At 31.4% G+C, this 51,874-nt stretch overlaps 3 protein-coding genes across 3 annotated transcripts; 2 read left to right on the top strand and 1 right to left on the bottom strand.

The window, feature by feature from the left end:
• The first annotated feature begins 1,189 nt into the window (after positions 1–1,189).
• Positions 1,190–31,567, top strand: LOC125066842 (sine oculis-binding protein homolog). The gene is made up of 4 exons (XM_047675129.1): positions 1,190–1,435; positions 25,600–25,729; positions 29,416–29,597; positions 30,167–31,567. The coding sequence occupies exons 1-4, from the start codon at positions 1,361–1,363 to the stop codon at positions 31,436–31,438; spliced, it is 1,659 nt and encodes a 552-aa protein (XP_047531085.1). The 5' UTR covers positions 1,190–1,360; the 3' UTR covers positions 31,439–31,567.
• Positions 31,568–33,835: 2,268 nt separating this feature from the next.
• On the bottom strand, positions 33,836–35,859 carry LOC125066989 (guanine nucleotide-binding protein subunit beta-like protein 1). Its single transcript, XM_047675341.1, has 2 exons — positions 35,595–35,859; positions 33,836–35,226 (listed from the first exon to the last, which is right to left on the bottom strand). The coding sequence occupies exons 1-2, from the start codon at positions 35,742–35,744 to the stop codon at positions 34,408–34,410; spliced, it is 969 nt and encodes a 322-aa protein (XP_047531297.1). The 5' UTR covers positions 35,745–35,859; the 3' UTR covers positions 33,836–34,407.
• A 274-nt stretch (positions 35,860–36,133) lies between these two features.
• LOC125066783 (exostosin-2) lies at positions 36,134–51,364 on the top strand. The gene is made up of 7 exons (XM_047675051.1): positions 36,134–36,825; positions 37,921–38,683; positions 40,907–41,090; positions 44,633–44,792; positions 47,240–47,360; positions 47,971–48,129; positions 50,107–51,364. The coding sequence occupies exons 1-7, from the start codon at positions 36,290–36,292 to the stop codon at positions 50,323–50,325; spliced, it is 2,142 nt and encodes a 713-aa protein (XP_047531007.1). The 5' UTR covers positions 36,134–36,289; the 3' UTR covers positions 50,326–51,364.
• Positions 51,365–51,874: the final 510 nt, after the last annotated feature.

Genomic DNA, 51,874 nt, shown 5'->3' with positions numbered 1-51,874 from the left:
TATTCACTACACAGAATATATAAATTCTTAATTTGTGTATTATACAACTATCGCTATTTAAATTGTATTGTAACCTATTAAAATAATCCGGAATTATCGTGATCAAATGCTAGAATTCCTATTGTCATGATTCTCTTTTTTTCTTTGATTACAAGGAGAACTGTTACATTATATTTTAAAGCAACGTAATATATAATTCAGCTTACGTCATAGGAAATTTATATGTGTACTAGCTACCCGTTACCCGCCCGCTTCGCTGGGCATTAAGGAGAATAGGGGAGGAATTCAAAAATGAATAGCTAGATTGCTCATAGTTTCATATTGATAAGACGATAGACATAAGACCAAAAAAATATGAAAAAAAATTATGTATATCACGTATATTTTTGTTTGGGGGCACTACTAACTATCAATTTACCAACCTATCATCATAAAACTTTTGACTCACCACAAATAATTTAATTAATGCGGATTTTTTAATCTACTAAAAATCCTGAGGATTACCTCAATATTGTATCTGAAAACTATCTGATATTAATCACCCGATATGACAATGTTAAGATGAATTTGTGTGATAAAGAGAAGGATGAATGTCATAATTACTAATGCTAAATATAAATGCGGACTATATGATTATAAGGCAAGAAGAAGACCGACAGTAAGATGAAACAAAATATTTAGGAGCAACTGATGATTTTAGTAGAAAGAGAGAGATGAACAAAAATGAATAATAAATGGTAACCCCATATATATGAAACAGAATGATGATGATGAGTTATAATTATGATACTTTTATTTAGTCCAGCGAATATCTTACTCGGAGCAAAAAAAATGATTTAATATATTAAAATATGTACAGTTTTGCTGGAAACTATTGATTTATCAAAATTTATTTGACATAATATTGTAATTTCTTAATCAATAATAATTTCAAATAGTCGCCTCTAAACACGGGTAAGTCTTTACTTTATTTAAAGCATGTAAGAACAAAATAAAATAGTTATTAAATGCATCTAGGTTTTAAATTTAAAGCAGCTGCCGCCCAAAGCCCATACTCAAGCTCCGCCCATTCGTTTCAATATACGAACGCGGGAAAGAGCTTTTGTCTTGCGGCCGACAGCTTTCAGCGCTTACGAACTACGAAGTTATGAACTTACGGTTACGTATTACGTTTAGTCGCGCTAGGAACGTCGCGCGAGGTGTACGTGTGTTGGGCTCATTGTGATCGCTTTCGCGTCTTTGTAATTCAATGTTTACGCGAACGTGAAAGTTACGGATAAATATAAAAAAACTTTTTAATTGTAAAAATAAATTCTATGCAATATATACAGTGTAAATAGTGAACTTTATTTAAGAAAATATGGACAAAAACACAACGAATCCGCCGTCTCCTTCGAAGACCAAAGTGAAGAAGGAGAATGAAGAGGAAATTAAGGTAAGGATAGATGTAATAGTAAGTTAAATATTATACATGGCATTGACGCTAATTTCCGTATGAGCATCGTCGTGTTTCAGCATCGTTTCGTTGGCAAGCGGCCTGTTTCATCTTGTCTCGAAACAGGAGACGCCGTGTCGTATTTATAAATTTGATCCGTTTACCGCCGATCCGCGAGGGTCCCTACAAAGGCTCAACTCGTGGAGCCACGCCGAATAAATTATTCAGTATACGATTACAATATTAATTACATTTTGCGATACACAATAAAATGCGTGTAATATCACGTTTTCGAGGCCTTTTCCAGCCATTAAAGTGTGTAACGCGATATCCGAAGCGCGCTCGGATCGCTGTAACCAGAGTCGTTGGATGTTTTGATAATAGATATAGGCAGCGGAGCTGTGTGAGTGTGTACGGATTGGTGGTACGATACATGTCTGCGTGCGGGGTAATTTTAGACGTTCCTTTGCTCAAAACGTAACACGAGACCGTCCCAGGCCACAAGCCGACGCTACAATTTATTGTTTTCATCTGATTATCGCATTCTGGCCTATGGTAATATCGCGTAATACAGCTGCGAATTGTAGTGTACATAATAAATAGTCGGCCGCCCCCGCTGATTCGCGCTTTTATTTTGGCACCACGGAAATAGTTTGACATGTCAATAACCCCATTTGCAGTGTCCACGCGAAGATGACGTCACGGGACAGGGTAATTTGTGTAAGAAAGTGAGGTCAATTTAATTTATGTTTTTACGCGTCTAGCGCCCCAAATTATTGAGAATCTAATGGGATTTTATTTTAGTGACTTGAGCTGGTTGGATCTCCGCCGTTAGTTACTATAATCTTACTGGCAACATCAATTTGTAATATAGCTACTTAAAAATACCAGAGTTAATATATTTTTTTTATTTATTATTAAATCTGTTTATTCATTCTGATCAGGTGAAAAAAAAACTATTCTAATAAGAATATCTATCTTACAAAAATATGATAGACATTAAATATTATTCATAAACTTGTTTTTTTTTTAATGTGAAATAAAATATTGCTATTTACTTTGTAAACAACATGCAGTGTAAAAAAGTTGAAAAAGAATTGTAATTTTATTTTGTATTTTATCCTAATATATAATTTTATTTGATACATTTAATTTAATATTGATATTATAGTATTATGTTAAATAAATAATCATAAACATTTATTTTATTTCAATAACTATTATACGATAAATGTAGCAAAATTTGGTAACTACAATACTATAACAAGAAATTTTGTCTATTTCCTTCATTCAAAGTCACGCAGAAAAACTTTTGTTTTTAAGTTATGTGACCCAGTGACAAGCCGTATTAAGAGTATTAACAATGTGCCAAAAATAAAATGAAATAATCTATTACATTAAATATATTAAAAGTAATTTTTTTGATATATAAATATATACATACAGATAAGCAGTTTGTACAGACTGACTATTGATGCAGGCACCACAGCGATGTCCATATTTTTAATTTTAGAACCCGGTTTGCAAAACGAAAGTCTACCTTTTGCGCTATAAACGAAATCGTACATACCTACATATTGTTGTATAAACTTTAAAAATATTATTCCTAAAGACATTGTTAGATATATATTAGATATTATATATAATCAAATTTTTGACTGATTCAATGCGTATTAGATGGACCTAGTGAATATGACGTCTATATAATTTAGACATAAATAAATATAAACATAATATAAATTAAAGACTTTTTAAAAAATAAAATTAGTTTTCGGCAGAATTTCGTCTGCCTTCATAATGTAGTTTTGTCTTTTAAATTAGCTATAACATCGTTTAAAGTGCTCCGTAATGTAAAATATAAATTTATTGTTGCTTAATAATCTTTTTATTTTATTATTTGAAATAAATCGGTTATAGTCTAAACACCTGAACTGCCTTTGCGATAATCACGCGAACGGTTTCTGGCATAAGAGGTTGGTAAGTAGGTATATTGCAATATAGCAGTTTGGTAAAAAGCAATATGCGCTTGTATTATGAAACATATATTATCATATATTGTATAGTAAACTTACCAAAGCATATTGCTGTTACAAAACCCAATACTTTTTATTGTAATATTCATGCACATAAATAACTTTCAACGGTGTTACAAAACGATGTGTCACACGATTTTGATCGACGAAACATTCGTAAACCTTTCAAATTCATACTAGAATAACTTGTTTTCAATCTATATGGTAATTTATGGCGATGCATCGATCCTTTTCACGATTCTCGTAAAGGTATGCATGCGACTGCTACTGCTTAACATATCAGGTTGTAAATTGGCGTCGTATTATAGGAAATTTCGTTGAAAAAATGCAAACAATATGGAAGCCACTCCGCTTCTGATACATTCACGGGAAAATTTCATGAATACGAGTGAAATAAAAAAAAAAGACAGTTTATTTATAAATCGTGTTCTTTGTTATTATATATCTATATATTTCCTATGTTTAATTAACGATTATTAAAATTGTTCTATTTTTAAACATGTGTTTGTTTAATAAAAAATATATACACCATTATTTGCTTTTATATCAACAGAAAGGTAACAAAATACATTCATTTAAACATTCAATACTTTATTACAAACGGAATTTAATTTAGGAACAAAATCTCTACATTAATAATATAAATTGTTTAATATTGTAAAACCCGAACGATAAACAACAAAGTGTGCAAATTTATTACAGACGTAGTAAGGAAACGTCGGTAATATACAGACTATTTAAAATAATGATCTTGCTGTCATCTCGCAAAGGACATGCGAGTAATAAACGTAATGTTAGTTAATAAGCGGATTAAATTATAAGATTAGTTTTGTAACATTGGATCTAAATAGAATATTTTCCGCATGTCCGAATCAACGTCAGCGACATTGCATCGGATGCGCCCGCGCAGTATTGGGCCAAGGTCGTCCGTCGGTCGCCCGCAGAACAGTGACAGTGTTTTTTTGTTTCATTAATAAAGAGTAATTGTTGTATTATAAATATTATAGAAAAATCAGGAATTATTATTTTAATTTTACTGTAAATAGAATTAATAATATGACTTCACTAATTTCAAATATTTTGTATGAATAATAATGGTAAAATTAACAGCAGTTATGTTTTATAAATTATAATAATTAGTAAACATAAATATTCTTACGTATGTAAAAATATGTAAAATTTTAAAATTATAAAAATGATATTTTTTAAAAATATTTTTTTTATAAGTATTCAGTTTTAAAAGAGATAATAAAGCTTTGAATCAGTACATCAAGTACGTATACATTTATAATAAATAGTAGGTATATAAAAAAAAAAACGTTAATAAAAACAAAAGCAAAAAGTCTGTAAAAGATGATCGATTTAATTGTAATTACAATATATAAATAATCAGAAATAGAAGTATACATCGGATTACTTATCTCTAACAAGAGATCTCTGCCAGAAGCCTCAGTAGGTAGTTGGAAATTATTAACATAACAAATGAAACAGATACACAAAAAAAATATAAAAAGTTGTAAATAACATTAAATACAATAAAAATACACTATGTAGCAAGTTTTATGTAGTTTTATATTACATTTTTTTTTTTTTTAGCATTAGCAGCCCGTAAATGTCCCACTGCTGGGATAAAGGCCTCCTCTCCCTTTGAGGAGAAGGTTTGGAGCATATTCTACCACGCTGCTCCAATGCGGGTTGGCGGAATACACATGTGGCAGAATTTCGTTGAAATTAGACACATGCAGGTTTCCTCACGATGTTTTCCTTCACCGCCGAGCACGAGATGAATTATAAACACAAATTAAGCACATGAAATTTCAGTGGTGCCTGCCTGGGTTTGAACCCGAAATTATCGGTTAAGATGCACGCGTTCTAACCACTGGGCCATCTCGGCTCTTATATTACAATGAATAAAAAAAGTGGTGCTCTTTATTTAAAATATCATAGTAATATCAAAATTATAATGAAGGTGTAATCAAAAACGGTAAAAGACTTGTCGAATTTGTTGTAAGAAGGGATTTTGGACGAAGTTCCTTACCGTCACTTCCGCCGCTGCACTCTTCCTATAATATATTTGTGTACATTTAAAATATTATATATTCATTTCAATTTTATCACGAATTCTCATTTAATTATTTTCAAATTTTGTTATTATTTTTAATTGCGCCTGTTATTTAAGACATAATATACTGCGTAAAGAACTTCGTATCAACCGGGTATCCCACACCTTTCGTTTTTAAACACTTTGTGTAATATAATTATAATATTTCGCATAAGCAATGAATTAATTAAAAATGATTAGATAAAACGAACAAACATGATAAGTTAGCGCCTGTGATGGGAGTGTCATGTGATCGCTGAAACTGACACCAGCCATGCGAGCCTCTGCATTGTACATCATTGTGGCAAAGAATAGAGCACTGTGTAACAGTAGACCTGACTTTTAATATTAAAATTTAAAAGTACATTAATGTAAAACTACGCAATACATTTTATTATCACATTTAAATAAGATTATTTTTTTTGATGATAGTTATTTAATAATTAAACCTTGCCTGTTTTAACTTCATTATGATCGGTAAATTAATACATTGTATTACTGTGAAAACAAGGGCGTTTTATGTTTTTATTATCCATGTGTTGTATTTTATTATTTGTCTTACTGATAAAATAAAATTAAAACCCCGTGTCACTTTAGTTAGCATCACGAAAATTATTCACAATTTTATAATCACTATTTTAATAATTATCTTAGCTGACGAAAAGTTTTAATAACAATGACACTTCAATTCAAGTGCAAATATATTATCTGTCATATCTAATTGCTTTATACTCTATGTCTAGGGGGTGAATAAACACCACCTCGCAGGCATAGGAGGCGTGCGTGTACGTATCGAGTGTCTTATGTCCAGTAGTTTCAATGAATATGTGTCGTATATATAAGGCTTTAAGGTTCATAATTACTGTAATATTCATTAGGGATGAGCTAGATAAATCTAGTGTTAGTTTAGATTTCAAAACGTTAGTTCAAGGATTATTTACAGTTATTTTATACATTAAGTAATATTGTATGTAGCATCTTGTAGCGATGTTATTTCTCCTAATTATATTACCTTTATCGATTTTTTGTAGTTGACGCTTTCGATCTTTTAATTTTTTTTGTCTTAAAACGGTTTGTGTTGGCAATATTAAAAATAATGAGAAAGTATACTTTAATCTTAGAATATTAAATATTTTATTCGTTAAATGGTTGCATATTATGATAATCATTATTTAACATTGGTACTCTGTATCCATCCATCCATATCCATATGGTCGAATCCATCCATACATCAGGTGAGCCTGCTGCTCATTTGACATCTATTCCATAAAAAAGTGCTTCCCGAGCCACGGGAGTGTACACACTCATAACTTTCAGATTCCGGGCTGCTATTGAGGATTTTTCGACAGATAATACATTCGACAGATAAAAAAAAAAAATATATATATCCCGCTGAGTTTCTTTCGCCGGTTCTTCTCAGGTCTGAGGTGCTAAATTCCGAACCGGTGGTAGATTTTTGACAATCAATAAGCAAGTGTAAACACTTCTATATTGAATAAAGATTTTTGACTTTGACTTTGACTTGATAACTCCAATAACTTTTTACCGTCTCGAAAAGGTGTTTCTACCAAGTACATCTATGGGATCTCCGGGATTATACGCTAGCCACAAAGCCAACGAGGTATTTAACATTGTGTAATAATATAATATTATGTTTGTAATAAAAAATTGAATATACTGTTTAAAACAGCGAAAAAAATCTTAAATCGAAATCAAAATATAATTCTTACATGCTATTCAAATCAATCTGAAGCACTGTAGTCTTTAATTTTAAGTTAATTGTTCATTGCTTGTTCAAGCTAACACCGGTTCGATTGACGATTGTAATTAAAAGCAACGGCAACTAAATCAAATCAACATTTTTACTAATCAAATTAAAATCCATGTGTAAACAGTTATTTGTTTTAAGTGCTGAGAAAACTGTATTTTATTTGCATGTTACATTATACTCATTTACTGTCAATAAATCACATAAAAAATAAACATAAGTTATAAATGTTATTTTATTATATAAAACGAATATCACATTGCGTTGAAAAAACCTCGTGTTGTGTTTCAGAAATACGACTCCGCGATGGCGAACATTTAACGAATGTTGTTTTAACGTTACCATCAAAATTATAAAAGCTATAAAAATACGACGTATTTTATTTAACGGCATTATATTTATCTCAATTGATTTTCGTATCGGGAATAAGGCTGAGACAGTCCGAATTTAAAACATTAGGAAATGATTTTGAATAAGCTATAAAACAGAAGAGTATTGTATTCACTTATAATTTTATTAGTAAACATCAGATTAAGATATAAAATTAAGTTGGATTGACATTTACAAAATGGTGGCTTCTTACTACGACATTTTTGCTTAGTACGCATTTTAATGCTTAAATATAATATTACAAAATGTATATAAAAATGCCTACTATAATCTAATGTTCAATTTGTTGGATCAATTTATTGAAGTCGAAATTGATCGTACTCCACATAAGTAGAGAATAAAACTATGAGTCATAAGACTCGATCGGTCACACGAATTAATTACGTTTTGCGTCAAGCGTTCATATTTTAATATGTATAAGTAACACCGGGTACAAAAGTAACACTGTACATTTCCTTTGATTTTCGCAATAGCATAGCATAGCATAACGACATTAATTTCTTATATATTGAAGTAGATATTTATGGGTAGTAGAGCTTTCTTGGTGTGTTTGGAAGAATGTCATTTCGCAATATTTAATATATAATCGGGTATGCAACTCGAGTCGCTTTATGTTTTCAATGTTTTGCTGTAGTAAAAAAATTGGTTGGTATAGAAAGTAAACGGCCACTAAAACTTTAAAATAATAATATGTATATGTGCATATTTACGGACGTTTTTATTTGAATTAAAAAAGTTGGATTGAACAAAATAAGTCATTCTTAAATAATGCAATGCTATCAAAAACAATTACACACGTAATTTGTGATGATTTTCAAATTTGATATTATAACGTAAAGGTATTTTTTACAAAATAAGAACATTATCAACTCGTACCTTTAAAAAGTTTGAACGAATATTTACAAATGCGTCATCACGTGAACCATACCACCGCCTAGGTTATAGTTGAAGGAACAACATGCAAACAGTTATTAGGATCACATAAAATGGACAAACAACTACTTTAATCTATGTAATTATGTATTCGCTTAAATAATATTCAGTGGTCGTGGAAAGAATATATTTATTTAGAAATTAATTGCTATATGTACCGTGGTAGCTTAAAGTGTGGAAGGAAATAATTTTCACTAAAGCGGCTATAAGGTACGACATCTTTTGCCTTTATGAACATTTACTAAATACCTTGATTAGTCTAAATATTTATGTATATTAATAATCAATTACAATTGTTACTTTAATTTAAATTATATTTTTCGAAATGTAATATTAAAAATATAATTTCCTGTATTATACAAAAGTTATAGTCCCAACGGTCGAGTCTCAAATTCCAGATGAGTTAAGCATTAGTCACAGATAAAGCAACCCTTTACAGGTAATTTGAGACAGTGACGATGTCTTTCGGTACCTTTTAGCATGGTGTCAGATGACTGGCGTCTAATTTCATGACCTGCTTTTTGGAACCAGTAGCTGACCAAGATATATGAACAATGAATACACCCAAATATTCATATTGTTCGTATTTAAATTTTTTTATTCTTGCTTTTTTAATTTTGTTTAAAATAAATAATATAATAACTTTTTTTTGTTTCTATTTGGATACATATATTGTTTATTTGCCGTTGCCGATAATATAAATTCGAGTATAAAATTTTATAGTTTATCGATTGACGGTTTTCTCAGCACAATTACAGATAAAACAAAATTAAATAATACATTATCTGTCTAGAAAAAAAAGTTAAAAGTTTTAATGCGTTTAAATCTTGCCTCCATATCAATAAATATATACTTTAACGAATACATATGATACATAGAGAAGTAGAAAGAAAAAAGAAGTTCATAGAAAGTATTTGATTCGATATTTAAAGCAAACAAACGGAGGCAAACTATGTACACTGTAAATGAAGAACCTTGAATATTAAACGATCGGTAATTTGTAAGTGTCATTCGAATATAAAAGATTCTCGTAAAGAGTAAAATTACACCGGGCGATGACATTTCGTATCGATTAAGCGAGATATCAGATTACAAGGACCTTTGATATAATCATGATTCGATTATTTGTTACTGGTAGTTTTAAGTTTAGACTTTTGAATTCGAAATATAAAAATAATAAAATAGTTATAATTGGTCTACATACGCCTTTGTCTAGTTAGACATAAGATAGTCAGGTATTGGCCTTAAAGCCACCCTCTTTCCATAGGATGGTCAATATGGTGGGTTTATTTCTTACCGTCGCACCTATAAGTTAGTTTAACTATTTTGAACTTATCTAATCTCAATTGTCATTGGTCGGAGGCAGCCATCCAATAAGCGTTCACCATTTAGTTAACACAGTTAATCTGCTTTTTTCCATCATTTCAAAAACTGGAGGCTATGCTAAAGCAAACCTAATGAATTTCTTTCATGGATCTTCTCAAATCTGAGGGTTTTTTTTTTTCAAACCACTGTGAGATTTTTGACACTTAATAAGCAAGTGTAAGTGTATGTGTCTTTAAAATTGTATTTGTGTCTATTATTTGTTATGAAGACATGCAGTTCTATCATAATGTCATCATACTAAAAAAGAATATATTTTAATTGTTTTATATTAGCGATAAAGCATCATTCAGTAGCAAAACTTTTTTTTCCCAGGCTATTGTCGGAGGTTCGTTTTACACTAAAATTAACGACGGGCGTCCGGTGTCGAGCTACTAAGATAATTAAAATGCGATCGAAACTCGTGACGCGTCTCAGATTATTATAATTAAAAATCTTCTCCATTACATCTCCAGTATAAAAGTCCTTTTACTGAGATTTTTCATACCTAAGGAATATTAATTTACGAAGCATAGCTATAATAATGGTCCAATAAATAATATAATTTACATAAAGTATATTTCAAAGAATTTATGTAAAACATTAATAAAATATTATGTTAGAAAGAAGACATAGTGCAATTTTTTTTCAACTGATACTGTTTTTTTTTTGTTTTCCAAATTATCCAATTGACATTGACAGGACACTTGTGTTGATAACTAAATATAATATAATATAAATAATATATAAATGTTCTGAATAACTGACTATCAATGTACAGGCTTAAACTGTTAAACAAAGATACTACAAAACCTGGAGGAGATTTTCGTTTCGTAATGTAGAGTTAGAGGCGCACAAATAAACGATTTAGCGATAAAAAATATTTAAGAAGGTGCCGCTACCTTTTAGCCTTGACCTTCGTCCAATAGGCTTATTGGATTGGATTTTTTTTATCATGCATATACTAATGTTATAAATGCGAAAGTTTGCATAGAAGTTTGTTGCTTTTTCACATAAAAACTACTGAATCGATTCTGACGAAACTTTACAATAATATAATTTCTAAATCTGAATAACACATACTTACATTGCGTAGATTTCGCTATTGAAATATGTATACCGTATTGGCATATTGTTACGGTAGACAGTGTCTCGCCACTGAAATGTACCTCTTCACGGTTTAAACGCTGAACCGATTTAGATGAAATTTAGTTTCGAGATTTTCAGTACCATGGAGGAACATAAGATTGTTTATTACATAAGTTTTTATCACAGTAATCATCCCTTAATAGTGTTAAAAGGGGAATTGAAAGAATTGTGGAATTTATTATAGAAGTAGGATTATTCATGGATCACCTGGTGGCATATAAATATGAGTCATATGCTGTATGCATTTTAGGGATTTGATAAATCTTTAATGTAACGTTCCGCTGGCGAAGCTGCGACTGCGTGTGGTAGTAAGAAATAAAATATACATAAAGAAAATATTTTTATATTTGTTGTTTTTCTTACCTATTGTAGATAAAGCAATAGATTTTTCAATAAAACCTATCATCTCGATTAGAAAATATTGGTATAAAAATCCTTAACATATAGGTACCAAATACATAATATATCTTAAATTCGAATATTAATTATAAAAATGATAAACTTCACTCTATAAATTTATTACATTTAGTAGCTGAATAAAGTTTCCAAATTAAAATAGTATTTCCCTCCAGCATAAAGTTCGAATATGAAATATTCCATTTCGTTCAGTAAAGCATCTAGCGTTTCATCCATAAAGGTGTCTCGTTTAGAGAACTCGATCCGAACATAATTAATGCCTCAACTAGCCCGCTATTGGACACCGCTCGCGTCAGCTCTGACGGTCATTTAAAAAAAAAAAGTCTAACATAAGCTAGTCGCTTTCTTCATGTTTTCATTTACAATAGATGTCAAAATGAATGTTGACTCTCGCAGACAATCAGACTCGCATAATTTTTACTTGTCCGACATCATCCTCGTTTTATAAAAGATATTAAAGAGACCGCACTTTATAATTTAAATGGAGATCGTATACGAAATATTTTATTAAGTAGATTACTTTATATTTTGTTTTAATAATATTCTTTATTTGAATATAAAGATTACAATAGAAAAATGGCTTGGCTGTAATATAATTATGTCATATTTTTTTCGGAGGAGTCGTTGTCAGTCCGGTGAACGCTGCCAAAAAACGTTGTATTGGTTTATAGATTTGAGAAATATCAACGCAATAGTCTATGACTGTATACATCTTTTCAATTGGTAATATTTACTACTGCTATACGTATACTCATGTACATTAATCAAATAAATAGAATCAATTTATAAAATAATCAAGTTTTAATAATCAAAAAATAAATCGTATGTAAAGTTACAGCAAGTGATAATTATAGTTTATAATATTGTGTTCAAGTCTACACATCCCAACCCTAGATCGATGAATCAGCACCCCATTTCATCTGAATCTAGTATTTCATCCACAAAGGGTTCTCGTTTAGGGAACGCGATCCTCTCATAATTAATGCCGGTCTCAACTGGCTAGACATCGAACACCAACACCGCTTGCGTCAGTCCTCTGACGCGAGCTTCGAAAAACCAGATCTAATTATTCATTGCTTACTTGTTCATTACACAAATATATACGAGCAATAATCTTGATGTTATTTCACTAATCGTAAAACGTAGATTTGTCCTTTTAATGTTTTTAAAAGACAAATATGACGGTTTACGTTTTTTAATTCTAAAAATTATTGTGAGATGTAAGTGACATTGATCGATTTTTTTTTATATTTATATGTATGGTGAATAAAAATATCTAAAGCGAGGGAATTCCGCTTGGTTTCCATCCCACCAAATCGGATTTGGATTTGTGACAAGTACACACTAACTAAACTCTACCAAACTCTAACACTCCTAATGTTTATACGAGATATATGAATGAAATTGTAATTTATATTCCAAACATTGGAGAAAATTAGTTCACATCTGTAAATGATATACATTTCGAAATGTTTCTGGCCTGCGTTATAAAATTACAGGTTAAGGAACATAACAGAGAAATAACGGGCAATTACTATGCTTATTTTTTGCATCAATTGTGAGGTACTAATAAAGAAAAACTATCCAGAAGAGAGTTGATGACACATGAACACGCGCCGGTTCACTCATCGGGTGTTTTTTCTAAGATTGCAATTAAGGTATGCGGTTTCACTGAACGCGATCATTAACCGTAAAGTTCAGTTTCAAGTGAACTACTATTAATTTTCAAAATCAAACTCGAGTAAAGAACTAAATAAACTCATAAGTCTGGTGCATTTTATTGATAAAACACCTTTTTTTAAGGATAAACATAGTAGTTATGTCTTTATGAATATTTGCCAAGTTACCTTACACGAGTTAATTTTTATCGTAGAAGATCTCTGTCTTGTTACCGTAAATGGTTAGGAAGGTCATGAATGATGACACAGAGCAACCCAATACCTACTACTATACTTAACCCGCCACATCTAGATTTGTATAATAAACAAACATAATTGTAATGTTATATTCATTTGGTACTTATACAATTGAAATAAAAATATGTGTAATAATTTCTGACATGACACACATGTAATAGGAATTATTAACGTTAATTATTATTATATTATGAATCTAAGTCGGTCTGACAATTAGTTAATTATAAGAAGATCTATTAGGCATAGTCTTGTGGTATATGGTTTTATGAACCACGGACTTATTTCACCTGCTTCACGCTGCTACAATAAGAGTCGTTAGACACACGTGTGGCAAAAATTCATCTGCCACAGGCAGATATCCTGATGAAATTTTCCTTTCCCGCCGAACACGAGATGAATTATAGTCACAAATTAAACACACAAAATTAACTAAAAACAACTTATTTTTTAGATCGTAAAACCATGTTGTTTAAAATGAATCTTTTATAATATTTATTACGTTTGACCATATGGCATATAATCCCTTTTGAAACCCGACTCTACAATGACAAATTCACATCTGATATTCCTTAAATGTAACTAGACTCTAAAATATATGTTTTTTGCTGAGTAAAAATAATTAGTATGCTTACAATTTTAAATGACAAATATTAGCTTCCTAACTTTTTTTTACTGTGTACTGATAAATACACTAGTACATAGAATAATTTTTTATTGTTCGTTTAATTTTATCGACCATACAATTCTGATGTTGAATGTAAGCTGTTAGTCATTCAATGTCTAATTTAGGCGGGAAAACTATGTCTCAATTCCAAAAAATACGAATAATATTCTGAAATCGATTTCACTTATTTTTATGATATCGGATACAATATCAAAATATGTATTTTTTTACTAAATAAATCTAACTACATAAATAAGTATTTCTAACAATACTAACGACTGATTTAGTTAGTTACTTTAATACTAAAATCAAATTGTATTAGTACCAGGCTTTTTTTTACAAAGATCAATTTGGCGGAAAGGAAGACGATATAGAGGCTGAAATTATGAATTGACTTTAAAACGCAATCCTCATTATAATTAATAAATTATCGTTATATCCTTCGTTAAAATAACGTCTACTTTGTTGTATCAGATCAAAATTTGACAGATTCATGACAAATTATCCTATCCATTATTTAATTGTCGACGAGCGCCATTATTATCACACTATATAGACTAGGAAACCTGGATTGTAAATAACAAAATGAATAGTCGATCAATAACAACAACAACAACGACGACGACAATGTTAATATGCTGCATGAGATACTTGGTTGTTTTAATTAAAAGTGTTTCTCAAAATAAATTCGTTTTTCATCAATATTTCATTTTTAAATATCGCCGTTTTATTCGATAAATTTATTAAAATCATTTTTATATCTTTCCAAGCTATTTTAAGCTTGGTAAAAAAAAGTAAAAATTTTTGTTTTTTTTTTTTAATTCAAAACTATGCTAAAGTCGGTCTTTATAGGTATCGTATGGCGAAGCAAATAAGAATATTAACCGTTTGACTGCGTCGTATTATATAACTTGCAAAATAAATAATGTCTGATACCCGTGCGAAAATATTGCTATACTGAATTGGCTGACGTATATGTTTGTTTGTGATATATTTACTAATTACATTCCAGCCAGTGTGACTAATTGAGCACGTGTATTTTTTGGTGGGAATAAATTATTTGAAAACGATCACTGACTACTAAATGTTATTCATCTGGTTTGGTGTCTTAGTGGACGAAAATCAAATCACTTCAAATTTAGAATTATATAAAACTATCGCAATCATTGCTTTTTATAACTAAGGTGCATAAAAACCACGGAATTCTTTATTGTTGGTAGAATATTTAATAGCTTCGAAGAAAAAGGCTAATGTAAATATATGTATTTATTTAAATTTAAATATAATTTTGAAATACACTCGAATCCATTTCCCGTTTGTATAAAATTACAAAAGGTTCATTACGCTCATAACACGTCACCGGTACAGACTATACAATTTCAGTGTAAGCTTACAAAGGAGGTTTTAGTTCGCCGGCTCACAACAGCGAGCGTAGTGTTGCCAGCTAAAACGAGTCGAAAGTGTTGCGATCTCGCATGACCAAAACTGTGCTTGGCTGAAGAGTAATGCAGCGTAACTCGATACTCGCTTTGTTTCGCGCCAGAGCCAGACGAGACGTTATAATGAGAGGCATGTGAATCGATTGACGGATATCGGAGATGTAATGGGAGACGGTGGTTTTTGTTGCGACTTGCGTACTATTGCGTAGGGTTGCAACTTAAAATAGATTCTGGCCTGGATGGTGACGAATAAACATCAAACTTTAATCGGTATAATATTATGTATGTATGTACTATTTAATCCGTATGTATTAAACAAAACTAATAAAAAATACTATTAATCTTTACATTGCTTTGTTAAGCTGATGATTTAATTATACATACATATTAATATATGTATGTATGGAAATATATATATTTAAAGAATTCTTTGTTATTTTTTTTGTAATATCATTAATTAACATGTCTAAAGCTCAACGGCATACCATGTCATCTTACCGAAGTGCAACTACAAGGTTTTATCCTTAGCTTTATTTAATGTAACTGGAAAGGTAAATAAACTGAATATTGATACTTTCTTGAAATAAATTACTAGTATTGTTCGTTAATAAATGAATATTTGTTATTCTCTTGCAAATAAAGTATAAAGAACCCGTAGAACGACCTATTTCCGAATAAAAATATAGCACTACCACGCCGCTTCGAGTTCGAGGTGAGCAATATACTAATAATAAGTATTTAATGGAATCAAATGAACACAAAATTAAAATATAAAGTCATTGTAATGCTACAAAAAAATAACAGAATAGATTATTATGGATAGTTATTGAAATAAATATCGGGTTTGCAACCTTTAATACAGAGAATGTGAGTTCTCTGATCTTGTTCCTAGAACTTTATAACAAGCCTCTTTTTAAGGAAATGAATAAAATAGGAAAATAAATTGGCAATACCTCCATCTGATCTATCATAATATGATTTACTATAAGTCTGACCAGGGTGGAGTCTTGTCCTGTTATTATCAATTGTTGCTTATATATACTGAATAATGTAATAGCCAGCAATCTACGTTTCGATGCCAGAAGAAAAAAATATTGAAGCTCTTAGGTATTTTAATTTCGAATTATGAATTTTCCTCATAGTGGCCTGCCCTATTTCAAGCATTTATTTAAAAGATCAGAAGGAAGAATAATCAAATAATATTTTTTGCAAAACTTCAGAGATAATAAGTCCATCTACACAGGTGGTACTGTGGTCAGATACACCGACATCATCACATTGCAATAAACATTTTGTAGGTGAATACGTATTTATTGAAATAGTAATAATCATTATGCATATTTCGTCCGTTATGCAAAACAAACAAACAGATTAAATATATTTGTGCGAATCCGATGCGAGCTCGCTTCCCTTTTAGCGATTTTGAATTTATGAAGAAATATATTTTTGAAAATATACACAATGAGAAATCTTTATTGGGTCTATTAATAGAGTTGTGATTTAAGTCACTGTTCATTTTCAACTTATCAGTCATATCCTGCCAGAGAGTTATTATTATTATTATTGGCGGTCTGTCAAATCTGACATTTGAGTGATGAACTCAATTTAACGACATAACTTCTGTACTAACGTTTAGGCAAATAAATTATTGTATATGTATATTATAATGAACTAATTATTCAGAATATATTTTGAATCGCCATTATACAGTATTCAACTAAATTTAAATTTACCACCGGTTTTCGTATGTAGACTTAACCGTGAATAGTCTGTTAGATATTCAGTGAGTTTTTCTCAAATTACGTTAATCAATTGCATACATTACATTTATATATCCTGTGTGTAAATCAGTAATACGCTCATTAGCATTTGCCACCGCGCTTTTTTTATCAACAATGTAATCTGTTATAAGTAATCTCATTAAAGACATAAATGTGGAAATGGAAGCCAAGTTCAATATTAAGAATATGCGTGGTTGTCATTTTCGCCGACAAAACATTTGAAATCTAAATTAATGCCAAATTCTGTAGACTTTACTTGGCTTATTTAAAACAACAAACTTTTATTTTCTTCTGTAAAATAGCTACTTAAACTACCGTTTTTTAGAAAATAGATTTTTTGGTAACCTAAAAATATAAAACCAGTTGCCAGGTCGTCGCCTTATAATAACGTCTTGAACTTGGCTGGACCCGCTGTTTCCAGTGGCGTAGCAGGTGGTGCAGTGCACCAGGGCCCCGGAGCCTAGGGGGCCCTCTAACCTAAGCTTTGAAAGAGCGGGTCAGCCAACTCGCCAGCTTCTGAAACTAGAAAATCTCGACCCTGTTCACAAGACTTTTTTCCTATTTATAATTTTGAAGGGCAATATAAGTTAAAGAGGGGGTGGAATGAGGGGATGAGGGCCCGATTCTTTTTCTATGCACGGGGCCTTTGCCCATCTAGCTACGCCACTGGCTGCCTCGTATAATACGTGTCATATTGATATACGTAGGTATTGACAAAGTGTGCAAATGTGTAGTTTCTTATACTTACTTACTTATACAACAACTTCAATAAATATTAGTACAGACACGATGATTGCCGGTTCAAATTCTCATGTGGTTAATCTGCTGTATACCTATCGTCCTCGCCGGTGACGGATGTAAATCCGCCATATGTGTGACAACTATGCGAAATCGTTGCAATGTTATAGAATAAGCTTCAAAACTTATCTTCAAAATGACAGGCCTTATCCAAACTATTGAATATATACTGGCTGTTACTAGCTATTACTTTTATAAGTAAGTATAGATACGGTATTCGTATTATATCCTACGTAATACAAATGCAATTAGTATTTGTGTCCACATTAACGCGATATCGTTTTACTGTAGGTATTAGCAAATTATTTGCTCGACCGACTGACACGCGATCAGCGACTCGACTCTAGTTTCTTATCATACCTACTGTAAAAGAGAAAGCTTTGTATCATTATATTTAGTAATTTATTATTTAAGAGATAAGACTGTAGCTTTTATACACTAAATAAAAATTTAATATTTAATAAAGTTTTTTTTTATTTCATTGTTGATATTATAAGCAACTAGTAAGTAATAATAAAACTTCGTCAATAAACTTATATTTAAAATATTAACTTGATAGTAAATGTAATAATTTTCTACTACAAATGAGCCTACAATAGCTCGAAGCTTAAAACAAAAACTGTCTAACTATTCAATATGTACTTCCTTTCATTTTGAGGAGAACCTTGTTAGGTATATCTGTGTCAGAAGTAGACTCAACACGTGCAGGTTTACTATTTTTTCCTTCACGGGCGAAGAAATGAATTATGAAGACAAATTACTTTAAACGGTTTAATCCGCAATCTTCAATTAAGATGCACGTGCTGTAACCGCTGGGTCATATCGGCTGAAGTAATCGTATTAATTGTGAGAGGGTTCCATTCCAGGTCTTGCTCTTCCCCTGAAACTATCAGAGATGCCGATCCTAAGGCCGCCTCGCATACTTTATAATTTTTTTTATTATTATTTCTTCTTCACATAAGATTAGTGTACTGTGTAATAATAAAAGTATATTGTTTTATTTATTATACGTTATTTCAATATAATAAAATAATATATTAGTAGTAGAGTATGAGTCTCATACTCTACTCTCTCTCCACTCTCATATCTATGCATATATGCAGTTTTATCCACTATTTTCCGCTTTTAATACCAATGCTACCATCCTATTTCACTCATATTTCCAATAGATAATCAAAGCATATTTTATAGCAAACCTCTTAGTACAAAAGTAACTGATATTTTATGAAGTCAACATTTTATAATGCATTTTTAAACGCACTGAGATGTCATTTAAGAATACATTTTGTGTTTACAATAATTAATTTCCTATTTAAGCATTTCTCGTATTTAATTATTTTTTTTATGCATAATTTTACTGACATAATACATAATCAACATGCCTTAAAGCAGCTCATAAGCACCATTTTTCATTGAGAAAGTTACCTTACCGTCTTAACACTAAACACTTGCAATAATAATTTAAAAGTCATACTTAAATCGCAGTTACGTCATCAGTTGTTAACATTTGCATTAAGAATGACCCATCTTATAAAATATACTTTATAATACGAAATAATAATAAATTAATAATATTTTTTTATTATAATTAACTCGTAAAAGCAACTTGTTAAGAAAACTGTTCAACGTTTACACAACTAATTAAAAACTTTCAAACTTACATTTTAAAACTTATAGTCTTTATAATATCCAGTGTAAACTAACTCTATGCGTAGGTCGAGTGTCAGGTTGCTCCGCTCCTAAATTTACCTTGCTACCGCCATTAAAAGCATTTATGTTGTATCGGGTATCACAATATCGACGCTGCACGGCTAGTATTACGACCGCGGTTTGTTTGCGACAAACTTTATGTGACTATCTCACATCGTGTACCTACTGCTTTATGTTTTTATTGAATTAATTACGAAAAGAGTCAATTGCATTAATTTTATGAGATTTAAAAAAAAAAATGGTTTCTTTTTTACGGACAAGAATATTGATGTGATTATGTAAAATCCATTATTTTAAACTTAAATAATTGTTTTTAAAACAAAAATAATGAACAAACTAGTCATATTTGTCTATTTGTTTGTTTCGTCGATTAACTTACCAGTGGTTTTAGTTTTAAACATGCAGAAGTACCTATAATTTAGGTACATTACGAGCAACGCCTACTGTATACTTAAATACGAGTTCAGTTGCTGTGGCAATAAGAGACGGCAAATTAAAATTATGAAAGCAAAATGCGTTTCATATGTCGTATGTACATCAAGTTCGATTTTCCATAACACGTGGCTAATGAGTTTGAAAGCGGTTGCCAAACGTCGAAAATGTAAAGAATACGGTCTGCTAAAATAGCTTTTACGTAATTGCACAAAACTAGGAAAACATCAAAAGAATTTGATATTCAATATCTTTGCTAATATGATAAAGCTGAAGAGCTTACGTTACGGTTTACGACGGCGGAGATGAAAATTTTAACGCTGGTGAAACCGCGCGGCACAGCTAGTATATTAATAAATGTGTCATAATAGATAAACCGGTCAAAAAATACGTGTCATATTCATACTTCATAATGTACGTCTCCAAATAATAGTTATATTTTTATACCGAAACGATCGATCGATTGATTCATACATCATTTAATATAAGCTATTTCAAATAAAATTAAAATAAATGATAATAACATACAAGTTCTTGCGACGTTATGGGTTCCATCCAATGTGACTGACATTTGTGGAATCGATTAAAATGAATGATATTTTCATATAGACATATACATATACGCAGTAGGATCATATAAATGCTCACTTGGAAGAGGATTTCAGAAATAAAACCTGTCACGTAGTTGTAATTATTTATTCTTTCATAAGAAAATACGATAAAGCTAAATTATATAAATATAAATTAATAAAGCTAATGTTGCTATATTGAGAAGGCCAATCGTTATATTAATAAATAAACATGCTCAAAGATCTTATTTAAGATAACGAACCATCTGAAAACTAAAACCTCAACCTCAAATAAAATAACGGATATATACAAATTCCAAACCTGAACATCCGAATACTTTCCGATCATTACGACTTCCGGTTCCGATTTATAAGATAATTTAATTAATTTTAACAAGAGTGAGATCTAATCATCATTTAACTCATTTAGGAAAAGCCGAATAGATAAAATTTGGACACAAATAATATATTTGTTATTGTTAATACAGACTTAGAAATAACAGTCATCTAGCATCCATAATTATTCAATGAAAAAATATAAGTCTTTTCATTTCTTGAAATTACCGATTTTGATTTAAAAAAAAATATAATTCTAAAATCATCATTTGCATGGAAACACAAATAATAATAATCAGAATAAGTTACAGTGCTATAATTAAATCGGTAACGAGTATCCGATGCTACTATATTCGTTACCAGTAGCTCGAGGCTAAGTGTAACAAACCTTGAATTTCAAATATGAATTTTCAACTATTCAATAATACCTTAATTAATACGCAGATGCATGTACATTTTCGTCTGCGGTACCAAAATGTTTGATAACCTTCAGCTGAATATTAATGGGTATATTTTAGGTACATTATCCGGGAACGATGTGGAGGAATAATTCATTTTAGAAATAGCTACTGTTATAAAACTACACAAAAAGTTATATTGTGTGTTTTACACTTTTTTAATAAAATTATTTATGTCATTATATAATGTATTTGTCGTCGATTAAAATATAGCAAATTTTCTTTTTAGAGCGGTAGTCTCGTTTACAGTAGAAAATTCAATTTGTGTAATAATAATTTTAATATAATAATAACTATGATATAATTGCATGACAAGTTCGTCCATAATTGCGATGTATGATGTTAGAAAATGCAACAATATTTTAAATTGTTATTTTTATAAGACACATATTCTACATTACATACATTGTACATTGTGTTGGTTTGTTTTTTCTTGTTGGTTTTATAACTAAAAATAAATAAAAATAAAAGACTTTATTCGCTGACTAAAATTTGTTTTGTATGTAATATTCAATCTACTTTAATAATTTTAGTGAGAATTGGTAAGTAGGTAATTTTTTTCTGCAATCAGTTTATTAGTCAAGAGTGTCCTTCGACACATACCTCGTTTCTGCCCTACATTCATCTCTGTCACTCGCTATAAAACTCCTCCAATCTGTGTTGTATCATCTTCCCATCTTTCTATTCCTAAGATACCATTCCATTACGTCAATCTGTCGTCAATTTTTCTCTGTGTGTTCCTATAACGTGGTCAGGGTCAGTGCAGTTTTTTAATCCTTAGTAAAATATCGCTCTCCTTTGCTCAAGTAGCTTGTATGATAAGCATGCTTCATGCAATATTGCTTTGGAAAACTATAAGGTTTTGATTGTTTTTACCCAGAGTGTGCCAAGTTTGACATACATGAGACATGGGTTTAAATAGTTTGCTATTCACTTTCTGTAATTCCAATTTTTTTTCGTGATTTACTTTTTATTTAACTCCTGTGTATAAATTCATATTTCTCGAAGACCTCATCTCGGGTTAGGTTGTGCGTTGTCTGACTGTGAGGCCGCCAGTCAATGTTTTATTCATTTAAAATTTCTTATTAGTCAATTTATATTCATAGTAGGTATATAACATTATTACAAACATTGGAAATTTAGATTATCACAATCACAGATAGCCATCATAATATTATATTTTAAATGATTCTATTTTGTACCTATATAATGGGCCTCAATAATTTTCCAGTTGGAATACAAAATATTTTATACTTTTCCGTATATTTACTGATATAATATTGTGTAATTGTTACATCTTCATTCACTTTGCTAACGACACTTAAATATAACAATATTATTGAAAGTTTCTTAAAATAATAAGCTGTTATGTATAAGATCTACAACATTATTTTCAAACATAACGTTCGCATAGATAATTTTCTAATATCTATGATTTGGCTGATTAAATGTTAGCATGCAGTTCGCGTATCTATTGCTGTCTGGCGGTGGGTGCGTTCAGGATATCATGTTTTGAAGCGATAATTATAACGCAGCGCGCCATGGGCCTGGCAACACTTCGCGTAAATTGATAGGATTTGCGTTCGTTATCGTTGAGCTTTGGTTAGTCTATAGTGTTCATTATAAAATGTAAGTGACACTTCACAGATTATTTAATGAGAATCGTATTTGACTACATATTTTTTGGTATCATTTTTTTAAATTGTAAAATAAAGGCTATATAAAAAGAGAAATATAAAAGGAGAATAATGTAAGGTTTATTTGAATTTTCAAACTATAATTTCTAACCTGAACGTATCCGTAATCAAACTATTCTTTAATCCTCTCGTTCATAAAGTAGTCAGTTGTCTTCTTAAGATTAAAAGCCGTTTACCAAAGAATTGAATTGAATCGAAAATACTACTATTTAGTAGTAGACACTTGAGTCATTATTGTGTATACGTATCAATTCAACAAATAAGTTATTTTTCACATAGTAATATTTACAAACGTTACAACAAATAAAATGTTTACATATACCTATTATCGATTTGCTTGACAGTTTTCATTTTTAATTAATGTTTTTTCCCTAAAATCAACCCTTACCTCTCAAAAAAGTTTGTTTAAATTAAATTTAAAGAACCAAAAATATTCGTTACGTTATTATAATGAATTGCTTTAATATAACAGTAATGTTGCAAATATGATATATGTTTCTGTAGTGTCATCAAAAGAGTCTAAGTAACGGGAGCCCAATTACGCGCTGGACATCGTTTCAAAGGTAACCTTCTCGTTGCCCGACGTCACTAACGCCTTGTATTAATTAAATATCGCTCGCATGTCAAAGCAAAGGATAATGAACGTCCTTTAAGACGTGTTACAAGAACATGTATATTATGATCTATTTCGTAACGTAATATTGTTATTCAATTATTTTAAATGGATTTAAATTATATATGTTTGTTAGCTGTGCTAGTGATCATAAAAGTCACGTTATATAAATTTTAATAAAAAATATTGAAGTCTCAATTGCTAAACGGTGTAAGGACCGTATCGTGATGTGATGTTCGCAGGCTTACATCCTGGCCCTTACGGCCATTCTCATACCTTTTTATAAATTAAAATAATCGTGAACCGACACGTTATGAAGATTCTACCGAGTAGAAGGCAAGGGAATAAGATAAATAAAATGTTTAACTGAACTTATAATTAAATTATATTCGTCATATCTTGTTTAAAACTGATTATTATTAATATCAGAATGAGCTAAGATGGTATTATGTACAGAGTTTAAAAAAAAGAAGAATATTATAAATGCCTATTATCAGAGAATTATTAATATTCCTACTTTCACTTCCAGTTAAGTAAAATCCTTGTTTTAGGACTACCTCAATAGATCAAGGGGTCAAGTTCGAACCTTTGACTTTCTCATCCCTAGACTAGCTCATATACCTTTAACTTATTGAGGCTTATGTTGAGGGTTGAAAACGATAGCAAGTAATTTAGTCCTGCCAGATATTTAGATATCGTGCACAACATAATTCGCATCATTGGCAAACGCAACACGTAACTAATCACTTTGTTTTTAAGCAATAACACTACTTTTGAAAACGTTGTATCTTTTTATAGTGACACAGATATTTCTTGAATTACGTCCCGTTGTTTGGAACGAATCTTATATATGTTTTTGAGAATTTATTAACTTGATCACCGGCAATAAAATACAACGATAAAGAGGTCATCTGCGACCGTTCGTTTTAAACAAATCTCGTTGTTTAAGAATACATAAAATGAGATTTTTATTTTTGGTAATGCCGTAGCGAAAGCTCTGAGTTGCGATGCGATTGTTTTGAAATATATATAAATATTATTTGCAACAGTTTGTTGGTTTTCCCTTTTTCTATGGAGTGTGAATATGAAATACTATGATTGTAGGCTGTACAGCCTAAAAATAAGTAATGGCCGGGCAGATATTATGTTTGTAAGAAGTAACATTTAATAATCTACTTTGTACACTTCTCTAGGATTGCTGTGGAATTACTGTATTGTAAATTATTCCGAAACTTACGGGGTTCTATTTTATTTTTATATACTCTGACTCAGAACGTAAAAGTTAAAGTTAGAGAATGAGATCAAAATTAGTTACCCTCTGTATAACCAGAGAGTAACTAATTTTGATCTCATTATCGGCATAACGAATATCAACTATTTTGAACTCCACCTGCCACCTGATGGTAATTGGTCACCACCGCCCACAGACAATGGCACTGGGAGAAATATTAACCATTCCTTACATCACTAATGCCCCACCAACGATGTTATGTACCTTGTGCCTATAGTTACACTCACTCACCCTTCAAATAATTAGCACTCTAGTTTTGTTATATGCGTAAATTATCTATGATTTACCTGTATATTTAACGTTACAGGAGTTCGCTGAAACGGCAATGAACGAGTTATTGGGCTGGTACGGTTACGAAAGACTTGAACTTCGGAGATGGGCAGCGTCGAGAGCGCGAGACACGGGAAGTCCGGAACAAACGGAACAAAAAAATAAAGGTATTTCAAAGACAATGGAGAAGGTTATATATTATGAACAATCTTCGCTCGGGTGACAATACAATTTAGCACCCACATTACAATGTAATTCAATTTGTTCCCAAATATCTGCTAATGAACATGAACAAGTCATTTGTTTTAAAAATGGTTTGTATTGTGCTTGCAACTTATAAATTTCTTATATAAAAAGTTAGAAATATTGTTCAACATATTATCACATTTCTAGTAAGTGATCCAACCAATATCCATATCCACTTACTTTGGTAGTTAATGGTAGTAGAGTAAATTCTAAGAATAGTTCCCCGTCGGCAGCTTTCATTCTCCGAAAGCACCCCGTTGCATTATTACCGGGAAAAAAAGGCGCCAAATTGTATGCCACGCGGGGTACTACAGATAATCATCTAATCTTACACTTTCTATCATTTAATGAATTTGTTCTTAGAACTCTGGTTATTATACTTATTTATTTTATTATTCGTAAAAAAACACTCAATTCCGAATGCGACGATTCTATATGTAACATTTGATTGAAACGCTTCTGACTCATAAAGTTCAATTTACAATTGCGCAGCTTTTATTATATATGTATAAATAACCTAACGTACGTAATGCAATTTCCTGTGAAAAAGGATAGTAACTATCTTAGACGTCAGATGTGAAGTTATTAAGAAAAATAAAAGACAATCTGCTTTTGTCTTTTGATTATACCAAGACGTTTATTCATGATCATGTATTTCAAGATATATTGTTATATTACGAAAACATTATTTATGAATTTGATACTTCAAAGCGGGTTTACTATTCCTAATGAACGCTCGCGAAATTGTTCGCATATCGTGTACCAAATACCACATTATATAAGATATTTCGTACGAACAAATGTGGATCTTTGCGGTTAAAGCGCGATGATTAACAACGTGTAGAGTTACCTTTATAATGTTACATAGGATACAGATAAGAAAGATATTATGTTACGTTGTGTTTTTGAAATTCGAAATGCGAAGACGTTTGTTAACTTGAATGATAAAGTGAGGGATTACAATTATATCGAATTATATTTAACCCTACTATCTCTGCCTTTGTTATAAAATAGTAGTTAAAAACATATCCGTTAATGGCTTCAACTATAATATGTGAGAATTATCAAATATTTCATTTAATTAGTCTTTTTAACATACACAAAGTTAAACATTTCTTTTTTTATACAAAGCGCACAACGCATTGAACGAATTACACGAAACTTACTTTTGGTTATCAGAATAGAAACAATGAATGTTCGTTGTTTTATATCTCGTATGTCATGTTGCGTAATATTGTTAATATTAGTAATATTATGCAACCTTAGTTACTATTAAAATTATTATTTTTATACGATTTCGATAGTGAAAAAATGTAGAAGGTATACATTTTACTATAAAATGTAAAAAGGCCACAGAATTATATAAGTTATTGTTATCATATATCGTCAGTGACTTGTTAAAGGAGAATTTGAATTATTATTTCAAATATAATATAATGTTCTATATTTAAATAATAAAAAGTTTCGAAAGTATTTTTTCATGTATCAATAGTAATAATTCAAATGAAATAATAACGAGAGAAAGGCTCAAGTATCTCTAACAAATCCGATCTGTGATCGTTAGCCCGCAACAGGATATTATGAGGCCCATAACGAGATATCAATGTTTTTATTTTAGTAAACGAGCTCTAGTAATGAATGACTGCTTATCAAGTTACCGAATCGAGTGCGGAAAAAAATTTAAACTACATTGACTATTCAAATTAATGTTCAATTTTCGGAATTGTAGTATCTCGAATTAATATTTTATAAATTCATAATATAATATACATACAAATACGATTTACGGATCCGTAAATTATAATAAGATAATAAAAAATGTAAAATCTTTATCAATTTGTTTATCTGATCAATTTTTTTTGTCTTGGTGTCATTGTGTTATAAATGTTGTAACTAGAATTATTATTGAATTATAAAAATACTTGGTATAATTTGTGGAATGGAATACTTTGTGGTAGGGCTTTGTACAAGCACATACACTTGAGTAGGTACCTACTGCCAAGCAGCCATAGTATTATTGTGTACCAGTTTTAAGAGTGAGTCAGCCAGTATAACAGGCACAAGGGACATAACATCTCAGTATCGAATATTGGTGGCGCACTGGCGATGTAAGTAATAGTTAAAATTGTCTACGGTGTCAATGTCTATGGGCAGTGGTGACTACGACGATCACTTACCAACAGCTGGTCCATTCGCTCGTGCACTTAACTATATTATAAAAAAATACTTGTTAAAAAAGAAATTGGAATGTAAATAGATACATTGTAAATCATTAATTAGTTTAAAATCTGATAAAAGGCATCCTGTTCAAATAACACTCATTAAATATTCGATTTGTATGAAGTACGTTTTTAAGAAAAAAAAAAACGATTCATGCAAACCAAGAAATCTAATTACAATATTTTGTTTACTGAATAAGATTGATATGTTTTATAAATCATTTTTAAATATTTGTATTTTTTTATAATATTTGTTTAAATCAGCATTTCACTTGCTACAAACCTAGACCGTAGGCAAATAAAAAACTCTTAATTATTATACATTTTTTTTTTGGTTGTCTTTTTGGTAATATTAGGATTAACATTAATAAGATTTGTATAATGCTATCATTAACTAGCTGAACAATCGATAGATTGGAATTATGATGTGATAAAAGTTGCTTCTAGAACTTGTATACGACCTTCAACCCCAACATTACCCCGCAAATGGTAAAAAAGTAGCCTGTGGCCGGGTTTAACTTTACTCCGCACCAAATATCATCAAGATAGAGGTGTCGCTGTGAAACCGTAACATAAAACAGTGTATTAGTACATATTAATTATTTATTATGTTACACGACCAAGCGGTGTGGGTTTTGTATTAATTAGCATTCACAAATATAAATAAACTATGCTACAACCTACCTAACAACCTACCAACTAATTACAACCTATGTTATAAAAACGAGTAGAAGATAGAGATCATCATAATTACTTTGCTCGCTTTACATTTAAAACAAAAGAAGTTATTCTTCGTTTCTCGTTACAATATAGGATGTTTTAAATTGAATAAAGATGTTTTAAAATTTAGACTATACGTTTTCTGATAGTCGATTTCTTATAATTGTATTGAAGACTAATTAAGAATATATTCTGACTAGAACTAAATTACAGTTTTTAGATGCAATTAATTTGACAAATTGTTTTTTATAAATATAAAGAAAAATAGTAACATTTTAAGTTCGTTAATGTACCATAATATACAAAATATGATAAGTAAATGTTTTATGTTTAATAAATACCTATATGTAAAGTTAAAAATTATTTAGGACTTATGTAGGATTATAGGTACTGTAAGTATTTATATAGGTATAGTCAACAAAATTCAATTATTTAGTACGACGGTGCGCCCTGCAGGTATCAAACATTGAAATTCACATTATTGATATAATTTATCTTATCATTAAATCAACCCATAAGAAAACACAGAGTCTATAATAAATAAATATATATATTTTTTATTATTGTTATAAAAATATATAGTAACAAGCCACGCCACGCAGATATAAAGGCGCAGACATATAAATTAAATAATAGAATTTTAATAGTTCTGATATTCTGTTCCACAGCTGAGGAGTGTTCCTGGTGCAACAAGAACATAACAAGTGATAGTGGCGCGCTGCAACAAGCTGGAGCGGCGTTCTGTTCAGAGCTGTGCTTCAGTCAGTCCCGCCGCGCGAACTTCAAGCGCGCCAAGACTTGTGACTGGTGTCGACACGTACGACATACAGTCGCATATGTGGATTTTCAGGTGAGAAACATAATTGTAAGTGAATGTTGACATGTAAAATATTGAAAGGAGTATTAGCACTCTTCATGTTTGTTTTAACCGTATTTCACCATGACTACTACAAATTGCCCCCTAAAAAATGAGCCTAATGTCGCCAAATTACGGAACGTGGCGTAAATACTTTTCTCTGTCAGTATTTTTTACAACTTCCATAACGAAAGTTTTTTTTCTAAATTTAATTTATTATGCTGTAAGGACGTATTAATACCGTGCCTATATATTTGTTTAATAAAATTAAAAGCAATCAAACAAATTACTAAAAAGTATTATAACAAGGAAGTAAAACAATATTGGATACGAGGAAGAAATTGCGTAGTAAATTCATCACATATTCTACCGCCAAACGTATTGTTGTGCTAAGGTTTGAAGGGTGCGTGAGCCAGTGTCAACAATATGTGGCTTAGAGTACTTTCTTTGGGATTATCTGATTACAAAAATAAATATGCCTGTTGTAAAAGTCTTAAATCCGTCTTATTTAAATTTATAAAATGTGTTTACAAAAACTGATTATTTTTTTGATATTGTTCCAGGATGGTGCCACGCAGCTTCAATTTTGCTCGGACAAATGTCTCAATCAGTATAAAATGCACATCTTTTGTCGAGAGACGCAAGCGCACCTAGATCTCAATCCGCATTTGGTAAACGCTTCATCATCATCAAACCTTATCACGCCAGAGCTTTGGCTAAAGAACTGCAAAAGTAGATCAGTGTCACCAGCGTCTGAACGCTCAGGTTCTCCAACTACTGAGAAAAAAAATAACGAAAAGGATATATCACCTAACCAAAGAAAATCTCCGCTTCCATTAATAACTATTGCGCCACCAGCAAAATTAATGAATAAGCCACCCGAAGAAAGATGTATTCAAAAGTCACCCGAAGGGAAAAAGGACTCAAGAACGAAGATGAATTTACGAAAGCGAAGGACATCGAAATGTTCGGCTACGGTGACATCACAAACACTTCGACAGCAAAATTCAACACCGAAAGCACAGGATATGAGAATGTGCAGTCCATCTATTGACGGATCCTCGCCAGCTTCATCAGTTACAGTCAGTAACAGTGCGATACATTCTCCACCGAACACTATGAACCAACAGGTACCACCTCCATTCCCCACCCCAATGTTTGGTATGCCCCCGCCTGTTTTCGTGGATAATAATAATGGACATATTAATGAGCACAGACATCCAATGTTTGTTCCAAGATTAGGATTTATTCCACCGCCTCCGGGAATGATGCATCAAGAAAGACCAAGACTTTTTCCGCCTATGAATTTCCCACAACCCATAGGTCAAGCTCCACCAGTTACAGTACTCGTTCCTTACCCCGTAATATTACCAATACCTCTACCAATACCTATTCCTATACCATTATCATCGTTTATCCAAGCACATCGTTCTAACAAAGTGAAAACGGAAGTGAATACTGATGACGTAGAGGGACCTCTTGATTTTACTATGAATGGAGATAAGAAAAAAAATGAAAATGTTTGCAGAATAGATAATGACGTTGAATTAAATACAGAAGCACCAGATAAAACCAGTCAATGTGATCCAAATAAAGAGATAAATGAAAGAATAGACAGTGATAAGTCATCCAACGAAACGGCTGACGTCAGTAACCCAGAACAGACGTTACCAAAGTTTAAAATTACGCGACTAGGCAATAAAATGGCCAAAATCGTAACAAAGACAAGAGAACCCTCAGAATCATCAAGACCTTTAAGGAAACGACGGAGGCTTGTCGAAGCAACCGATGATGATTCACTTATTCCTAAAACAAGGAAAATTGTACAAGTGTAAATGTTATTAAAACCATTAAATTATATATAATAATATAATCTTCATTCATACATATCACAAAGCATTATAATTCGAACAGAGTTCATTATTCTTTCAATTTGCTAGTCCTAGATATAAGATCTTATTCATTTAACTAAATGTCTCATTAACCTAATTAGCGAGCACTGTAAATGTGATATTAGTAACATTATTCAATGTCAAATAAACACAATTATAAGTAAGAAAGCATAATTTTATTACCTCCTACCGAATGAGTTAAAGTTTTTAAATTATAAATGTTATTTTAAATTTGTTGTTAGATGGAAAGACAGTTACATACATAATATAACTTGTAAATTTTAAGAATTAATATAGCCCAATACATGAAAATTGTAATCAAAAATTTCGGATTCAATCCCAGGCAAGCAGCACAAAATTTTTATGTGCCTAATTGAGGTTAAATATACACGTCGCTTTCTGATTGATTAATAGGAAATCTGCCACATGTGTACCAACAAACCCCCATTGGAACAGTCTAGGAGAATAAGCTCCAATTTTCTCATCAGGAATAGAAGAAGCCTCATCCCAACAATGGGATAGGTATATTTACATGCTGCTACACTTTAAATGTTTACTTTAGTCATATGTCAACGTCAAAAGTCATAAGGGACATGTTGTAAATATACTGAATATACGTTATCTCTACATACTTGCATAGTATATATCAAAGTCACTTCCCGCTGTATGTTTGTACGCATTAAAGTCTTAAACTTCGCCTACACAAAAAAAAAATATTAATTTTTTATTTTTTATTTTAACTAAACATTGACAAGTGGCAACAAAAATTAACAACACGTTCATTATAGATTATACCAATGTTTTCATCAAAATATTTAAATAATATAGGTTCAGTCTTATTGAAATAATTTGCCTGAAGTGCTTGAATTGAGTGAATTTCTGTCATTTGTTGTTACAAAACTAATTTAATAAACAGGTAAGTTTGGTTGTTTGAATTGGGAATAAAAGTGTGAGATCAGCACAAAACAATTATATTTAGTAGGGACAGTTAAGACAAGCTCTCATGCAACATTCCATGCTGCAAGTACCGTCAGCAATGCTGTGAAATAATATATGAAAAAAAATAATGAATAGTGTTTTGTGAAGATTTTCCAAATTGTACACTCATGTTCCAGAAGTTTTCCATTGTCCTGGCGGCATGAATCACAGAAACAAATACCTAATAGAACAATTTACTTGTTGTAGGGCTTTGCGCAAACCCGCCTGGTAAAATACCACCCACTCATCATATATTCTACCGCCAAATAGAAATACTTAGTGTTGTTGTGTTCCGGTTTGAATGTTGATTTAGTCTGAGTAAATACAAGCACAAGGGACATAATATTAGTAGACTAGTAGGTTGAAGTAGGGCCGGATCTACCATATGGCTTTTTGGTCTTCAGTCAGTCTAAGTCAAAGTCAAAAATAGACGATATTGCGAAATAATCCATAACTGTATTAAATTAAACAGATCGTATGATTTTCTGCCCTGCGAGTCCTGCAATTAATCAAACCCATTCAATTAATTTAATTTATGTCTACGTTCAAATATGTCTTAGGTGGGCCCCTAAGTAGTTTTAGCCCAGGGACTCCTAAACTTACGGTCCGGTCCTGGGTTGAAGGTGTATTGGCGATGTAAGGAATGATTAATATTTCTTGCAGCGCCAGCTAATTTTTTATGCACCGAGCTGAGATGGCCCAGTGGATAAAAAAATCGAATAATAAGCGAAGATTAAATCTGGAATGTACTGTTGGGCAATAAAAAAAATATATAAAACAAACAATTTATTGTAATTAGAATGAAATGCATTTATCTAGAGGATTAATTGAAAACTCCATATTAATATTTTCATCAAATAAGCATTATATATCACATGAAAATTAGAAAAAAAATATCTAAATTAGTTTTCATCATAGCACTATGGCAGCGCAACACGTTATTTCGATCAGCATATTGAGTAACGTATTCTGAAAATTCGAGAAAAAATCATGTAACGAGGCACCTGAGAAAATAAATTTACGTAATCATACATGATTCATTTATGTGACTCAAATAAACACAACTGTTCTTTGATAGAAATTATTTTTCCTATTACTCACTTTGAATGATTTCACATTAAATGTACAATTTTAATTTTACTAGGTAACGAAAAGAAGCATTTTCATATTATATCTAATTTATACCTAATTTTTATCGATTATACTCTTTATTTATTCCTTTTATACATATATACATACAATAAAATACATTTAACAAGTCTAAAAAAATGTTTTATTATATTTTATTATGAAAATAATAGTTTTTGGGAATAGGATTTGGAAGGTTAATAAAGGAATAAAGTATTAAAATAAAAAGAAACATTCATTTCATAGGCTTTAATGTCTCTGAAAACATTGCTATAAATCATTAACGTAATAGTCATTTCTATATCATTTAACAAATTCTCTTAGCATCTAACAGCTTGGCCACATTTTAAGATTATTTCTCATTTTATTTGTACAAAAGAGATCCAATTGGCTTTGTTATATGCACTATAATTGTTACAACAAATGAATTAAAGCATTCCATATTTAATTATTATAACAATTGAATTAAAGGCAATATAGGCAATAATAATTCAATTTAAAACAATACTGTAAATATTATGTAGATGGCAAAACAAGTTTATATCTTGCAAACAATATATTTGCTGATGGAAAATATCAAATAATTTGTAGCAATGTTTTTAACAATAGAATTAAAATAAATGCAAAAGAAGTATTTGTTTTCAAATTATTTGATATTTATCGAGCATCAGAAAACTTCGGCAATTTTTTATAAAAGTTTACGTTGATTGAATAATATAATTTATCTTCATATATAACTTTGAAGCTAAGAAATATAGATGTCAGTGTCATGATTTCTTCGAGAACTGTTTAAATATAGTGAAAAATTACTTTTTATTGTTGTATAAGTCCCAGAGAGTTATTGCCCCATCTAGGCCCCCAGCTGCCATGATGTTTGCATTCCAAAATGATACTTTTTGAGTGGAGTACACAACATCTTGGACTGCTTGTCTGTGTTCTGTAAGTACTACCAATTGCCTCAAAGAGAACCAGGAAAATATACGGATGTGTCCATCCCAGCCACCCGATGCAAAAACTCTACCATCATTCCTTGTGCAAACTTTATTTATTCCAGGATTTTTGATATTTACATCCAATTTATGGGCCAAGCTCAAGTCTTTTCTTCCTATACTAAATATTTGTATCACATCTGATGCATTGCCGATCATGCCTCTTTGTTGTTCAAGATGGAAATCCACTGACATCGGACATTCTTTAGTTTGCAATTTGCTGATGCATTGACTAGTGTTGAGATCCCACAGCAGGAGCCATCCTGCTTCATAGCCCACCAGAAGGAGATTCCGGTCATTCGGAAATTCAATATACTTTAAACACATTGGATCGCCAAGTTTAGGAGAATCATTTTCTGGCACCAAACTATTTATCTTTTCACCAGAAAAATTGTAAATGTGTATTTTGGATTCCCTATCAGGTACAAAGAGTGTTTCGAGTTTTGTGTTGGCATCAAAACGACAAAATCCAGGATAGTCATTGTCTATGGTATGTTGTTCTTTGTAGCCGCTATTAGTAAGTGTAAAAATTTTGAATATTCCACCTTTTTCTTGGGTGATAAGTTGGCTGTTTGTGTGAATGAGATGAAGAATGGGAGCTTGACCAACTTTGATTTTTTGCTGGACCCGGTTCGTCTAAAACAAAAACTAAATTAATATCACTTTAGAAATATTACATTAATGAACAGCTTAAAGTATTTCTGTGTAGTAACCTACCATGAACATATACCGATACAGAAAAATCTATTTTGAGAAATTGTTACAGAATTTTACTCAAAGCAATAATACAAAAAATGTTTTCATCTTCATACATATTTTGCAACGTTATGATAAGATTCTTTGTTTGCGTACAAGCAAATTTGATATACTATTTTTCTAGGTCACAAAATGAGGGTAGTAAACAAAGAAAGGCGCAATTGATTGAAGCCGTATAGATCAGTTCCAATCTTTACCGCAGCTTAAAATAAAGAAGGTATTATTATACTAAGAATATTTGATCTCACCTGAAGGTTGTATGCATAAACATATCCATTTTTCGACCCGGCTAGTAACCTCTCCAGTCCCCCCGGTAAAAAGCTAAATGCCAGACAATATACTGGCGAATTATCGACATTTCTGATTGTATAAACCGGGTCAGGTGGTAGCAAAGCCATTTCTGGTCAAGCTCGAACCAAAATATGTAATCGGAATAGAAAAATAAAATATTAATCAAATTAATCAAGCCATCAGAAACTGAACCACAACTACGCACAACACAAAACTGACACAAAAACAAGAAAGTTTACATATATACGTCACTAACATATGGATACGTTCACAAAATATCGTATTATCACTATTTTTATCTATGATTATACATAATATACTTTAAACAAATATTAAAAACGATTTAGGATACTACCTTAAAAAAAATTGAATAAATAATAAGTAATACATTTTACTACAATTATTTTGTTATAAATTAGAGTGCTATTATCTGTGCTATTACTGCCCGTCAACATTACATTAGTCAAATTTGTCAGACGACCGTCACCTACAGCGACAGTCGACACTCGACAGTTCTCAAATTTATTGTGAAGCTTCAGCTTTGTATAGTGTTTTACAAATTTATGAAGTTTTGAATGAGAAATAATCGAAGTACCTAATAATGGGTGCCATATCTAAATTAAGAATGCTAATTTAATCGTCGAAATCACAAATGGCTGCGGAGACTTTTCTAAAAACGAGCAAGTATTCGAAGTATACATCGTATAGGAACATTCTGTATCATAGGTTCTTCGTCGGCCTGCTATTGTTTATTGTAGTATCTCTAGTGTTGATCGTTGTGTGTAATATATTCACGGGCAGTACGCCTCGAGGTGATTTCCACGAATCCATAAATCTGGATGCATCGAGTTTACCAGTTCGGACGCTTATAAGTGAATCTCGGACGTCGTCTCCGCGCGTTACAAACTGCACTTATTGGAGTTGTTTTAACGTATATAAATGTGGGAGAGGAGGTCACGATAAGATAACGATATACATCTATCCGCTTAAGGATTACAGGACGGATGATGAAAAAGCAATATCAAAGTTTTCTAGAGAGTTTTACGAGATTTTAAATACAATTAAAAATAGTAAATATTATACGCCTAATCCAGATGATGCCTGTTTATTAGTGCCTAGTATTGATACATTAAATCAAAATAGTTTTTCCAGCAAATATGTCGCGCAAGCTTTACAGTCACTTGAACAGTAAGTTTAAAGTTTTATTAAAAAATATATTATACTATTATTATAAATGCAAATGTGTCCATGTTTGGATTTTTGTTGTTCATAATCACACTTAGATATTAGAGGGATTGTAATAAAATTTGCCTAAGCAATGGATAATTTTGTTTAATATTCTGGATATATAGTTTATTTTTTATTACTTCATACATTCAGCGAAGTGGGTGTTGCAGATAGTTTGCATATAAATGAAAGAATGTTTTAAATATGAAACAATATACATATAATGAGAAGTTTGATGGAATTTTGATATGTTACAGTAAAATATTAAAGAATAAATATTCACATATAATTGACACAATGATGATTTTCACCGAGATGGACCTGCTAGTGAAGCAACGGTTAGCTATCAGTAGATTATAGTACAGTGTATGTCCAAATAAAGGTGTTCTCTCTATTCCCTCACCCATAATGTGAGGGAATTCAAACTCAGGTCCAACAGTTTTACATGCTTTTCGAGTCATTGGTGTCTAAAGTCTACTACTACTGTAAACTTTCAAACTCTAGGCTAGCTACTGAGAAAATCTTGAATTAAAATCTCATTCCAGGATTTGAACCCATAACCAGCCATGAATATGGGTTTGACTGCCTTTTAAGCTATCTGCTGTATCAATAAGGCAGTTAACTATATAAATAATAATAAATCAAACTTAGTAATGTAATCAATTTGAAATTATCATATAATTAGCTTTAATTTATTATTGTTGATGTGAAGGACCAACAGAAATGTTGAATTTATTTATATTATTAATATATAATATTAATTTTGTATTTAAACAATAGAATTAAAACTGTTGAAAAACATTTTATTTGATGTATGAATATAAATATATTAATTATTTTTCAGTATTATTAAGTTTTTCTTATATACAAACAATACACTATTAAGCATACTATTGTTTCCCATTTTCAATATATATATTCCTCATATTCTGCTTTGAATTAGGTACATACTATAATATCCGAAGGAATCTTAAGTACTACGATTTTCAAATTAATTATTATCATTACTTTTAAAACTTAATCAATTTATATGTTCTTAAAAAGTTTATTTTTCAGCTGGAATAATGGTGAAAATCATCTTATATTTAACATGGTGGCAGGTGTTGCACCAAACTACAATACGGTTATCGACCTCAACACTAGTAAAGCAATTATAGCAGGAGCTGGGTTTGATACATGGACTTTTAGATATGGTTTTGACATATCATTGCCGCTTTACAGCCCTACAGCACAAAAAATTAACAATTCTCAACCGAAACAGAAGAATTACATGATTATATCAACGCAACTCAACATACCAGAAGATTATCTAGCGGAGTTGCAAAGTGTAGCGTCATCCTCAAATGACTTATTATTACTTGATAGATGTAAGACGGCATCTGGCAAAACAGATTATATGAAACGTTGTGAATATACAACGGGTAAAGTATTTGATTACCCAGATATTTTGAAAGAAGGTATGTTTTGCCTGGTAGTGCGTAGCGCAAGATTAGCTCAACCGGTGCTGATGGATATCATCGCATCTCAGTGTATCCCAATTGTAATAGCTGATACGATAGTCATGCCGTTTAATTCTCACGTAGACTGGAATAAAATTGCATTATTTGTGCCCGAAGAGAATATAAAGAATATGTTGAAAATTGTACATTCAGTCAGCAAGGAGAGGCGAGGGGAATTATATTGGCAGTTGAGATGGGTGTATGACAGATACTTCTCTAGCATAGAACGAATAACATCGACAATGTTAGAAATTATAAATGAGAAAGTATTTCCATTAGCAGCTAGAATGTATGAAGACTGGAACATGCCGGAACATTTGGTATGCAATTATCTCATTTATAATTAATTAAATTTTGCATTATTTAAATTAAAATATTTTCGTATACGCTCGTTCGGACTATGCAGGTGATAGGTTTCCGGGTATCAATTATAACGTGTTTTGTATGGAAGTGTAATTTCTATATCAAATATTTTATCATTAATATTAAAAGTGGGTAAAAAAAGTTTGATTTAGAGTTATTAAATTATACGAAGTTAAAATTGAAAAATCTGTGTATGATCAAAGGCTGAATTGAAAGTATTTAAAAATTCCTTCACGTATTAACATACATTAAAAAATTAACATTCTCTGTGCGTCTCGTAGCTTATAAAAAAAAAATAAACTAATGTCAGGGGAACATTAGTTTGTGTTCTTTTTAAACAACGAATATCTTACTACCATTTTGTTCCATTTATATACATTTAAATACATATAAATGTATTTGATGTAATTTGAACCAAAATGTTTACTATGCCAAGAAAAAAATAATATTCATATAATATAAGAATACTACTCTTATATTGTGTGGTGGGTAAAATATATAATTTACTAAACGTTTTTATGATTTCATGACGTCATTAAGAATTACAGAAACACAAGCATTGAAAAGTGACAAACGATGAGTAATTGCGAAATTATGAGAGATTTTGTGTTTGACTTTGTAACTCTAAAAATGAAACGAATTTTTGTTCGTTAAATTTTATTTCAATTATAGAGTACGGTACTCTAAAAGTTTCTTGACGTAGTCCGCAGAATAATGAAAAAAATTAAAAATCCGAAACGCTCTAAATATTTTCGTGCACCATTTATATAGAAACTTACAAAACTTAACCTCAACTAAATACATTATTTCTCCGAAAATAGACAATTATAATTAAAATACACTTGAGGCATATATTTAAACGCTGTCAAGATTATTATTTATTTGTATTACTTATTAGATCTCATTATATATAATAGTTTAGTCTTTTGTTAGTAAAATGCAAAACGGCCGCAAATCCTACGATAAAAGGCCAGAATCTCGGACTTATAAGATAAGCCCATTATGGAGGGAAAGCACTGTACTTAGATAAATGTGTCACTGTTGTCGCGTTCGTAAAACTAAAAATAACAACTCGACGAGGACTCAAGCCTTTACGCTTATGTAAGGAGAAACATTAAAAATTTATCGCGTGCACTGCTGTCAAGGAAAACATCGTTATTCGTGCATGTGTAGGTAGAAATTATGTGTCACATATACACTCATATCGCACCCGATCATTTGAAGTTGAATATGCTTTAATTAAAACTCGTGGCTCGAGAAGCACTGCGAAATTGGATTTATCGCCAACTTGCTATATTGTTGGGAATTCTTAATTGAACAATTTTTTTTTTCAAACTTTTCTTGTTAGAGTTTCAACAATGGCTCTCGGAAATGCCCATGTTTTCTATTCTTCTATCGAGTGAAAAACTTTATAGAGCACTAGAAATATAGCAAACATAATAGATGACCTCGGATCCAATTCATTACTCTCGGCGAATTTGTACTGTGATTTCATTCTTTCCTCATCATGGGAATATTTTAAAGTTTATTTTCACCGTATAATTTGAATAGTCTAAATGTCGAGATCGTCACTTATTTAACATTTTTCTTCAGTAAAAATCGGTATATAATATATTTTAAATATCCGTTGATTTAATTTGAACTGAGATACAAAATATACCATTACTATCTATTGGAGTCATCGGGATATAGTAAATCGAAGCGATATGCGATAGCTTGAATTGAGGGACGCAATCTTGCAAAAACATGACCAATAACACGTTGTTGATTAATTTCTCATTTTAATGAAATAAATGCATTCATTTCTAAAAACAATGATTACAGTTAAATACAATTTAATTTGTGCAAAACATAAATATCAGCAATGCTAAAACGACATTGTTTTAAATAATTGTATAGAATACCTATTCGTTTTAATTCAGCAAATTATAATGTTATTACAGCTGCTGTTATTGAACTGTACGAGTCAAATAAACAAATGCCTGACTAAATATTGTAATGAGTATGAAAATTATTCATAGATATATGAAATGGGTTCGAAGATATTACTTCTAAGTTTCATTAAGAATTTATAAACACATCTATGTTAATGATTTTGCTTACTTTAGCGAATTAATAATAGCATGGCTATGAAGTCTTTGCCAGAGTATAATTAAATTAGTAACAATTTCCGATAACAGTACGGTCCAGTCAACCCTCTGTTCCTGCCGGTGACCGCGCCCAAGTCGCCAGGATTCACTGCTGTTATATTGACGTATGACCGAGTGGACAGCCTGTTCACACTCGTCAGGAAACTCGTCCGGACGCCGAGCCTCGCAAAGATCCTCGTGGTATGGAATAATCAGAAAAAACAACCACCCCCATGTAAGTTATAATATGTTTTTTTGTATCACAGTAAAAAAAAGGTATGTTAATTAAGATATAATTGTATAATTCTTATGATCGTTAAGACTTTATAGAGCTGAAATGGAAAGTCAATAGCCAATATTAACTGAAGGTGGCCGGTTCAAATTTGTGCAAGCATCTCTTAGTTAACATGTGTTTATAATTCATCTGTGTTTTGGAAGATATTTTGTACTGTATTAATATAAAATAAAATCCTTATATTCTTTTTCTTATATATTGACATCTCTTTCTATCACTGGCATTTACTAAAGCATTGGTTGTACCTTGAATTACTAATTCGCAGCTAAAGTTCGAGGTTGTTCTTGCAATTTTATTGACTCCCTCACACTTAGGTACCATCGAACACAAGTCGGCAAAACATTGTTGCTTAGCGATAGGTCTATTCAGTGGGTGGTATCTATACAATTGGTCTTGTACAGGCCGTTACCGCTCTCGTGGTCGGAACAGCACAGCTCAATTATTTTCAGATTACTATTGAGTTAATTTCTATTTCATATAAGAATGTTTTCAGAGTATATACAGTATCTTGTTAATATGAATCTTATACAATATTCGTACTAAAAATCTGATAAAATTACGTGATGATTTTTGTCAAAATATAAAGTACCCTCCAAGATCAGCATTTGTTTAGAGGGTCAAGCTAAACTGATAATTAACATAAATTAAGCACATCAATATTAAGTGCACCTTGTTCGGTTTTGAACCCGCAATCTTCGATTAAGATTTACGATTAAATACTGGGCTATTGAGGCTTTAAAATGATAAATGATATGATCAAATATTAATTAAACATGTACACAATTAATGTTCAACTGATAACAAAAGTTGTACGTACAATTTATTGCAACTGAGATCCGATTAACCTGTCGTGAAACTCATCTTTTGATGAAAACCAATATTTAACTATTATAATTTAAACTAAACTAATTATACAAAAATTTAATTTTTCGTTTGAAGATATTTTAGTCTAGACTTCTGTGTCTAGGCAAAAAAATGACGACTTTGGTGCCAATTAAACGAATTAATCGTATCCTACTAGATGTAAACGAAGCACGAAATAATATAAAGGGTAACTTAACTCATTAGGAGCTCATTACAGTTTCGTTTTTATTTTGAATTATAAAACGTAATATAAAAACATTAGTAATGTTTTACAATTTACATTTCAATCAATTAAGGAAAATAAACAAATAATTGAAGGTTATTTAAAGAAAAGAGGATAAGTATTTCCATTTATGACAAAGTCGGTAACACATAATTATGTAGCCTGTCTATACGAGCGCATAACGCCAAGATTCAAGATACTTACGTAACGATTGATCAGGCCTTAAGTGTGCCAAAAGAACGTTCATTCTGCACTATCATTATGACTTTTAAAGAGAAATTGGAAATCGTTCGCCTTTATTATTCTGATTTTATTGAATTTGTTATCTTATTAATAGTCGCGTGTCTCGTTAGCACGGCACACGACTCGTGTAATGTAACTTGCACATATTTTACGCGCTATTAAGACCGTGACTTCGTTCGCTTGAATAAAGGTTATGGGCATATGTAGATTTTTGTCCGTTCTTTCGTCTCATACATCATTTTCTTACTTGTGCAAAAGACAAAAGTATCTTGGCTATTGAAGTCGTATACCTTAATATATCGTCTTATATAGTTCTATATTGACCACATGTGTACCATATCGAAATGAGCAGCGAGCAACAGCCACATATTCTCGAAACCTTCTCATAAAGAGGAGAGGAAATTTGTCCAGCAATGGGAAAAGTACTGGATGTCTTTTAGTTAAAAATAACAGCTGTACTCCATGTTATGGTCAGTAGGTGTAATGCCTGCTATGAACAGTTTTAGTGCTGAAATTTAATTTAATAGCAAACAAAATAAATAATAATTTATTTTTATCAAGGCGGTTCTTGACCTGTATCTATAATAACGTGTCCGACCATTAATCATCAAACCAAGCCTTGCTACAGTTTCATTATACGTATACAATATAGAAATATATATATCAATTATGATTCAAATCAAAATTTGACAACTATAGTTTTGGTTTCAAATTTTAATTATTATAATAACAATGTTCTAGTGCCATCTTTATTACGATTAAGTATTTAAAAAAAATTGTAAAAACAGAATTGTAGGAATAATTCATAAATTATTTGTATATCATCACATGTTGTAACAATCTGTTAATGTCTCAATGCTCGCTTAAATATTCCTCTCGTTGTCGGTTTGAATGGCTTGGATGGCAATTCCCATCGCGTTGCTTCAAAGCTAGTTGGTATGATACACGTGGCAGATTTTTATTTTTTCTGAAACGATTCGACTTGGGAACCTTCAAAAAAAGAGCGTACTCCTTCCTAAAAGGCCGGCAACGCACCTGCAACCCCCCTGGTGTTGCAGATGTCCATGGGCGGTGGTAATCACTTTCCATCAGGTGTGCCTCCTGCTCGTTTGCCCCATATAACATAAAAAAAAGATTGAAGAAGATGAAGATCTGGTCTGAGATGATCGCAGAAATGGAGTTAATAATATATGCAGTGACCCAGCACGATATAGCTTAACAAGTTAAGTACATGAAAATTCAGTAATGTTTGACCGAGCTCCAATACCCAATGTTTGATTAAGAATCACGCATTATTTGGTTAAAACCATATTGGCTCTTTTGATATTTATAAACCATTAAATTATTATTCTATATTCATTTATAGCATAGGTATGTTGGGGCCAATTGATGGTAAGTGGTCACCACGGCCTAGACATTGGCGCTGTGAAACCATTCCTGTGTGAAAACATCGCCAATGTGCCAATTGCTGCTCGGCGGTAGAATAATACTCATATATATTCACATATAACAAGCTGGTTTCATGATTTACAAATAATTGCATTGTTTACATTTAAACGTACCTAAATAAACGCTCTTGTTTCGGCTTTGCGCTCGAGAATAGTATTATAAATCGATCAAAATAGAAATTGATGAAAATTTGCGATATCAATGCATATTGAAATAACTATTACGTATGTAATCTCTACATATCTAGATAATGGTTGAAATCTCATCATAATGCATCAAGTAGTCAGGAAACCTTACACGCGTACACGAGGTTGGGCGTCGTTTTGTACTATTTATAAATATGACAATGTACATATCTCATGTAATATTATACTTAAATATACTGACGTTTTGATAACAGATCGAAAAGTTAAATAACAGACGAGAGATGGAAAAACTGATTTAATGAGCAAACGCAATTAATCCGTTCAATATTATACATGCAACTTCTGTTAATGTTCATTGTACTGAGAGTGAAATTATAACTCGACGAGATAAAATCAACTCTATGTCCCGCTAATAAGACTGATTTTGCATTGTATTGTAAATTACACGTTAACATAAATACGTTTAAATTCGATTTTTAAAACGCAACGAATGAATTCCACTCCTGTTCTGATTTTTAATTGTTTTGTTTTTTCTAATTATTTCGCTTTCATTTCAGCATCTGAGTGGCCAGTAGTAAATAAGCCGTTGAAAGTGATACAGACCAAAGAGAATAAGTTGTCAAACAGATTTTTTCCATACGACGAGATTGAAACGGAATGTCAACTGACGATTGATGATGACATCGTTATGTTGACGCCTGATGAGTTGGAATTTGGGTGAGTTTCTATCTTGATTCAATTAATGATTGTTTTATTATAGGAAATATTAGTTATATATGATTTTGTCTTTATTTGTAATATTTACCGAGTACTAAATGATCATTTCGACATGACTCGGTAGATAGATTTCATATATCTTACCTGAAGTACTCGCATTCAAATCCATTAGAGCAACACAAAAAACAGTTGCAAAATTACTTTGATTTTATTTATATTCTGGACAATCAAATCTGAGACCGCCTAAATAAAAAATAATGGCTACCTTTTGGCCACCGAGTAAACGCACGTAAAATTGTACGTCGCTTGGCGAGTGTCAAGCGTTGCTGTCACGCACACAGAGATAATAAAGTTGGCTCGTTTGCTTTTGTAGTGTCACTATCCAGATATATAATAATTAATCAAAGCAAAATTGTTTATAATCTTGAGGTGGCTGAAGAGTAAAAATAATGAAATCAAATGTGGCGGAATAAGCTCCCGTTACTTTTCAACAGGGGAAAGATCTTAGCCCCGCTGAAGGATATTATACACAGAATCGTTACTGTTATGCCCGTATTTAACGTTGCAGTATCGCTTTAAAAATATTTTTTTTTCCGAAAAAATATGTATCTGGTCACGGTATAAGATATCCCTCTCTATTTTTAATTAAATTATCATCTCGAAGCGGCTTATCGTGTTTTATATAAAAGTTATATTTTTTGTAATTTGTGTTGCTTATCGTCATATTTTTGACCTCTTTTCAATTATTCACTGATTTTACATATCCGCCATTGCTGCTTCACCAATTCCGTGGATAGTTTTTGGGGTATGAAATTGAATAAAATTCTTGATGTATAAATTTTAAATTCATTAAATAACGCGATGACAGACAAGATAAAATAAAAAGATAACTGTAGATACTGTAGTGTACACAGATCTATAAGAACATATTAATTAGTATTCGATTCATATTTTATATAAATATATATTATCTGTGTATTTATGCATCTGTCATCTTGAGCGACACACATCGTGAAAGCGCGGGAAAATAAGCACAGCGAGTTGATATTTAAATATATTCAATCTAATTGGTAAATCGACCTTACATGTGAACAATACAGATACTATTTTAATATTAATGACTTCTTACTTTTTTAAATGTGTTTTAGTTCATGTCAGTGACAACTACTTAAAAGCAAAAATCCAAATAAATGTATTTATAAAATACATCATTCTGTCTAGTCATGAAATAATAATATTCCAAAATATAAAGGTTTAAGAAGAATAACATTTAAAAAGACTAAATAAATAATGGGAGATTAAACGAAATTTATTGAATAAAAAGAGCCATCGCTTAAAACTACGAGCGCCAGTCACGATATCGCTCCAGCGTCGCTTGGCTGTCACTTTTAGTTCTGACATAATGAGATTATAACCACGTCAAAATAAATTCGAACCTTATCTCTAAAGTATTACGATTGAAATTTCTGTAACATTTCTGTTAGTATCTATCGTGCTGGTTGTACCTTTGGCGCCTATTTTCTTGATTGACATTACTAAATACTAAGGTAACTGAAAAAAATATGTTAAAAGAAAGTTTTGTTAATAATTTAAAAAGGAATGACGAAATAAATATAGTTAGAACTCAAGGTAGTAAAAAATACGGGAGTTCAGTAGATAAGTTGCATTTATAGAACGTCGAATTCAAATTCGACAAAATTATTTGAAAGATCTTTCGCAATTAATTTGGCTTTAAATACTTCACTTCATATGTCATTATGAATTATAATGAAATTGTAAAATGACAGTTCAAACGCCTTATCGAAAATGATTTCAAGAAGGTATATTTAGGTTCAGTAATATTAACATTGATTTAGTGCTTATAGCCTATTTCAATAGCAGAAAGTGTAAAGTTAAATAAAATTTGACATTCAATTGACATGACATAATTAGTCGCGATCTTATATAGTCTGTGTTTTAATGACAGGAAAATTGTTAATGGACGTGGAATAGTGTTGTTTTAACTATTCGTTTGCATATGTCACTGGAATCGAATACAATGGAAACGAATGTCGTTATACATGGTGATAAAATTTGTAATATGGTATACGGTATTTATAAGTATTGGTTATTAGTTCCAATTTTGAATTCCTAATTCGCAGTTCATTATTATTTTCGTATTATTACTACTAAATTAATATTTGTTTCTGCTTAATAAATTCATAATATAACAGTTACTTAATTCAGTTTTATTTATGGTTTTTTATATAAAATGTAATGCGAAGAATGCTCAATACTTATCGGGTAGAGTAATTATTCTAGTTCGATGCATTCACTTCGATGAAGGATGCCAATACTCGAAGTGACTATGTGACATACGTGAAACTACTTTTAATTAACAAGACGGGTGTTTTAAATGATGCTAGTTATTATTTATCTGTCTTCAATAGATATATTTGTGATTATAGGTTTGACGTGTGGCGGGAGTTCCCCGACAGAATAGTGGGTTTCCCCTCACGTTTGCACGTGTGGGACAACGTCACTAGCTCCTGGAGGTACCATAGTGAATGGACGAATCAAATATCAATGGTAAGTCGTGAACAGTGCTGCCATGTGTAAGGGTAATATACTTCAATATAGTATGATGTTAAAATTCAGTGGGTATAAAAAGGTCACCATGGAAAGTGGTATATAGAATAAAATATGCATATTGTGGCAATTATCGTAGTTGAGTTGTTTCGGCGTAAACCTATCAAATATTTTATATATCAATGAAGATTCGCCTGTGTGATGTTACTGAATTCATTCTTTTTGGGTTAGTAATCTTACTCAAACCATGCTCAAAAACATACTCTTTAGCAAAAAACAGCCTGTAAATTTCCCACTGTTGGGCTAAGGCCTTCTCTCTCTTTGAGAAGGTTTTGGAGCATATTCCACCACGCTGCTCGTTGATCAATTTGATTGAAATTAGACACATGCAGGTTTCCTCACGATGTTTTAATTCAACGCCGAGCACGAGATGAATTATAAACACAAATTACGCACATGAAAATTCAGAGGTGCTTGCCTGGGTTTGAACCCGAAATCATCGGTTAAGATGCACGCGGTCTAACCACTGGGTCATCTCGGCTCATGTAAAAACCCTTTGCTCATCTGCAATATACAATAGCTGTTACATGTAAATTATCTCGTATTGCAGGTGCTAACCGGCGCCGCCTTCCACCACAAGATCTGGTCGTGGTATTACACGTATAAGATGCCCGCCGAGATCCGCTCGTGGGTTGACGACAACTTCAACTGCGAGGACATCGCCATGAACTTTCTAGTTGCTAACGTAACTAGGAAACCTCCGATAAAGGTAAATATTTCATACTGGATTTTTCTTGGGGCTTTGACGTCACGATTTTTTTAAATATGAATGGCATCTCTTAAAAAATCACCGGTCAAGCTTTGAAGTTTATAATATTAGTGCGATTTTAAATATGGAAGTTACTCTCATTGCCTTTTCATGTCTCTGACTTAATAACAATATATATTATCTTTTATTCTCATTATTTTATTTTCTTTTAAACTGGACCTTGGTGTCCGATAGGTCTTATTTATAGTAATCTTTCTAAAGCATTATGAAATCGTCAAAAAAAAGTCAAGAAAACTGTCACAAACATTTGTAATAATATTAAAAAAAATACACGATAAATAGTATACATATGAATATTCAAAGTCGAGATTGTCAATTCGTAAATGAAATCATTCGATAAAGAGAACGCTTCAAATTGACGTCGCTCCTGTTTAAGTAATTACTTGATTAGGCTAAAAGCCCAGGAGAGTAATAAATTTACAGCGTACGTACATTGCTAAGGACTAAAAGCCACAGCTAATTTTAACTCATAAGATTACTTACATATAACATTACTTTATAACATAGGTTTAAGTACCAAACTTACTAATATAATAAAGAGGGAGGATTTGTTTGTTCGTAATCGATAAACTCTGAAGCAACTAAACTCTGAAACAACTGAATTCTTTCGCCTAGAAAACTTTTTAAGACAAATGATTTGTACACATTAAATTTTAGCTTGAAATAATGATGGTATTCGTGAGCAAAGCCTCGGGCAATGCTAGTTAAATATGTTTCAAAATAATATATTTATCTGTACAAGCCGCTTAAGATTGGCAGGAATGCAATTCGAACTAATTAAATGCAACAATTCTGAATAAACTCTTGTAAAAAATACAAGCTAGATTTTTTTAAACGGTGTAGTAGTCTAGTGTGATGAATGATACCATTTTAGAATCGTGATCAATTGCGTACGGTTTTAATATTACTTGCCATACGAGCGTTTTTTTAGTACTGAGTTATCAATCTTATCTTAGTTTAAAATAAAATCTTCTCAAATTTTTCACTTCAATTTGAAACCTTAAACACGAGTGCGTAAACTGCAATTATGTGGACTTCGATTTTTTTTATAGCCTACCTGATAAATATTGGCACTTACAAACATATTAACCATTCCATACATCGCATATGCACCGCTAATTCTCAGATCTAATATATTATGCCCTCGTGCCCGTACTTACACTGGCTTACTCACACTCCAAACCGTAATACAACAAATTAGTACTGCTGTTTAGTCGTAGAATATCTGATGAGTGGGAGGTACCTACCCAGACTGGCTTACACAAAAGCCTTAAGTAAATATGAGAGTACTTGTTTTTTTTTTTGGTTACTTTTTAAAGAGAAGTGTTATATTTGTTTTAAAAATAGACGCAAGTTATAATTAATTTAAACTCATTGAAAATATAACATGGAAGGAATAACATGAACAGATCTAGAAAGTTTTTATTCTGTCAGAATGAAACGCGGAAATGCTAGTTATCGACATATCGTGTCAACGTTTCTAGAAAAAAAAGGCGGATTAATTATTTATGACTTGACATGAAGTGAATTATGTAAACAAGTTTGTTGCACCGTTTTGTTCTCATCATGTATCGCCTTTATTTGAGATCGGTGTGTCGTTGAAAACATTGGAAAAAAATGGTTTTGGCAGATTTACAGCCTGCTCGACGACGACAAAGTTGGGAATGCTATTTTGGTTGGTTCTGCGCCATACAATTTGTATATTTGTCAAGTAGTGATGGTATGCTTTTCGACACTCACGGGTTTAGATGGGATACCCCATGCCATAATTGTAATATAAGTATCTACTTATATATAATATTCTACACCGTCAAAAAAAGGCAAGGTATTCGCGTTTGTATTAAATCATGTAAACAGTATTACGAATACCGAAAGCTTTAAAATCTAAACATAACGTAACCAAACGACCATTTCCAGGTGACACCGAGAAAGAAATTCAAATGTCCCGAGTGCACGAACACCGAAATGCTGTCGGCCGACGCTCGGCACATGTCGCAGCGCTCGGCCTGCGTCGACCGCTTCAGCCGCGTCTACGGCCACATGGCGCTCAAGGCCGTCGAGTTCCGCGCCGACCCGCTGCAGTACCGCGAGGCGGCCGGCGTGCCGCACGCCTACCCCGACATCGGCGCGCTGTGAGCTCGGGGACGCCGAGCCCCGGACGCGTCGACGCGATTCAAACTTGGAACCTTCGAACTGCGCGAGCTCCCGAGCGGCCCGACACTGTTTCGTCGATTGTATTTTTCAAATTTGGAATTGCGTTCGGATTCTGATTCGAGTTTGTTATCTGTAGTAGTCGGCGCCCGTCGGCGCGCCGTGGGCGCCTAAATTCGAACAGTCTTTGTGTAATGGAGGGAATTTTGTTATATTAGGTCGAGTTCTGCACGGATTTGAAGAGGGCTTGTGGTGAGGGCCTGAGGCTTCGGGCTCTCTTTCTTATCGTATAATTTGGATTATTAAGAAATATGTGTTGTATTGTTGTTGTTTTCAATATTTAATTTTGATGAGAAATGTGTTCATCGGTTAATAGTTTAAATATTTCATTGAGCTGAACAAAAATACTCTAGTTATTTTTTTATAAATAAAAGAGAGTTTATTAGAAGTGGCACTAACAGTTCGAGCTGTTACTGTAGTTGGTTCTATAAATCCATGGACTTTAAAATATGATTGAATATTCATTCAATTGCATTTACAACTTGAAAGATAATTTTTGAGATATAATAACAAATGAATCATAAATTTATTTCTTTAACGATTCGTTTCTTCATTACACAAACCACCTTCGATAAACTTTTATTAGTATATTTTTTTGATAAGAGAGCCCTGTATGGTAGGTTTTTGAGGATCGGACAATAAATTTTCATAAAAATAATTGAAGGCTGTAAGAAAAGTAAAAACGGGAATCGTCCCCCCAGTACCAGGGTATGTAGATTTAACTGCCAATTAGGATTATTTTCCTTAAAAATATTTATTTCCAATGCTATTCGAGTGTATGAGGATTTCACTATTGTTATCTGTGTAATTTTAAATCTGTGCCATGTCAACGTCATTTTATGAACAAACTTTACTTAATGGCAGCTTCATCTGTTTAAATTAAGGTTGTTTTAAGAAATTAAAAGTATTTTTTTTTTAAATAATATAATTTTATCAACATTTGCGTTGTGATGTTATCATAATACTAACGTTACATTTTTTCATATAGATTTTTTATAAAAAAGTCATAAATGTCTATTTAAATCAAAAATAAAAAAATAAGTCTTTTATACAGAGAAAAGTCATTAAATACTAATTATATAATTATTTTAATACAACAGTCATAATCATTTTTATAATAATTATATCATTTTTATTAAAATTATTTTAAACAGTTATAATATATTTTTACATACTTTAATATTTTATGAAGATCGTATTATGTACTCATTTCAAGCTGCCTCACGTTTAAAACAAATTATAATTGTTTTTAAATAATGAAAAAAGAATGCCATTCTTTTGACCAGCTAATATATTCAAAGATAATTTATAAAAGAAACTAAATCTAAATAATTCTGTTTAAACAAAAACCGTTAGCAATAAAATCAATATTTTTTTGTCTACTGTGTATCTGCTCTGAATACGAACTGAACTCATTTAAAATTCCTTTTTCTCCGAGCGTCTATTTCGTTGAGATGAATTATAAATAAGCTTG

This window comes from Vanessa atalanta, chromosome 10 (genome assembly GCF_905147765.1).
Source record: "Vanessa atalanta chromosome 10, ilVanAtal1.2, whole genome shotgun sequence".
Classification (NCBI taxonomy): Eukaryota; Metazoa; Arthropoda; class Insecta; order Lepidoptera; family Nymphalidae; genus Vanessa; species Vanessa atalanta.
This window is presented reverse-complemented; position numbering and strand designations above follow the sequence as displayed.

Bases quoted from the DNA above. Each gene is read 5' to 3' on its own strand.
- LOC125066842 (XM_047675129.1), top strand. From the start codon at position 1,361: ATGGACAAAAACACAACGAATCCGCCGTCTCCTTCGAAGACCAAAGTG. The intron at 1,436-25,599 runs GTAAGGATAGAT...TTAACGTTACAG, and splicing joins AGAATGAAGAGGAAATTAAG to GAGTTCGCTGAAACGGCAAT. The intron at 29,598-30,166 runs GTGAGAAACATA...ATATTGTTCCAG, and splicing joins TCGCATATGTGGATTTTCAG to GATGGTGCCACGCAGCTTCA.
- LOC125066989 (XM_047675341.1), bottom strand. From the start codon at position 35,744: ATGGCTTTGCTACCACCTGACCCGGTTTATACAATCAGAAATGTCGAT. The intron at 35,227-35,594 runs GTGAGATCAAAT...TTTTTGTTTTAG, and splicing joins TTTATGCATACAACCTTCAG to ACGAACCGGGTCCAGCAAAA.
- LOC125066783 (XM_047675051.1), top strand. From the start codon at position 36,290: ATGGCTGCGGAGACTTTTCTAAAAACGAGCAAGTATTCGAAGTATACA. The intron at 36,826-37,920 runs GTAAGTTTAAAG...TTTATTTTTCAG, and splicing joins GCTTTACAGTCACTTGAACA to CTGGAATAATGGTGAAAATC. The intron at 41,091-44,632 runs GTAAGTTATAAT...CTTTCATTTCAG, and splicing joins GAAAAAACAACCACCCCCAT to CATCTGAGTGGCCAGTAGTA.